The sequence below is a fragment of the Nilaparvata lugens genome, chromosome X (genome assembly GCF_014356525.2).
Source record: "Nilaparvata lugens isolate BPH chromosome X, ASM1435652v1, whole genome shotgun sequence".
NCBI lineage: Eukaryota > Metazoa > Arthropoda > Insecta > Hemiptera > Delphacidae > Nilaparvata > Nilaparvata lugens.
In genome coordinates, this window is record NC_052518.1 from 12,432,129 (window position 1) to 12,488,493 (window position 56,365).

Sequence of the window (56,365 nt, forward strand, 5' to 3'; positions counted from 1 at the left end):
TGTACGTGTGAGTGTGCCTTTCATATATCATGTTAACAGTAATGAAATACAACCCCTGAAGTGAAAGTGATTGAGTTATTTATTTCGCAACTACCCGCATTACCTAGTTTATCTCCCTAAGGCCCGGTTGCACAAAAGCCAGCTACATTTTAACCGTGATTAACTTTACGAGAAACAATCAGAGAAGGCGTTTTTGAAAAGGTGGCTTCTCTGATTGGTTCTTGTGGAATTAATCACGGTTATAATTTAACCTGCTTTTGTGCAACCGGCACTTAATGTTAATCAATTCCTTCAACATCTCTCTCATAGATATGCTATGGTAAAGAAAGTCACAATGAGGATTGGGCTTGTGAAATCACTTGAAGAAAATATCAATTCGAATAACTCAATTTTCCAAGTTATAACGCGGGATTCACATGTAAAATGTTGTGAACGGTTCTCTAGCATCAATAATTAAGGAGTATAGGGCTATGAGTCCAGCAATATGAAGTTCATAGCACCAAGGTGATGATTAGTCCTATACAAAAAGGGTGTGCACAAAACCAGATAATATCGAACAATCATTTATCTACAATAAAGGAAAGAGTTGGCTTATGCACCTTTAAACCTACGGGGATAGGAGATTCATGAATGACACATCATCACGTCTTAACTGCTGGACTGATTAACTTGAAATTTTGCATATCGATTTTTAACTTAACGAGGATGGTTATAGGCCTCTTCTAAATTCTTCAAGATTTCAGTAGGTCAATTAGACCCTTGCGGAGCACGGGTTACCTGCTATTAGAAAAATAATTACAAAAATATTGATAAAGTAGTAGTGATTACACTTTAGACAGAAGTTAAAATAGATTCATTAATATGATTCTATTATAATATTTTGCTGATATAGATTTATAAGATCAATTTTTATATTATATTGGCTTCAGTTAATATTATTGAATTTTCAATCAATTAGGAAACAATCAAAATAAAAATTGGAAAATTAAGTATGAAATAGGCCTAATAATAAATTCAGCCAATATTTGAACATTTAAAATAAGTAGGTAGTGTAAGCCTACAAAAATTCCCACTAAGAATTTAAAACAAAGATAAATTACAAATATTGGAAAAGCAAGGCTAACGGTACGTAAGTTGGAAAATATAATTTAAAAATGTTACATAAATAATGTCTCTGGTAATTGGAAATCTATATAATTATTTGAGAACAGTAACTTATCGCTTATTGGCGGTAATTGACCAAATTGATTCATTGATGTAACAAACATTTGATTTCTAGATTTTTCTATTACCATACCGAACTACATCAGATGGTATTTCGATACGTTGTTTCCGATATTGTAACATTCGAATATTATTAATTAATTAATATTATTTACTTGAAATTTTACAATATTTTTCATTACAATGCAAAGTGCATTTCCTCTGATTAATTGTGGACTCAATAATAATTCTTAATTGCACAGTAACATTTGTAAATAATATTAATTAATAATGAAATATTATATTCAAATAATTTTTTGATGCAACAATAATTCAAAAGTGGTGTACATTATGTGACACCATGTATCGGTTGTACGAGTTGCAGAGAAAGTAGTGAAAATTATGTTAAGACGCCTTTTTTATTCTCCACATAAACTAGGCCTTTCAAGAAACGGAAGGTTCGACAGGATTTTTTTAATCCGTAAATGTCGATATTACTATTAATCGATGTATGGGTAATATATGAATATTACATTTATGGAAATCGATATACGGGTACGGTAATATAATATGAATATTACATCGATTAATAGTGATATTGACATTCAACTTTTCATATTATTCCATCTATACTATACTAACAAGTAGTAAGTTTGAAGTCAAATATTACAGTTCTCCAAAATAGGAGAATAATTTGTTATTTTCGCTTCTAATTTTATTTGGTTGCATCATAGAATGAGAAATAATCTATATCAGTTATCAATAATTCACATAATAATAAATATGATGTCAGTACATTTTTTTACTTTACATGATTAGTACATATTAGTACATTTTTTGAACCTAAGCATACTCTGTATGCTCTGTAAGCATTCTCTGTAGTTCTATTCACACAAAACTCAAGTTGTGGACTTGTATGGAATCATAATCAGTTTTAGGTACCTACTCAATCCACCTTGAACTAAAATTGGGTGGTATAAGAAGAACCTAATTATAACGCTAAGAATCATACTCTAGGTACTCATGCTTTCTCTTACCTGGTTTATAGATAAGCATTTTTAGTTGAGTTCTGAATGTATTTCACTCCTGTTTGCAGACAAGATTTTTCTTAAGCAAACAGTATTGTATTCAATGATCTGTAATATCATTTGTTTAATGGAATTTGTCATGTACCTAAGTGATATCATTGAATAAAACTTGATTTGATTTGATTCAGTTTCTCATCTAACCTGAAACCATCTATAGGAGTGGATATCAACACTAAAGACGAGGTATATCGAGATTGAGTGGACCTTTCAGCAGCAAGACCGATCCACAGTGGCCACTAAAACACTTGTCAGATTTAGCTGAATACTCACATACTTGTGAATAGTCCTACATGTTATCATTATCAAAATTTGGGAAAAGAATAGTTTTGGGCCAAGCCTGTTCTTATTTCCTAATCATATTCATATGATTTGTAATTATTGTATCCACAAATAAATGAAATGGTTCAACAATTAACAGTGGATATTAGTTATCACTTTCATACACACACTCAAATTTGTGTATTTTATTCTATTATATACAATTATTGTATAATATATATCGCACTAAATATTTTCAAAATTATTACACCGTACCTCTGATCTAAATTTACACCAGAGTAGTTTTCAACAATACTGATGATTTCCATTGGCTTTGAATATTAAGTTTGTTAAAAATATATATTCAGCAATCATACAATTAATTAGAACCAATTATAATATATTATCGATACGGTACCCTGGTATACAAATTTTTGTTTGCATTTTTTACTCAATCCAAGGATTGGTCCGTGGTCTAGTGGATACAGTGTTTGTGTAGCAGTACAAATAGAGGTCCCGTGTTCAAACCTGGATAAGAAAAAAAGTTTTTACCACATCTTTGTTTTCGGATGGGCACGTTAAATTGTTGGTCCTGGCTGATGTAGTCTTGAGAACCATTGACCACTCAAATTATATACTCAAACGAGGTGGAACTGCCGTCAGGGACTCCCCACCAATTTTCAAGTGAATCCATACGAATTTACTCAATCAAAACTATTTTTACCGTTATAAATAAATACCTTGGTTTTGCATCAAACAACTTGTAAATAGACCTGATGTTATCGCATTATTGTAATTCGTAATATAATATAAATTAGAGTGAAAATGAGCTCAAAGCGTTGCATACCCATCTTATTTATTTAAAAAAATTCACTGATTCCAGCGAATTATCATCCGTATGCAAAAGAGGAAACTTATATAAATGAGCTTGAAATGTTTGCTTAAACACCAAAAGTCTTATCACACAGCTGTTATGGGAGTTTTGCTATCTAATATCGTCTTCCTAGTCTCATTATAGCTTTGTTTACCAAATATAACGTTTTATAGGATATTGTATTATGACTCTGATATAATATAATAAAAAAATAATATCGTGTGTGGCTGGCTCATATAATATGATGAGCACACAAGTAATTCAAAAGTTTAAACTGTAGGCACAGAGATGTGGAATTCCTCCATAGTTTAATGTAAAATGGAAGAAATGTTGTCTCCACATAACTTTAAAAGTTCAAAGTTTCAAAGAAATTTCCATGATGTGGAACTGACGACATTTGACTCACGCTTTTATTTCACATTAAAATTCAAACTTCTTTCTCTGCAAAAACGTTTTTAACAATGTGAGAGAAGATTCAGTGTGGAAAGGATTGGGAAACTAAATAATTTGAAAATTTGTGTTTCTTGAATTGTGTTTTAATCACAATCCTTATTTCAATTTCCAACATGTGGAACTGACAACATCTCTTTCATTTCAACTTAAAATTCAAACTTCTTTATCTTTAAAAACGTTATCGACAATTTGAGAGTAGATTTCATGTGGAAAGGATTGAGAAAAAAATCAATTTAGTTCTTGAATTGTGTTTTAATCACGCTTCATTTTAACAAAATTAATAATTTTCGAGAAGAAACAAGCGATCTTACAACTGATAAATTTCTTTAATTATTTTTAACATGGAACAATTCTGCTTGCTCATGGTGTTAAACTATATTTACAATATCACATACTTACTAACTATAATACAATATTTCAAAAAAAATTTTTATGACTCAATAATTGAATACAGTATTCAAAAGTTATCATTAATACTTCACTTGTAAATTGGGAAGATTGACAATCGAGATTCAAGATTTTTCAACCTGTTATCATAGTATTTATTATTGTTTTAGAGCAAAAACTGCAGGGTGCAGTTCACAAAGATTGATTTGTTGTGATAGCTGACATATCGAGTGAGAGCGAATAATCTTCTTCATTCAGAGTGAACACGGTGATAATTGAAAAGTGATGGTAAATCCATGTGCTATGATGAAAGCTCTGCCCAGGGTAATACTGAGTTCTCAGTTACGGGCCACAGGTGAACTCCTCTTCTGCTGTCTGCAATCTGCCAAAAACCTTCTGAAGGGGCTGATCAGCAGCATAGCAGAAGAGGACTACGTGGGTTTTTGCAGTGCATCATCATTGTTTCTGGAGGGAGGGTGAGGAAGTTATAACAGAAAGTTTTGAAATGAAAAACAAAATCATTCTTGTCTACGATCATCATACTACCGCACTTAATGCAACAGATTCTCATGCATTTATACTCGAAATTATTTAAATAGGGTTAATATTGGATAACCTGCATGTTTTGAATATCATACTTCGATTTCAGAATGCTTCTCAAACCAAATCGAAATTGAGCCACTCATTGAATTCATAAAAATTGAATTGAGCCACAAATAAACATTATGAATATGCCATTGTCTCATACAGGTTTTTCTACAGGTACCTTCTTGGAATAATTATCCAAACAACAGATGTGTTCTATTCATTTGATATAGGAAACAATATTCAGCTATTGCTGCCAAAAATTTGAATTTTCTATCAAGATGAAAATGTCATGTTGTAAAATATTATTTATTTATTATCTCAGAATAAAAAAATATTTCTTTGGTACTACTGTATTGTTTGTACCGAAGTATTTTATATAATACTCTTGAAATAATTAGAATTTCAATGTCAACTCATTCATGACAATATGAATTATTGTTAAATTGGCATGTGCACTGTTGGGAGATAAATACCTGGATGAATAATTACAGCTTTGTTTTCTAAAGAGAATACAAGTGAGAATTGACCTTTCATTAATTCATTTACCATTTTTATCAATATAAACGAAGAAAGTTTAAATTAAAATTAATTAAACTTTTTTAAATCGCAGAGTAATTCAGTGTTGCCAAATAAGGGATTTTACTAATTCTATCTTTTGAGAAGCATTCTGTGAATTTTGAGCATCAAAGTATGGTGATTTTACCAATCTATTAATTTTCAATTTATTCTTTCTTCATTACTCTAAACAAAAACTACTCAAATACAATTCATTTTAAAATTTCGTAACTGATTATCGAAAAGTCAATGCATTTTTATTTGTATGATCTATGTTCTACTTATTAGTTTCGAACATGCACTTCTAAATTGATTCTGATCAAATAAATTTGTGATTATCAATAAATACTCTGTAATTGGTGATTATACAATTCGCAAAAAAGTAATGAATTATAGTATTCCATATGGAAAATTTTGTAATCAAACGATTAACTAATTGATGCATTTGAATCAGAATTAATCGTGATCGTGTAGTGTATGATTCTAAAATCTACATAGAATGATTTTGTTGATGAGAGAACCGTGATGAAGGATATAAATATTTTGTAGAATATAGATTTCTTGATAATCCAGTTACAATATTTTTGCCCTACTATTGTATAATATCAATAATATATTGAGAAAACCAGTAAAATTGAATTTCAAAATATATATCCAGCAGTTCAGCATTGGAAAATCTACATTAACTAATTGACAATGCAGTCAGTCGGTATTCATTAGCATCAATTGAATGTGTTTGACATATTAATTAAAATTCCTTACTGATACATTTCTTGTCAAGAATGTTATCCCTTCAAAATATGTTATTCCTTCTCATGGCTTATCATACATGGCGATAAAATCATGATGAGACTTTATCGTTGATAGTTTGTAAACATGCCATTACCGTACAAGTAGGCGTGCATATTCTAGATGTAGCAAAAACCATGCATTTTATTCACAATGAATATGCATTACCGGTAATTCATTTCCGTAACTGTGTAATGTGTTATGGGTGAAATGCGTTGGTGTTACTGTGTAAAACATGTTATGAATTATTATACCACAGATCTAGAAAATTGAGGCAAATAAGTTTCCTCAGCGCTTTTAATGAATGCCAATAAAAATTGTTTCCAGTTATAATTCTTGTCTTCCAAACTTTCCCTTCGCGGTTTTTATGAGAACCTTATCCAAATGAGATTTCCCACACCCCTCCAATATCAATTACAATGGTCAATTTTGAATGAGTATCATATTATCTGTATCTTTTCGTTGGGCTCTGCATATAATAAGTATCCTTACTGAATAAACCCATAGAGATTACCCAAAGCCTAAAGCCAAGTTCAAAGGATATAGGCTACTAATTATTGCGATAACATCTTCATTGAAATTTTAAAATATTTATTATCAAAGATCAAATATGGAGAAATAGAGAATCGTTGGCTATACATGCCCCATGCCGGTGTCGTGACAATACGCACAACGACATATGGGCACAACTATCTACAGAGGGCTGGAGAAAGGTAGGCCTATCTACTACCTGAATTATTACTCAGGTATCAGACCAGAAGTAAGATGCGCATGAGTTTTTCCAGAGGGTCAGAATACAATCTAAATTGTATTCACTAAATGTATTCAATTATTGTCAATTTATTATTGCACTCTTTCAGAAATATCCTTTCAGTCCAGTAGCAACTAGCTAATCTAATAACACAATATTTTGGAATGAGTAATCTATCATGATAATTTATTTTATTGTGTTACAATAACGGTTCATAATGTATGAAAACTTTTTATGAATCATATAGAATTTATAAAATCATTATGTTTCATATAAGTATTTCCTCTATTCCCTATTTGTATTTTATATTGTTTGTTGAAGTAAAGTTTACATTAATTACTTACTTGGAAATATCCTATTGAGTCTGAATATTATACAAGAATAGTACTGTATTTGTATTGTGAAAACAAACCTCAAAAAGCCCTTTAATGGAGAAACTCAAGTTTTATCTTGTATGATCCATTTGTTAAACCAAAGTAGTTGCACTATGCTAAATTACATTGTAATAAGTTTATTGTGAAAGAATTTTGTAGTTCCTAACAGGATCTCTAAAATAAATAGTGAATGAGCCGAGAATTTATTTTCCGAATTTTCAAAATTATAATGAAAATAAGCTAATGATATTCTTAAAAATGAGTTAATCTGAATATATGAGAAAAAATGGCATAATCCGACTAATATAATGAGTATTATGAATTTACTTCCGGTTCGTCCTGCTACCTGAATGGTAGCTCAGGTTTATGTCCCTTTCTATAGCCTTGATTCAAAGTTGTGCCCATAATGTCACAAAATTTAATTTGCGCGCATTTGTCACGTTACCATACATCTCAAGCTTATTTATGACCAATAATTCTCGAATTTTTTGAGGTTCTCAACTATTATTCATCTTATTAATCACATAACAAAAGAAATTCGATATTCCCTTCCATAATATTTAACTAGTTATAAATGGATTTTTATTGGCTTCCAGTAAGTACAAGCAAGCATTTCGAGTTAATATTCGAGCTGATTGATGTTACACAAAAATTATTGCAGATAAGATCAGCTACTCACTATAAATGTCTGCTTATTCAATAGACAAAGAACTCACTTTATTCTTACATAAAAACACTTAAAGAATTATTGGTTCTTATCAATTTTGTTAATGAAAATCAGTCTGTTCCAATTTGAATCATTATAATATTTTACCAAGATTGAGGAGCGATTGATAGTGTTCATTCCAATACAAATGTAATGGAATAGATTGAAAGTCACGATTAACAATTTATATTATATCATGATATCTACAGTAATTGATGAAATGGAAGCATAATATCATGTTTCCGCTGTTCGGATCTATGCGCATTTTTTAACAGTGTACGAGAGCGGAATAATATTAGCAGCTCAAGTGATTTATTTTTATATATATATTGCAATCTTATTCATACTATGCTATTGGCTTATTTCTCGAATGTATACTCTAAATCGAACGCTTAGTCACATGGAAAACTACTGGGACCTTTATAAATTATATAATTTGCACCGAATCTTCTATGGAAATAAATAGCAATTCTTATAGTTACTTTATTGTCAGGTACCCAATTTTTTGTTGTCTGCAATTAATTATGTACAGATTTCTCTCTTGTATACGTGTTACATGTTCTCCTTCAAATATTATGACACGTGAAATAAATATCAAGCAAATTTTTTAGATTTGAACGTCTGATTAGAACGACTACCGTTGATCTACTTTTTTATTGAACTTGTTATTTATGTAAAAATATAAACGTTATAGAACAGGATATTTTCTAAAAAAATCTTCGATAAATTGCCGATAAATTAGATTTTTTCTTGGACATCAAGCTTGACTTCAACCAAAGCTGCTATTTACTTTTCTAAAATTTCTGAATTTCTTGTTAGCAACTTCACTCAACTTCAATCTCTTCCATGAAAAAAGCTTACAGCTCCACCTAACTTGAAAGACAATCATTGTTGGTGTTAACTATTAGGCTGACCTAGGTATGAATTGATCATCATTTATGGCATATTTTGCCATTTTACAGTACCGTATGTTGCAGTGTAGCCCAACTAAGGGTTACTAAAGTTTTTTTTTTGTAAATATCCGATAGTACCATAAAAACCGTAGCCTACTTATTCACTTAAAAAAATACCATTGGCCAAACCTACTTTATTGCTTTGAATGCACTTTAACTATATATGAACTTCAATTTATTATTCATAGACGTGGGGACAATTCATGTTTCATACAATGTTATCGTCTAAGAGAGGGTGTGTCAATGATCCTATAGGAGTGATTTGTGGAACATATCATTGTAATCATATGGAAGCATTTTATGTACGTTAGCAATTAAATACCGTAAAAAAACTTTCTTCCATCATCTTGTATGAATGAAGAGGTGAGAATACAAAAATTGATATTTTACTCATTAGTTTAGAATATTTTCACCCTAACAAAGTTTTAAGTGGGTTTTTCGATCACATATCATTTTTTCCGGTAAATAGTTGCCTGCTTTTTTAAATTATTGGGTACAAAAAAATGAAAATGAAATAATATAATACCCATGCCAATTATGAAGCGATGAGATCTAATGTTTGAGCTCCAATGTACAGCTTCTGTTACTATCATGATATGTCTGGAGATAACAACCATTGTAGATTACAATTGAACATAATAATGATGACACTACCCCAGTTAAGCCGTTTAAACAATAATTCATGAGTTTACATTCCATTCAATTATTCATTCCAATTTCCATGCAAATCTTGTAATTATAGTAACACTTTTAATAGCATTCCTAGAAATAGAACATGCTAAGATAAATAATTGTAAATATCACGTTCTAATATGAATATTTCGTTCTATAAAAAGAATTAATAATTTATCGAAAGCATTTCTTCTCCTGAGTATTAGTACAAAGGAGAATATATATTGGTAGTTCATACTCGATAAAACTCCCACAACCACAGACATTCAGAAGGACGTAGAAACTAAAAGGCTCGTAAAGTCGGGTTGTTATTAGACAAGAAGCAGCATTGTATAAGCATTTATTATTTTCCGTAGAAAATGATTCTATCTGGGAGCAGTGAAAAATTTATTTGGATTTCTAATGATCTCATCAAAATAGACGAGTTCGCGTTTTACACCCACGGATTGTACAGTTATGTTCTATCAAAACGATTGTTATCAATGAAGGAAGTTACTTCAGCTGAACATACAATATTAATATAAACATAATGAGAAGTACCTAACTGGAGATATAAGAATCAATTTTGCAAGGTGAGTTTGATAGAAGGTCTAATAATGTTCATGTTGAGATTGGAGCGGCTATTTTAAACTACTTTCATCTATAGAATAATAATTAAGAATATTTATTATGAGTATCAGATTGAGATTATCTCAAGAGGAGTAATAATTGGTAGTAAGTGAGGAAAATACTTGAGTTTTAAACATAGAAGGTCTTAGTATTGGTATAATTCAAGGCGATATTTGATTGAGGTTTAAATCCTATGTGATACGATATTGTATATTAAGTAGAAAATTGAGAAAAAATGAATTGACGTTTCATATTAGATTCAATAAATAATTGATAATTTTTGTAGATTATTCCTTCTAATGAGGGACGAATCGTTCGACTAGGACAATAGTTACGTATTTTACTGAAAAAATGTTCATTTCTTCACTCTGAATTTTTTTAATTGAAATATTTAATGTAAAAATTATTAGCAACTTCACTTGCACCTTATCTCTCCCATTCCTTTTCAATATTACTCTTCTCTCTTCTCATGACGAGTAATGATGGGGTGGATTATCAAGTCACAAATTTCAATACGGTAATGAAGAAAAAGTTTCAATCTTAACTCATCGCTCACTCATACACTCAATCCTCTCACACAAGCGCATGCACACGATCAAACATCACACTTTCTTAACCCTATTTGGTGATAGTTTTTATTTATTCAGGATGCGCATTATTCGATAAAATTTACATATTATATAACATGAATGTTAATCCAATTCATGTAGCGTATCGTAAAATCAATGCTTCTACGTCATTGGCTCAGACGGCATGCTCATATTATTCCTAATAATAATAACAACAGTATATGAAGAAGTCTAAGAAAAAATATGTAATACATTCTTCAGTACATCATTCTAAGTATATCGGCATGCGCATACAATTAAATCGTAACTACTAATGGTGTTTCATTAGATCTTTAATAAATTTACAAATTTTGGAGCATTGAAACTATTCATGGTACAATATAATCCAATGATGCCTGCCTTACGAGAGTATTATGTCTCATTGATGGTTTTGGGGATTGAGAAGTTATTGGATGGTATCAATTTGCTTCATCAAATTTGATGTGAAATAATTAGTTTCAGACTAACTTCCCCGAAAATTAAAATAGAATAATAAATAATTCTAGGAATTTATAAAGGGGGATTTTCAATTACTGTATTGAGAATATTGTAAAATTGAAGCACAAAAAAGTTTGAGATATTAATCTGTAATATATTTTTTATAAATTTTTTAATAAATTTTATTCAATGGCTTACTTCGCATTTATATAATGCTCTACTTTATAATCCTAAATTGGTGATTCAGTATGAGTTCTTTTATTTCTAAAAATATCCTAAATTCATTTAAATTGTTAAACATTCAATTTAATTACTAAAAAGCGTACTATTCGAACGAGTATAATTGTTCCAAGGCTCCTTATTGATTCTACCTAGTAGACTCTCACGATGGACATACTAATTCAACTTTGATGATTGATCAATAAATAAGGTGATGAGTTATAAAATGAAGGATCGAAATTTCCAAAATAATTAAAAAGTTGTCTGCTACGGTACTGGTAATTAAGTACACTTACTTGCAAATCAATTTTTATGTCCCAGAGATTTACTCTGGGAAGTGATTTTATTGATGGTGTGTAGCAGCAACTGAAGGTAAGGGCGATGATTATCAATTTAATCCTTAATTTATTATCAACGGGAGCTATCAAACTAGACAACTATAAAAATTATCTATCCAAAACCACAGCCTTTGGTAGAACACCTTACCTGAGGCTAAGATATATAAACGTAATTGTTACCGCGAAATTATCTTCACAGCTATAAAGGCAATGCAGTGTTTTAATTGGAAAATACTGTGCACATTATTTTTCAAATGTGTGTAATGCGAGGAAGCTGTGGTCTTCTCTTAAATAACTACGATCTAGGAAAATCAATTTCGGAACTTGATATGTTTCACGAATATTTAGAATAACTTATTTTTCAAAAACATCAAGATTGTACAACGTATAGATGTTATTTAACTAGTATTTAGAAATTCAATATTGCTTTGGAATTATCATGATCGTTGGTGTTTAGGCTGTCCATGTCTAAAAGGCCACCTATCGCCTAGTGAAAACTACAGAGTTGTTAATGGAAGCATCAACTGATAAAAAGAAGCATGCCGCCAGATCCAGCCTTGGTTGTCACATGCTGATTAGGAATCAAAGCGTTCCTATCTCAACACCATGCACAGTACTAAGGTAAGGAACAATATGGTTGTAGATGGCAGGTATAGGGAAGGGAGACCATTGCACATATCCTCCTCGCAGAAACACATGTGCCCCGTTCCGGAACTTTCCATCATGCACACGTGGTCCACCATGAACAAATTTATTTGCAGCTGCGACGTGCATGTTCGTCTAACACTTTCATAGGCTGAAACATAGCAACACACAAACATATCGTCAACATTGAACATCTCATTCATATCAAGCATCAACTAACTCCATATATCTTCAAATTTGTTCGCCTGATTACAACAACTATCATCAAGTCATATTGAATTTGAGAATTTTTATAATAGGCTATATTAATTTACTGCAAACATGTTTAGTTGTACAATGCAAATTTATTGAGATAGAGATCCCAACAAATGAAATCAAATCGTTTATTGCTAAAAAACATTTGACATGTTATAACAACGTCAATATTATAATCTTGTTTCAACAATGTGTCTAAATTTTATAACTTTATTTTTAACTTAGATTAATATTTGTTAATATTGTTCATGTATGTGAGATTTGTTATTTATGATATCCTTCCGGTAGTCGCGCCCTACTCAATCACACGAGCTGTCGCGTGTTCTATTTTTCACAACATCCAATTTTTCAAGTGTTATGTACTCTGTTTACTGTCAAAACATATTAATTAATTGTATAATTAATTTTTCCATCTTCTTGGATTATTTTACGCCTATGAACATTCGGATGATTACCATTTCATAGCCCAATAAGGTACATCAAGCAAAGCCATCAATTCTGTGTTATTGGTTCGTTTACAGTCCCCGTATACAATCTTTCCCTATCTTATGCACAGTGCGACTTATGCACTGTCGCGACTAAATGGCACCTAGAGACTAAACCATTGCTCGGTTGATAGAAGTGCAACTCAGTGGAGTGATGGGGAGAAAGTTTTGGAACATAGGTGACTCATTCACTAACACCACCCCATTTAATAGTTTTGTGCAGCAAAAAAAAACTGACACTGTTGTCCTTTTTACAACAGCGCAACTGCCGGAAGGAGTGAAGGATATCATAAATCTCACATACATGAACAATATTAACAAATATCAATCTAAGTTAAAACAATACATACACACACAAATTAAAATTGCAATGTCACACCAGACCAGACACTACTAAAATAAAGAACAAAAAATTGCACTGCGCATTATACAAAATGTCCAGATGCGTTTAGTGTGACATGATCTCAACTACTCCTATGCTAAAGCAAAAATGATTTATTTCTTGACAAAATCAATGATTATCGAATAATGCTAATTTTATTGTTTAATTTGTTCACTTCTTGAATTTTACAGTACATTACAAAAATAATAGTAGAATAGATTGGAATTGACAATTAAATCAGTGTGCCTAATTTATGCAAAGTTCCTCATTGCCAATGTGTGCTCAAAATATGTATTTTTAGTATATTATTTTTTAAATGATTCGACGGGACAATAGAAGAATATGGAATACAAATATGCATAGAAAAATAGATAACAATCTATCATATAAGTTAATACGTTGATTAATTTAATACGTTGTTGGTTAACCATCTTGTTTTAACTAATATTATTACTAATGTATTTTTATAACTTTAAAGTGAAAAAAAACACTCACATTCTTTGGTGTGGTGACGACCGTTTCGTACTGGTGTTGCACATTCTCAAGCCAAACAAAGAATGGTCGTCGCCATACCAAAAAATGTGAGTGTTTTTTTTTTCACTTTAAAGTTATAAAAATACATTAGTAATCAATTTAATAGTATTTCTAGTATAAATTAATAAAAACAATATACAAACTTGTAGTACCCTTTATTAAAAATTATTTTAATTTTCTAAATATTTTATTAAAAATATTTTAAAGTTTTTAATAAAGGGTACTACAAGTTTTTATATTGTTTTTATTAATTTGAACAAAAGCAGCCCGTATAAGTGAAGTGATTTTATTACTAGTATACTCTTTTCAGTCGTATCTGAAAGAAAAAAGAGTTACTGGTAACTTTATTTGTTAGAACTTTCAAGTAGCCCTAATGAAATAAATATTATTAATTAATAATATGAGAATATATTAAATACTCACGAGATCTAGAGTTGCGGACCATTTTAACGCAGCATCCATTACATGTCATGAGTGGTGGTTGATCCCTGGGAAGTGCTGTGTAGTTGAAGGGGTCTCTACAGCGGGCATCTTTCCAGCTGTCACACTCATAGCAGTAGATTGACCTTGCTGGATAATAATTTATCAAAATTAGACAATTGTCAGCTGGTCAACAATGTATTAAACTATAAAACATGTAATAAATCAAACTTAGTTTAGAAGACCATCATCATAATTGCTTTTCATTAACAATGATTGTTCCAGATTTTTTATCTTTGACTAAAATTGAAAAAGTTGATTCACATTTGGGAAGCTATCGACTGACTCTTCAAAAACAGCTTATTGTTTGAAGCACACTTACATAATATATCACTATATTCTATACATCTATAGCCTATGTTTCTTTTGAAAATTAAGGTTTTTTATGCTCGCATTGTTTTTGAACGTCTAAGACTGAGTTAAGACAGACGTACACTACTCAATCCAAACTGTCAGCATTGATTGAATGCAAAGAATTGGTGTTATCAATGAGGGATACTGACAGTTTAAAGTGAATTACAGCTGTTCCACCGGACGGTCTTGCCAGTGAGAACGAACAGTGTAGACCAGCCTTAATGCAGTCTTCTGAATATTTTAATTTCCTAGGACAATACATTATTAACAGTTTTAATAATTGTTTATTACTTATTATTTAATTACAGAATATCAATATGGGTTAAGGGTAATCAATATTATGTATAAAATGCCGTGCCAATAATGATGTATGGATATTAAGTTTCCAATTCAATTGAATTAATCTTATGATTATCAATAATTGAATACTTTCTCAGCTAATAGACTGCTGAAAGTGATATATCAATCAGTTGAATAAAAATATTAAATTGTTGAATAATAACTTATTGATTCAATTTGAGAATATATTCACTCCATAAATTGATGTAGTTGTTTTATTTTTAGTTTAATAATAAAAACCATGATTTGCGAAATAAATTTCTGACTCATAGATTTGAACCTGTATTAGAATAAGAATGATTTGATAGAATTATTGAATTGATAGCCTAATCAATTTTATAAATTGATATATTTTGCCTGATCTTCTTCAAGAAATTCAAAGTTTTTTTAATCTAGACTAAAAAGATCTAAAAATGATAGGCCTTAAAAATTGCACAAAATATTATATTAAAATATGATTTAATTTGTTTGAAATGGAATAGCTCAACCTGATTATAACTAATTGATGAATGATTTGACAGATTTGTGACATTGGAGAAAGTAGATGAAATTCATTGAACAGCATATAATATTACGGATTCAAGCAAATAGCACTGCACTGCACTACTACTGAAGGTACAAATTGCAAAGACATTCTTCAAGATTAGCTAGTGACCATGCAAGTTATTAAATAATCAACATAAACAAAATAATAACAGTTGAATCAATAGTATATTTTTGTGATTGTGAGCATTCAATAGATGTTAATTCAAGGGTAAGGTAATAGAATGGATTGTTTGATAATTTATATTGATTGTTTCAAAGTAGTCAATTAGAGGAATTGAATCAAGAATTCATTAATGGTACATTTGAAGTCACAAATTCAACTGTCAATCGTATATCAAATCAAACATTATTATTATTATTAGGAAACACAAAAGACTGACCTGGTTTTGGTCGCATCCTGGAGAAACAATGCCTGTATTTCATTTGAAAAAAATAATTTATCATATCTATTAATATTTTACAGAGAAAAAAACAAAGAAATAGTTGAATGCTTAGGACTTATTTCTTATAATTTAACAAAAATAGTTATAATCATATTTTCCCACATCGAAAAACCAATAAGAGAATATTTGAATGATGAGAACTTATTTCTTATCATTTGATTAATAATAGTTGATCATATTAATTATTTCCCAGTTCGAAGTATCTCATGGAAGTCTTTCATCGCAGTATCTCGAGTAATGACCAATAACTTATTTATAAATGGAGGACCATGGAGGCGTATACGAGTTGATGGGTAAAATGAAGCATCATAAACTTTTAGAACCTATATTAATAAAATAATTGATTGAGTTTCCAACTATTTTGAAACAATATGAGTGAAATTATTATTATTGGGATAATCAGTGATGAAAGAAAATTAATAACAAAATGTAGAGCCTATCATATTAAATTTTTCCTCCAATTTCAATGAATATGCTATGTTTGAAGTGTCAAAATTAGAAGTTGTTTATTTTTCTAAATTCAATAATGCACTATAGAGTAGAAGTTTGAGAATTATCCAAAATCTAAGAGAGTTTTCCAATTTTAAACTTAGATACTCTTCAACAGCAGAAATTGTTACAAAACCTAGGCATTACAATAATACTAAACAATGTTTTAGGCTACCGTACTGAATTTTAATAAGAAATGAAGTTTCCACTATTTTACATAGAATCGTTTATAGATTACAGTGATTGAAATCGAGATAGAAATTTTACGCAGGCTCTAATTCAACATGCAATGCTATTAGCTGATATTAACTCCAATACTTTCAACTCCAATTCAATTACAATCTCATAATTGCTGTCATTTTTAAAAATGCGTAGCCACACTTATAAATTTATACTTTGAGGAAATCCTAGAATATATATAATGAATATAATTATGTCATTCTTTAATAGGATTTATGTTTTGATAAAACAGTTACCTAGTGCTTGAAACATCTATTCTACTGGAGTTGAAGAGCATCGTGACTTTTGTTTGCATTATACAGCTACTCAAAGGAGCCTAATTAACTATTATTTAGTATCTAACTATTGTACTGAACGCTGGCAATGAGAAAAAAGTATTCAAATAAGATCAAAGAATTGATTGATAGAAAAGCGTTTGGGACAATGTCTAGCAGAATAAATGTGAGATTTATATATAAAAAATGGATTGTACAGCGTGGCTAGTTTCTTCTATGTAAAAAATTGTGAAGTGAATTATTTGCCCGCTTGATTTTTAGATGCACTATTATTATGATCATTACAACTAAAGTCAACAAAAAGCATTCAATTCAAAGTGCTTTTATTAATTTTGCAGATGTGCATTGAAATTATATTCGCCTCTCTTTGGATAGGACTTTGGAGGAATAGATTAACCACATTTGCCCACAAGAATAAAGATTGTGGCAGTGGTAGCAACGTTACACTAAATTTGGTGAATCATCGTTTAAAAATACTAAGCTATATTGAACAAATATTATAGAAAATATTGAAGAAGAATAACTTGTATTTTCATGGATTCATCAGACGCTTAATTTTAATTGGCCGAAGAAAAACCAAGGGGAATAACATCCAAACATTTCTTTGAAATGGATATAGGCTACTCGAGTTATTTATGAATAAATTATTTGTTTTAAAACTTGGGATGTCTCAAAACCAATTAGCTTGGATACTTTTCTCTATAAGAGACGGTATTCGTAATATAAGTAATTGGCATTACATGTCTATAAAATTATTTAATGAACTTTCTCTAGAGGTGAGACTCATGGACATCAAACGTTTCAAATCTTACATAAAAGAAGCTCTTGTGGAAAAATACCTATATTCGGTTAATGAATTTTTTGTATAGACTTCATGAGTGTGAATGTTCTACTTTTTGACCACAGAAAAACTCACATACATTTAGGTATTACCTGTTTTATAATAGCTTTTGTTGTGTAATACCATTGTTATTATTATTATTATTTTTATTATAATTGTGTTGTGGTGCAGCTGTGCTGTAGTGATTGCTCATGGTTCCATTGTTGTTTTAGTTATGTGTGGATTGTAGTGTGTAATATAAGTTTTATCTGTGATAGTTGAGTTCTTCAACTCGTATTTTCATGTTTTAATTAATAATGATGATTGTTTCAACATATTGTATGTTTTATAGCAATAAACGATGATTTGATTTGATTTATAGAAAAACCTTAAATAAATACATTAATATTTATAAATAAACCCCCTATTTTTGTGATAGTTTTGCTCACAGAACGAAAAAATAGGGTACTGAAGCACCGTTACGCTACATTCCACCTCAAACAAATCGTTGTCCAAATCACTTGACTTATTCTGTAGGAAAACTTCTCAAAAAAACTATACCACTAACTTCGCTGGAAGCCCTCTATATTACGATTATCGTATTATCGATGCATATATATTTTCTACAACTTAAAAACTGCCTTGAGCCCTAGTTGTATTTCAATGGTATATAAAGCTTGGGGTATCCAGAGATCCACGACATTGATTGCATTTATTTTATCGAATCACGTTTGTAGGTAGTATGGTTTAACCTATCGCGTGTAGTAGAACCTACTCTGGGAACACTACTCATTCGTTGATCGTAGCAAAAAATGTCATGCTGAAGTGTGGATACCAGAAATAAGTCGAACTAGTTTTTAGTTACCGATTCAGAGTTCAGGCAGGTACTTAAGGTCGGTTATGTTAGAATACTCACTCTGGCACTCAGCATCGCTCAACGTGGCAGCCGCAAGTAAAATCACTGAAAATATGGAACACTCTACGATTATTGACAATTAGAGCAGACACACACGTCAGCCTTCACAATCTACACATTGACTCAATTCGTACTGCAGTTAGCAACTACACATCTTTCCAAGTAGCTTAAATCTTTTAGTTTTTCATGTTTAATAACAAATTGCGGTATTTCGCCTTTCGCGGGTGGATCGTGAAACAATTACAATGACACATGCAAACATTTTTTTATCCATTCTTCTACAACACCATCAGGGCTGCATTTAAAATATAGAGTGTTGTTACACTCCCAAATGACTATAGGGCATTCCATAGCTGAATAATTCAATAAATTATAAATGAAAAATAAATATTTTTGTCAAGACCTCAGACAATCATGCATAATTAATTACTTTCTGCTCAACGGTCTTTAGTTCTGAAATACACTATGTTATGATGAGACCAACAAGTATTTTATTGAGAGCTACTGAATAATACCATGGAGAAACGACAGCATAAGTAGATATCCCATGGTAAAGGGCGTTTATGTCGCAACTTTTACTGTTATCTCAAGCCGATAGTTCACGTAGTTCTTTCTCATGCAGCTGTGTGACGCTGGTAGTCTCTCAAATTGTGCCGTTCATACACTCTCACCCCAAAAAAACAGTAAAAATTGAAAATAATCGACAGTAATCGGCTTGAGATAACAGTAAAAGTTGCGACATAAACGCCCTAAACCATGAGATATCTACTTACGCTATTGTTTCTCTATGATAATACATAGTTTTGGCCATTGATGTCTTATATTCTTATGAACCTTGATGCACTTCCATTATATCAAAAAAACTGTTTTTGGTCAAAACCTCTTGGAAGCTTGTAATATCTTGTTCAGTTTTCCTCATATTTTTGTCAATTGGGAATGTTACAATACTCTATTGCCTGGTTTCTAGTATATTTAATCTAATAAAACATTAAACCTGTAGATTTAATGATCCATTAGATATGATAAGTGTTCTAGAAGCCAGGCATAATACTCATAGACCCGGTTTCTTTAGAACAGAATTTATTGAATCTAATGGACCATAGAATCTATAGGTTTAATGGTCCATTAAATTTGATAAGTGTCCTAGAAACCGGGCCATAATCTGATGATGTGCCAAAGGATGGAATGTTGCATAACACCATGTAATTGTTTCAGCCTATGACCGATACTTAAAAACATACTAACCATTTTAGAATCAACTGTTTCTGAAAGACTATCTCATGTTTCATTAATATTCATAATGGTTCATTGATTTCAAAATTATTGTTCCAAACAATATTGGGAGTGGGAAACTTTCAAGTTTCAATAAACATTGAAAAGAGGGTGGGAAATCAAATTCGATGACTTATAACGATTAACTAAACTTTGGATAGGTTTGGGTTCATCTTCATTACTTATCTCTTTTTGAAAAGAGAGAAAATATTCAAGTGAATTAGAATGGATGGTTTTCTCCTTTCTATTGAATGAAGGTTGGAAAATAGCATTCTTATTATCTGTCCATTTCAATTCATTTTCCAAATCAATGTAATAGGAAAATGGGGGTTGATAACTTTAAATGGTAAAGAGATCTTTCATTCGAACTCTTTTATATTAAATTTATTAGTTTCTTTTATTCCTGGATATCAACTGAAAGAAGTAATCATCATGTACCGGTACTCAGACAGATTTGGAGCAGAAGAAGTGTATGACTAGATGATTGTGTCATAGGCCTACCGTTGCGACAGAAGTGCATTGAAATTCATCATCTGTCTACAAGGCAAATTTGAGTTAAACTGTTCCAACGACCTCTGAGAAGGTTAAAATGAGGTACTGAGGAGGCCAAACATATGAGCACAGATTGAGCACAGTTTACTTCTGATATGAGCATAGAGCTGGTGATAATTTATTAAACTATGATGAGAGCTGATTTACCAGAAGATGCAACATTCCTCATCGGAATAGGTTAGACTACTCTTATTTTCTTATAAGGTTTGTATAAAACAGAGCCAGAATGATCAACCTGGTATCAATTTCAGATTGAAAGAGACTGCTACCAATTTATAAGGAAAACAAATAGCTGGTAATGGGGAGGCCAAACATATAAGCACAGATTGGGCACAGTTTACTTTTGATATGAGCTGATGATAAAAAAAATATTTGCCAGTGATGAGAGCTGATTTACCTGAAGGTGCAACTGTACAAGTTCACGTTTATGAAAAAAAAATTTTCATCCATTTCAGAATAGGTTACTCCTATTTTCTTTGTATAAAGGAGTGATACTGATTAATCAATATATTACTTGTAATATTTTTGGCCTAATAAACTAGTGAAATAGAATACAAGTAACACATAAACAAACCATTCACCTGATCTTGAGAATATCAAGGATAAGGGCAGGTATAGGCCTATTATATTATAATTTTTGTTGTGTTTCCTGCCCATTAAATGGGCTGCCGCACTGAGTGAGAGTGACCAACTGATATCCTTATAGTGGAGGAAATAAGAATCTAAAAAGACCATTCTAGTCTTAGCTTTACTTGCTGTCCTTTATACAAAATTGAAAAGGCTTTGAAGAATTTACTAATTAATTTGGAGGAAATTGCATTATCATTTTCAAAGCATAGAGTTGGGTAATTTTGCACAGTCATACTAGGTTGCCCCCTGTGGGTTGGGGGAGCTTTGATTCGATCATCGTACTCAAGAATGTGTTGAAAACCAGAATTCACCCACAGTATCCATGCTTGTCGTAGGAGGCGACTAAAATGTACCTCAAGGCAACTCCAGAAGATGCCTTGCCTTCAAACCCACGGGATCTGTCCCATCAGGGCAGTTTCGGAGGGGCAAAAAGAAAAACATAAGAGACCAGAGATGGTTGAAACTCCAGGCACAAATGTAGGTCAAAAGGTTAAGTGGAGGGTGGCCAGGTGCCCTAGAGGCAATTTGGTGACCCCTCCTTCAGCAGAAGGACCTATAAAGAAGCCAGGAGTGAAACTCACGTGGGTCACGCCCTCGTTCAGCGGAAGGACCTACAAAGAAGCCAGGAGTGGAACTCACATTAGTCACGAGTTTATGGGTGGAGAGACCAAAACTCACCACTGCTCAGAGAAGGGCGGTCATCCAGGCAAAACTTCTTGGGAGAGGTGAGGCTTCTGACCCTGCAGAGTTTTGGTGGGACAAAAAGAAAAACCCAAGAGATCAGAGATGGGTGAAACTCCAGGCACAAATGTGTGTCAAGAGGCTGAGTCGAGGGTAGCCAGGTGCCGGGCGCCCTCATGGCAGTTTGGCGTCTCCTCTCTCAGCGGAATGACTTACATAAAGACCAGGAGCGGAACTCACGATGGTCACGAGTTTTGGCTGGAGTGACCAAACCTTACCACTGCTCAAAGAAGGACGGCTATTTAGGCAAAACTTCTTGGGAGAGGTGAGGCTTCTGACCCTGCGAAGTTTCGGAGGGGCAAAAAGAGAAAACCCAAGAAACCAGAGATGGGTGAAACTCCAGGCACGAATGTGGGTCAAGAGGCTGAGTCAAGGGAGGACGGGCGCCCTAGAGGCAACTTGACCACCCCTTCCTCAGCGGTAGGACCTTCAATGTAGGCCAGGAGTGGAACTCACGTAGGTCACGAGGACTAATCAGTCTGAAGAGACTGCCAAGCATATCACACTGGATTGTAACAAGCAACCGGGTGATGAATGGGATGTTAGTATAGGGAAAACTCCTGGTTCTTGTAAAGAACACAGGTATTGGTTTGCCTAACTAACATACTACTTGGGAACACAATAAGCGTCGGTTGACGTGTGGGGTTTTTTGAACCTTTGGATCCTTGAATCCGTCCCTTCAAAAACAATAAACAATACTATGTTAGAGGATTTTTTTTAAATCACCTCCCATTTCAACTTTACTTTTGCTGAAATATATCATGGTGGACAGTTATAGGTATAGAGAAGCATGAGTATGTACATATAGGTTCAGGAGAGGAGGGTCGAATCAAAAAGGGTCTTTAGAAATATTCAAGATTTGAGAAGGAAAACCTCATCATTATTAATGTCTCTTAGGTTCCCAAGTAATAAAAGTTGTATTTTAAACTAATCTATTTATCTTCTTTCACACTAAAGAAAAAATTGATTTTTGCTACCACATCAAATGTTTATGCAAACTGAGAGTTAATTATTTATTAACAATATCCTGATTTTCAATGTAAAAAAATATATTTTTTGGGGTTAGTTTGAATCAAGTCGATATATTATTGTGGGCATGCATCAGACTTTAAGACACTATTCAATCTTGATACTATCTGATATTAAATATTATGGTAGGCCTATTTACTACTTTGTAAATAATTTTGATTTTCATCACTTACTTTATGCTGTAGCTGTCTGCGCAGTGCTCAATGCGCAGTGATCAAATGGTTGAGGAGCGTTCACCAAAGGAATCAGCATTTATGACTTAAGTATGCAGCCTGGTACAAAACACTCACACTCACACACGCACTCACACACTGTCAAAGCAGTACAGATTTGAAAGGAGGACAGAAGACAGTCTTAGCAAACGGCAAGCCGGTGAATAGAGTTCCTTTAGATGCATGAATGCAAGACGGAGGAAATGGAAACAGAGATGCAGGTAGAGAAGACACGGTTGAGAAGCGTCAATCAAGTGTATAGTGACAAAACTCGTGTTTCAGCTTGTGATAAGAATTGCAATGATAATGAAGAGATGGAAACTTGTGAGATATTTTCAAATCCAACCAGATGAAAAAAGAACTTGACTAGAACTGAAATTAATTGAATTTATTTCAGTAGAGTTATCGAGTGGAAGATGAGAAGACTTAATCTGACATAGATCTTTGGGGATGTTTCAATGGAGAAATAAGTAATTGAGAAGAAACCTAGCTTGAGAGTCATACCAAGAAGAATGAAGATGATGATGATAATTAGGATGGTGAATGATTAATTTGTAATTTTTTGCATTTCATGCAGTAAGTTATATAGAATTATAATTTGGTGTGGACAATAAAACACCCACTTGTGCTTGTGTTTCGTTTTTCAGCAGAAACGAATGTGATGAACTTATTGCAAACTATGAATGGTTTCATGTACATTATCCCCACTCAAATAAAAAGAGGTAAGATTATTCAAGAAGGAAAAATTTCAAGAATATATCATTATTTTTTGTCAAAAGTGATGCCCACATAAGCTCCAGGCTTGTTCTGGGTAAAGAAAAGTACGATGAATGACAGAGCCTATAGATTTAGGTGGGTTCCAAGCCACCGGAAAATAATATATATTTAGCGCGGTAGGCTCGAGTGGTCACGCTTACAAGAGAGGAGTAGAAGGCTCATGTCTTTTAACTTATCTGAATAATAAGATACCAACAGTGCCAACCACTTTCACAGGTATTCAATACAATATAATTAATCAGATATATAATAAATTAGATTTACAGATGATTTTAAATTTTGGAAAACAATTTTAACATTTGGAATCAATGTACCATTATTATCTTAGGTAAGTGCAATACAGTACAAATAGGTACTGTTGAAATTTTGTTTTACACAACGAACAACACAAACTAAAAAGATTTCAAGTTATTTGGAAAGAGAAATTTAGCAGACATTAATCTGGGGTTTTGTACAAGGTTATGATGATGATCTAGAAGTCGGCTGTCACAATAAATGTGCACTACTCACTAGGAAAACATAAGTCTCCCTCGGACAAAGATAGTGTTGCGAAGAGAAAAACTGAAACGAACCAAGAGAAAAACCAAAAATTAATAGATTTGTTTATGTACAGTTACTAGTGAAGATTTCTTTCAATTACACTTACTATTCAAATTGAGAACTATTATGTGCATTTTAGAAAAAAAATTGTTAGATCTTTCATATTGACACAGTATTCAAGAACGATATCTTAAACTAACCATATATTTCTCATCTAAGCTCTAAAACTCTTTCAAACTCTAATGTAAGACCCTTACCACATTTACGGAGATTTCTTGCTCTATTCTTCTTCATGTGAAAGAGTTTCAGTTATTCTGCAAAAGAGTGCTTTTCAGCATTAATTTATTATCTATGTTTAAAGATGCTTTCTGATCAGAGTGATTATTTGCCAATAATGTATTGAAGCTATGTTTGTTTATGAGTTATTCTACAGTTATTATATTCATTATTACCACAATATTATTAGGTAAACTTGAATTTTAAAAAACACTTTTGGAGTGAAATTGCACTTTGGTAGTGATTAGAGTAAATTCCTACAGTCTGATGATGACCAACAACAGGTCGAAACGATCGTCACTACCAATGTAAGTCCATTTTCACTCCAAAAGTATTTTTTAAAATTCAAGTTTAATTTTAATAGTGAAAAAGAGTATGGATATGCAACAGAGTAACTATTAGGTAGTTGTCTTATCACTGATGACCCACATTAATATGTCGGAATTTTCTCATGAAAACATTTTGTTTAACTATAATTTATGCTAAAAACTCATTCTTGAATAATTATTATGTTCCTCTCAATAAATTGAAAGAGAACTGAAAAAAACAATTCAATCAATTCATTTTCAACTTCCTCTATATCAAAATAAACCACAGTTTCTCAAATAAGATTTTTTCGCTGCTCTCGTGAATTTCTGATAATATATTTTAACATGATAAGATATTAGTATTGTGGAACATTTTGCAAAACCAAAATATAAAAAATATTCATGTTATTTTTGTCAATTTATTGATTTTTTAATAAAGTATCAAAATTCAAATGAATGATTTCTTATAAAAAACAGAAGATATGGGTTCAAATAATATTCCATTGTAAATAGCTTTGAGTCAATGCTTTTGAAAAATAATAAGTAGGTAAGAAACTATCTAATTTAAAATACAGTCAATTTCTTCCATTTATTTTGTAGATTAAAATTTCCATTTCTAATTTTAACTCTGATCTGAGTTTTAACTCTTGTTATAATTACAAAATGAATAATTTTATTCAATATTTTTGTTCTCACTGAATTATTTGAGTTATTTCTTCATCAATGATATTTGGAAGGAATAATAACGAACTTTTTGTAATAACATGAATAGTGTAAATAAAATTTTAAATTTAAAATAGTATTCTCTATGGTTGAAAGTTTTTATTTTACTCTACAATAGATGGAAATTCACATGAAGCACTATAAAATATCCATGTTATTATTATAATTTTTAAATTTGTTAACGCATTTATTTCTTTTTGGAAATATATATTAGGTATTTACCTACATTTCACTTTACTTTTACTTAAATAATATCCTATACAAATAGATAAATATAAAGTAAATTGATATACACAGATATAATTATAGCATAAACACAAATAGTAGAACAATTTCAATAGATTCACAAATATTATAAGCACTTCATATGATTTAATACTTTGAATTATATTTTCTAGATATCTCTATTAACTTCAAGTATGGTATCTTTGAATTATATACCAGTAATACTAGTTGAATTTTAGGAAATTAAACATTCATATTCTAGTACTCGATTGAGTGTTACTAAAGATCAACATTTTTCTCAATACAGAATTTCTGATAATAATATTTTTCTGTGGATACAACAAACTTTGCATTGTAATAAGAGGTTCTGGAGTTGAAAAACGGAATCTCACAGATTAAAGAATCTACTTCACAGTAACTGAGAGGTTACCATACCAATTCAAAAGTTTCACAATCGTGAGAACTATTTTGAAAATAAATCATTATTATAGACATAACTTTCCAATAGAACTACACTATGAATTTATTTATGAGAGAATTTGAACGAATTCATTATCAAACCAAACTCCTTTATCAGTTAAAATGCCTTGTTGATTAGAAGTGCTTAAAATATTTATATCAAACATTTTTCACCAACAATACAATTTTCTCACAATACAAAAGGTTTCATGCAACCATGCATGTGCTCCAACACACAGAGTTATGCAATGATGTGATAAACATAATATTTGTAAACCAAAATGTCAGAAACCAATAACATACAGTGATTTCATTCACAGGTTTTCTGCACAGGTCATCAGTCTTTAGTAGGTACCAGAGACTAATGAATAAGCAGATTTATCATTCAACATTCAACAATCAAAATAACATCAATGAATGATCAGTCAAGAGTACTAGAAGGTCTAGAACTATTTATATTATATGTATTGTATTTATATTATATTTCCTATTTCTATCTTTTTTAAATTCTATTTCTATGCAAAATTTACTATTTTAAAAGCATAGAAACTAATATTTAAGGAAGAAGAAGAAATAATTTATTTTGATTGTTTATATTTATTTGACAACAAATTTTGCTATTGAGAGAGTTCTTCTAATAACAGTTTACCATATATTTATCTCAATTGGTTCAAAGTATTAACTACTGTAGATTTATCATCTACTGTACGGATTTGAAAATTAAGATTAAAAAAAAACTTGTAATGAGGATCAATTTATTATTTTGATAATGTTGATTTTAATATTTTAACATAATCTATTTTTCTATACCCTACTATATCAGGCATATTTTTATTTGTACTGGTAGATATTTAGATTTTTCAGCTTGTAAAATCAAAACCTATACTTCTAAATGTCTCTATTTTGTCTTATTCGATCAAATATTTATTGAACACTGTACTATTTTTCATTATTAGAGTTTAGCCTTCCTCAAGGCTTGATTTTATGCCCTTGTGGTTTATTCTAAACATGAATACCATTATTATTAGGTCTATATCGGTGTTTTAGTTCAGGCTTTGTCCGTTTTTTCATGTGATTTTGAATTAATTTTTAATTTGAGCATTATATTCAGTTATATAAGATATTATCCAATAAACTGTTGCTCTCACCTCATGAGAGCACAATTATTATTAATATGCTCTCACCTAATAAGAGCACATTTTATCAAAATTTTTGGAGAGAAATAGTACAGGCTCAGCCTAGTTTTTCCTCCAATGTCATAATTGTATTATGGTTACAGTATTTTATACAATAAATGAATGAATTATTGAGTTTCTCCATTGCAGTAAGAATAATTAGGTCATCATTTTCGTTATCATTTTTGTATATGTTTAGTAATTATTTATTGTTATGATCAAGTATAATTTGCCTAATATATTTAAATAATTAATAATTATTTATTTTTTCTATTTGAGTTTGAGTCCAAACGTGTTACAAGAAGATAGTAGATACCAAGAGTATTTCTAAATAGAACAATATGTTCTCAAGAGTTGACATTCTGACAGCACGCAACATTTAACACTGAAAGCACCACTCCATATTTAGCTAAACATCGAGTCTATATATTTTTGCAAAAATCAAAAATACTAACCTATCATCTTCTGTTGCTAAAAGCTGTTTGAAAATGTTTCATCTAAAATAAAATAATCAATAAATATGTTTCAAATTGATTTGATGAGACTGTGTATAATCTTACAATGGCTATAAAATTTGATATGAAAGCCTGTAGCATTACAAGTTGTATATGTAATAATCTTTGACATTAAAATAATTTTATTGCAATGAAATAGCAAATCACACTATCAAGCAGGTAGGGTACCTATTATTGGAACTAGTCATTGAAAAGACTATAATTATTCAAGTGAACTTAGAAAATCAGAGCTCGAGATGTTCAAGTTTGAGAGGAAAATTTTGTGTTTTCACAATAAAAGAAATACTATTATGAAGGTAGATGAGACTTTAAAATTGAAAGTAATTACTTTATTATATAGAATATAAAAGTTGATGGAAATATCGAAAAATTAATTCCAGATAAAATAATGGACTGGACAGCACAGAAAAATAAAATATTACATTATTTCAATTCTTTAGTTTGAATCCCTGGTCTGATGGTAACTTTACAATTGAACATTTGATTTATTTTGATCATTAAACTTTTATCAGCAATGTTCAACTTTTATATTCTCAGGATTTCAGGGATGCGATATTATTAAGAAATTTATAATATACAGAGCTTCGAGAGAGACGAGCTCTGTGCTTCACATTTTCTGTACTATATAAAGGAAATTTACTTTCGAGAGAACAATGAATGATATTTTTAACACAAGCAATGACACTCATACACATCAGTTGGGAATGTTTGGAATCAATATACAGATTACAGGCAATCAATAACAAAAAAATATAAGTAACAATAAGCATAGATCACAAACAGCATATTATTATATTATAATATCAACGATTCAAATACCGCCACAGTATATGAACTGAGAAGTCATTCTGATTTTAATTTTTCAATCTGAAATAATCTAACAGTCGTGATAGCTTTTGTAACGTTTTGTTTTGTTCAAGTATTTTCTATGTGTATCAGTACTCATCTGTTATATTAGTATTTTTTTAAATCAAATCACAACTTTGAATGTTACTGTTAATATTAACATTTACAAAAAAACAAACAAAGAGTAAAAACTTGGTTGATAAAAGCAGGAAATCTAGAAGTAGGGTGATTTTCCACTTCAGAGTCAATATTTCCATATAAATATGAATAAAAATAAAAATCTCAGTACCCTTTTTGAAATATTTTATCACAACATGTTTCAATCACTTGGAAATAGCATAAATGTCCGAAACATGTTGTGATAAAATATTTCAAAAAGGGTACTGCGATTTTTATTTTTCTTTATATTAATATTACAAGTAGCCCTATACAGAAAAGAGATCAATATTTCCAATATTACTTAGGAATGGTATTAAACAAAGTTCTGATTCATTAATGCAAAGGGACCAAAAATTTGGGTAAGATTCAATAAATTACCATGAACTATTATCTTCTCTAACAGATCCATGACAGCCAAGTATTAGCGGGCCTAAGTACAATACACAACTACTTGATACTTCTGTATCTTTGTTAGGCTACTATTGTTTATGATGGCAATGGGAAGTTCTAAAAATAAATTTTGCCCGGATCCAGGATAAATATTTCATTTGATATGATTGATATTTACTTAGCCGCTTTAGTATTGGCCCAACACTTATCTGATTCACATCAGGCTGTCAGCATTGGTTGAATGGAAAGCATAGATTTTATATGAAAGTAATGCTGACTGTTTGAATTGAATCTCACTATAGATGGAATAGAAATTTCCTACACAAGTTGTAGGAGAATTCAATCATGAAATAAATGTGACAAAATACAAATATAAGAAATGAGGGTAAACGTGTATACGTTATGATTTAAGGATCCATTAATTTTGAACGATCATACAAACTGTTGAAAAAACAAAAGGTACCGTAAATGATTCAATGTGCTGGAAGGGATTAATGAAATCGATAAATAATATTTATTAATAGTCTTAACTTCCAGAAGTTTTCAGGTTCAGCTTCCACTCATCATATGTGTTATTTTTTTATACTGTAATGGAAAATATTAAAATTTCAAATAAATGTGATGAGTTAGAAAATGTACATTGCTTTTCTTTCTGCAAAACAAAGCTACCCTTTTTAATTGTAATACAGATCCTGTTTCAGAGTATGAGCATTGGTAGCATGCCCTGTCAGTGATATGAATTATTAAAAACTTGCAAATTGTAAAATTTGTGATTGCTTCACCATGCATTCCAATCAGAATTAAGCTTTCATGCAAAAAGACTTCTCTTATCATATAAAATGGATGATCTACTTGACTATTTGAAGGATTTTTGAAAAATTATATTGAAGAATTCTTATTCAGAAGCTAATTTGAATCTATTTAGTTACCACGACTCCAATTGTGTGAACATTGTTCACCATTTTCCAATAGATTCAAAAATTTCAGATGTAATGTGTGAGTGTATTAAGTTATCAAATTGTGAATTACTTTAGTCAAACAAAGATTTATTATCGGTTAGTGAATATTTAGACAGAGATTTTCTCAAACCTCCTTTATGCATTACATTTTATTCACTTTTCATAAGAAGATTTTCATACAATTTATTATGAGCAACGTCTTTTCGAAGTAAATTTTAATACTGGAATTTATGAAATATTATTACCAAAATTCAATGTTAAATTTGAATGTAATGTAATTTGTGAACGTTATATGTAATTTGGCATTATTAGCGCACATTACTATATGTAAATAAAGCTTGAGTGATAACATTTTTTGTGAATTTATGATCCTATTATGAAATATAAAAACTTATTTGCTTGGTGATTATAGGTGGTAGATAGGCCAACAGTTTAGGGTAGGTAGAATGTCATGAAGAAAATATGTATAGGCAGTATTGAGGACTCTAATGAGCCTATTACATAATATTGAGTGTGGTATTTATAACAGTTTGAGGCTTGGAACGAATAGAATATTGAAATGTTGAAATGTCACGTTACTGTTGTCACTACATTTGACCCAAAATAAAACGTAATATTAATGATGTAGGCCTATCATTGTAGAAATATTCTCCATCAGAAATTTACTTCAATTAAAACTGTGAATGTTAGTTTTTAAAAATTTGATGTATTATGTACACTGTGTGATGAATATGACATCTTATCAAACCACAAACTGGAATATACTGTTACAGTATCATGAGTTTTATCGGGCAAGCTTGTAATGAGACTGAAAATTCGATTATTGAATAATTCCTTGCAGTGATAATTGTATGACAAGCCTGAACACGATTTCATAACTTCAAGAACAGAGCTTATCAATATTTTTGCAGCAGACAATATATATGTTATCAATATTCTATAGAAATTTGAGTAAGCACTTCACATCACTACCCAATTTCACTTGAAAATACACAAAATAGAATAGTTTCACTACAGTATTTATAAGCTTGTATGTAGTTGTTTGAGTGACTGAAATCAACTATTTTATTCCAAAGTTGGGTTATGGGTTGAGAGATAAGTTTATGCAAGCCGTAGTGGAGGGAGCTATTTTTACATTCAGATCTATACCGAGTCCAAAAATAGTTTCCTCAAAAAGAGAGATTCACACATTTATGGCTGGGTGTGCTCTAAACTTGTGTTTACAATATTCTGCTCAATCACTAAGTGATTGAAATGCAATTTAGTACACTTCAACGATTCAATTTATAATTTAATGACAAATTATTAAATCAATTGAAACAAATATGTGGCTTCAGCGAAACTTTCAGCACTTTTTAAAGCATTTCAAAGCATTCTCATTCAAATTTCATCAGAATCAATTTCAAACTGGTTTTTTTAATTTCAGTTGATATAGCTTACTATCATCTTGTGTTGTAGTAGAGGATATGTTGTGGTGAATAAAACGACTCAAGATTGTTTTAACTATTTATTTGAAATGAGTAATTGTGACAATTTCGAGTCGTTTCATTTGATCATTATCAACTAGGCCTATATTCATTTGTGATGCTTCTGAATGTAATGTTGTTTTCTAATTTAGAAAAAGTTATTGAATGTGGGATGCATAAAAAAATTGATCAGTTCTTGATTCAATTGATTTAAATGATGAAGTATCCCTTTTCTGAACTCTTACAATATCATTCAAATTTATTTTCATATTATTATGAACTGTTTGAAAAAATATAAAATATTAATATTTGAATGTAATTAGATAACGTTGCACTGCTGGTTTTTTGGAAATTTGAATGTGAATATTGTGTTTATTCAATTTTAAATTTACCTTGAAGCAATTGATGAGCTGAAATTGAAATGGTTTATAGGCTGAGAATTTTTCTAGTCATTTTCAAGCTGTAAATGAAAAATGTGTTATTTTTTAAAATGTAACTATTTTTGTATTTTCAAAACTATGATGTTTTAAACCATCTCCTGTTTTCTTTATAAATGTACTTCAAAGAATTAGGCCCGGTTGCACAAAAGCCTGTTAAATTTTAATCATGATTAAGTTAAATGCCAAGAAAACCGAAGAAAGGCTTTTCTGAAATGAAGACTTATCTGATTGGTTCTTGTGGTATTTAATCAAGGTTCAAGTTTAACAGGCTTTTGTGCAACCGTACGATGTATATTATCCAAACAGTTCATAGTCATAGTGAATTGTAGAATTTGAAATCATTTATTCAAAAAATATCAATATTTCATTTAAAATAATGTTTTTTCCCCAACAGCCAAATTCTTCCAAGTGTATCGAAACAAACTGTAGAGTACGGTAATTGAGAATATATTATAAATACTTCTGTAATGACTCTTATAATACTTTGCATGTAGTGTAGATTAATGTTGATGATTTGTCATGTTGAGTACATCAATTAATTTTGTAAACATTTTGATTGTTCAAAAAAATTATAGAACGATACTTGAATCTTGTGACATAAGTACAAGAGTGAATTCTTTTGAAATTATTCACTAATCATGAGACATCTTGATAGTCAACAAGATTTCAAGCTCATGTGAACAAAATAAAGCACAGTAAAATGCCTCGATAGTCATTGACTTTTCAATTTGAAAAAAAACTATGAACATGACATTATTTTGTTTTGATGGTGGCTTTTATGAACTATGGTGCAGTAAATTTAACCCACCTCATACATGCAATGATTATTGTGAAGGAGTTTCATAGTTTACTAATAACCTTCATTTCAAGACAAACATTCAGAAACCTCAACTGACAAATGCTCAATGATTAACATTAATAGACTTTAAAAAAAAAATTGGAAAGATTTATGAATTATTATGGAGTTTGACATTACCTGGGACCGGTACTAGCCACCGCATTCTAATAGTTGGAACAGTTAAGATCCAACTCTTTCCACCTTCTAGTCAGTTCATTGGTTTCCTTTCATAGATAGCTGAAAAAAATCAACACAAAACATTCCAAATTCAATCATGGTATCACTTTTATTTCTGTAGCAAATGGCACAAAATATTGGCTCAAAAAGAGCCTGGGAATATCTGTTTAAAATGCATGAAGTATTGATGAAATGTCAACTTTAATTCCTTGTTACTGGAGAACAAGAATAAAAAGACGAATGCAATCTAATGTGCAAAAATGTCAATTTGATTCGAGAACACAGTTATCGTTTGATAGAATCCTATATTTCTAAACAGCATACTGAATACACAGATTATCCCAGGGGGGGGGGTGGGGGTGGCGCTAGCATTTAAAAAAGTAGACTATTAAATTTAATTCATCAAAGAAAATTATAAAAATTATCATTTCAATAGGAAGAAACGTGTTCATTATGGCATGAAGGAGAAAGAATATGTAGAATAGAAATTATGAAATTTTTGTGACATATAGGTGCTCAAAGGGCGTATTACCCCAAAAAATCAATTATCGTTCCAACCAAATCAAGAACACTACGGCACTCTACGGCACCATAAAGAAAAGATAGCATTATCTTCTAATGCTATTTTTTCTCTATTTCTTAATATATTGAGTATGTCACTTGTTCTTGAAGTGTTTGTGAGTTCAATGAATTTCTATTATTATCCATCAATTCACTCTATCCACACTATCACTCTATGACTGTACTCTACCAAACATTGTTCATTCTCTCCTTCTCTCATTCTCTTCATAGGCCCCAACTATACGGGCGTCTTAGACGCGCTGAATTTATTTCACGCGTCTTGAGAATGCATGACGTCTTATGGGCCTGTATAGTCTGCCCATCTGCCCAATTGGACGAGCGAATTCAGCGCGGTTTAAGACACCCGTATAAATGGGGCCATGGAGAGATAGAGACTTTAAATTCTCCTATATCTCGAGAATTATATTCTTCATAGTTTATACAGTGTGAAATTCCTTGTAGAGTATACTGAGTTTGTTGTATTGGACTGTGAATTATAGTGTAGGCGTACTGTGTATAGGTACGGTAACCAGGTAGAACTAGTTCGAGGGATATTTAAGCCCATGGGAAAAATGGATCTAGGGGGTTTCTTCACCATGAAATTTTTGAGAATCCTCAAAATTAATTCATAATGAGATGAACGAACGAGTTCTATCAACTTCAATGATCGAATAATAATTTAGATTAATAAGAGGGTGATCATAGCACAGGTTTGCTTACCTGGAAGGTAAGGTGGGTAAAGTGTAGGCTAAGTGGGAGGAAAAAGGTAGGTAGGCTCACCAATTCTGTTTTCCCCCTAGATTTCGAAACGATTGACCGAATGACTCAAAAATAAAGCTTCAGTAGAAGTTTTGCTTCCACGTTTTAATTTTTCAGTCTTATTGTAAAATGTAAAGCTGATGAGATTTGGGGCATCAAGGCTTGTGCCAACACAGGCATTGCCAGACGCTATTGTGACAAGCATATAGCTATCCTGTCAGATTGTCAGACAGTCCTCATGCTCTTGACTCCAATGAAATCAAGTCTAAATTGATGTGGGAGTGCCACAAAACACTCAGCAGGCTTGCAACACACAACTCTGTGCATCTTGGTTGGGTACCTGGCCATGTAGGCATAGGAGGTAACGAGCGTGCAGAAGTGCTTGCTAAGCGGGGTTCTAGTATGCCATTCCTTGGCCCAGAGCCGGGCTGTGGCATAAGTAAAACAACTGCCTTCCACAAAATAAATGAATGGTCTAGGGACTTACACCACCAGCAATGGCAGGGTCACCCTGGTCAAGCACATGGCAAAAGACTGCTGGCAGACGCAAGTCCTCGCTTCACCAGGTGGCTGGTGAGTCTGGGTAGAGGTCAGGTCAAGCAGGTGATTGCCCTGATAACTGGACATGGCCACTTCAGGAAACATCTCCACACAATTGGACTCAGAAACGAAAGCCAGATGTGTAGGCTTTGTAATCAATCTGAAGAGACTGCTAAGCATATCATACTAGATTGCGAAAGTCTTGGAGCTAGAAGAAGGGCTCTTTTTGGCTGTAAGCAACCAGGTGAGGAATGGGATGTTGGTATAGGGAAGAAACTCCTGGACCTTGTAAAGGACACGGGAGTTGGTTTGCCTAACTAACATACTTCTGGGAAACACAATATAAGCTTGGGTTGACGTCGAACCTTTGGATCTTTGAATCCATCCCTTCAAAAGATAAACATAAACATAAAGCTGATGAAATCTGATCAATCATTTTTTTTTTCTCAAAAAATTATACCTATGTGAAAAAATATCAATATAAATATATAATTGAAGATAATTATTACCGGTACTCTTAAATGAAAAAAATAACACTCACGTTTTTATTGTGGTGACATGTTTCATGCTGGCTGAGTATGCAAAACTATTTTAAAGCCCAAATAAGAAACTGACTGCATGCTTCAACTTTCAAAACCCAAACAGAAACTGAATACGGATACCTACTGAAGTTTTTTTTAAGGTTATGTATGAGGGTAGGCACTTGGTAAGGGTTCTTGGTGAAGAGGGTAACGCGGTAAATGTGAGGAGTATTTAAATGAGTTTGTCGAATAATGTGTTCCAGGTAAAATTAACTCAATTCCGTCATCGAGGATAATATTGTTTGGCTGTATGTTAGCACAACGGTGACTCCGTCATCCCTGGCCTATGGGTTCATGGTCAGGTGAAGGTTTTGCATACGGTATTTTCAAGCCCAAAAAACTAACTGCATGTTTCAACTTTCAAAACCCAAACAGAAACTGAAGTTTTTTTGAGGTTATGTATGAGGGTAGACAATATTATTGGTAAGGGTTGTGGTGGAGAGGGTAACGCGGTAAATGTGAGGAATATTTAAATAAGTTTGTCAAATAATGTTTTCGAGGTAAAAGTTAATTAATTTGGTCATTGAGGATCTATTTTTTGGCTGTTGTCTTGGCTGTGTGTTAGCACTACAGTGACTCCGTCCCTGGGAGTATAGCCTGGCCTATGGATTTATGATCAGGTGAAGGTTCCAGACTATGGGAGGATTGATTACAGTATCTGGACTATCCGTCTCTGTGAGTAGCTGGGCCGGGAGAGCCTCTGGCGGAGTTTCAAGGTTTTCCAATGGGGGTCCAGACTATGGGAATGAAGGGTGCCCCTGTCTCTTGTATTAGCAGGCATGTGAAATTAACCAAGCATGGATCTCTGTCTCTGAAATGTGGAAGTAGCATCATAGCATGTCTACATCCACCATCGGAGGGGAATGTCTGGGTGTCACCCTGTCAACTGGTCGATCCGTTTGGATTTCACCTCTAAAATCGACTGACACCGACAAATTGTCACCTCTCTATGCCTTCCTGTGTATTTTGTACTTTGCATGGCGACGGCAAAAAACCGTCAGGCAAAAACCGGCTCGTGTGTGGCCTATTACAGTATTATTATCATTATTATTATTATTATTATTATTATTACCTATTATTATTATTATTATTATTATTATTTTTTATTATTATTATTTTGAAGGGACGGATTCAAGGATCCAATGGTTCAAAGAACCCCACACGTCAACCGACGCTTATTGCGTTCCCAAGTAGTACCTATGTTAGTTAGGCAAACCAATACCTGTGTCCTTTACAAGAACCAGGAGTTTTACCCTATGCTAACATCCCATTTATCACCTGGTTGCTTGTCGCAATCCAGTGTAATATGCTTGACAGTCTCTTCAGACTGATTAGTCCCCGTGACCTATGTGAGTTCCACTCCTGGCCTTCTTAGAAGGTCCTTCCGCTGAGAAAGGGGTCGCCAAGTTGCCTCTGGTGGCGCCTGGCCACCCTTGACTCAGCCTCTTGACCCACATTTGTGCCTGGAGTTTCACCCATCTCTGGTCTCTTGGGTTTTTCTTTTTCTCCTCCGATACTTTGCAGGGTCAAAAGCCTCACCTCTCCCAAGAAGTTTTGCCTGAATGGCCACACTTCTTTGAGCAGTGGTGAGGTTGGGTCTCTCCACCCACAAACTCGTGACCTACGTAAGTTCCACTACTTTTGAAGTTTTGTGGCCTTTTTGTAGTTCCTTCCGATGAGAGAGGGGACGCCAAACTGCCTCTCGGGCGCCTGGTCACCCTCGACTCAGCATCTTGACCCACACTTATGCCTGGAATTTCACCCATCTCTGGTCTCTTGGGTTTTTCTTTTTGCCCCTCCGAAACTGCCCTGATGGGGCAGATCCCGTGGGTTTGAAAGCAAGGCAACTTCTGGAGTTGCCTTTGTGTCCCTTTAAGTCGCCTCCTTCGACAAGCAGGGTTTCTGTGGGTGAATTCTGGTTTTCAACACATTCTTGAGTACGATGTTCGACTCAAAGCTCCCCCAACCCACAGTGGGCTAGTGTGGACCTAAGGAGGTGACATCCAGACAGGGTGACTTGATGACACGAACGAGCAGGTGACACTCTGTCGTGCACGTTAACGACAGTAAGTCATCTATTATTTCAGAAGGTGACGTGGTGACCACTTGACGCAATATCGCTTAAGCGAGCAAGGTGATATACTCAGTCGTGCACAACAATGACAGGATGTCACCTAATTACAAATAGATCACTAATAGATTACTAAATCACTAATAGATTCCAGTAGGAAGCATGCAGAAGAGTTGACAAGACTAATGTCTTCATTCAATCTCATTTATTCATTCATTGTCCCTATCTCCTAATGTCTTCCAGACCGTTTCATAATACTTTGTTTACTGTCCTATAGTGAGGTCCACGTTATAATGGCAGTAGAGAAATATAGCAGAACAACGTTGCCGATCCTCTATCTTTTCAATGCCTTCTATACAGCTATATGTAGCTGATACAGGTTTATTGATGTAATAGCAACTGTTCATTCTCATTTAAAATAATCAACTATATTTTATAAAGCAAGAAATTAGATTTTTCAATGATTTCATAATGAATTTTCATAATTAAGATTAAATATTTTGTTAATTGAATATTAATGCTACATTGTTAAAAGACGATCTGGCAACAGATCAAAGTGAGAAAGAGACAGCGCTATCCGCTTTGTTGAATGATAGACAAGGATATCAATACATACCATTGCTCGCTAATCAAACACTGCCATTATAACGTGGACCTCACAATAGTAAAAGTACGCAACTTCTTGATTTTTCCATATCCATGGAAAGTGTACATCAATAATCAATGTTCAGGCCTTTTCGTATCATACACTTGGTAAATAAAAAGCACTTCATTCCATGGGCTACTTTTTAAATTAATAAAACAATATAAAACAATCTTGAAGCAACCTTTATTTTTAAAAACGTTAAAATAGTTTAACAACTAGTTTCGGCGGTGATCACACCATCGTCAAGTTATAAAAGTAAAAAAAAAAATTTTATTTTATAATCTGACGATGGTTTGATCACCGAAACTAGTTGTTAAACTATTTTAACGTTTTTTAAAAATGAAGGGTGCTTTAAGATATTTTATATTGTTTTATTAACTTGGTAAATAAAATTGAGAATATTCTCTTCGAACATTATAGTTCTTCTTTGCTGAGGGTAATGCCAACATGTACACTAGGCTTGTGCGTGAGTAATGAAGTGGATGATAATGAGAAATGAATGGGCCTACAGTTTTAGGTGGGTTCCCGTACCACCTGGAAGCGTTACCTGGAACTCATTAATTATATTCAGAGGAGTTGGCTCAAGCGGTCACCCTTCCATGTTACATACTGAGAATGTTACATACTATCCTCACTGAGTAGTGGGCGCAGGCGCATGATTCTTAGCTTATCTAAGCGATAGCTTATCAGCGCGACCACTGAGTCAAACCGATTAATATTATAAATATAATATTGAAGATATAATGATTCTACCAAATTTCATCATCGCGTACCCTTACCCAGCATCATGTGTATAATAGTACGTGGCCCCTATGCAAAAGTTCGCACTGTCTACTCTCACCCCAAAACAAGTAAATACTATACAGAGTGTTTCAGAAGTAGTGTCAAACATTCTGGGGTATTGTTCCTGGATGATAGGAGACTACAAATGTCGTATTTTGTCGTATTTTTGTCCAAAACTCAGCGGTTATCCTTATAGCTGCCTTTTGTTTTTTTCACTTGGGAGTTTTTATCTCAAGAACGAAATGTTCTATTGATCTGAAATTTGGCATGAATATTTTTATGCTATGAAGACTCAACTTTAAAAAATGAAATAAAAACTTTTCGATGTGAATTTTCAAAATGGCGGCCATTTTAAAATTTTTGATTGCAAATTTCACGAAACCCGTTCACTTTACAAAAAAATTACAAGAGACAAAAAAGTTAACAAATGTTATCAAGATTTCAAGAATACCTCATTTTTTAAGATTAGTCAGGGGAAATTATTTTCCAACAGCATGCATGATCATGAACAAACATGATCACCTGAAAAACATTGTAAAATCAGCTGGATGGCCATATGGAGCCATACCGCGAGTTTCAAAGCTTCATCTTAAATACAATTGGAATTAAAAGTTAATGTAATATTGATGTTTAAAAATTGTGGAAGTGGTCATGCATGCAATACGAAAATAATATATTCCTCTGTTATTTCCGACCACTCTTAAATAAATAAATAAATGAAGTACCGGTATCCTTGAAATCTTGATAAAATTTGCTAACTTTTTTCCTCTTGTAAATTTTCTGTAAAGTGAACGGTTTTCGTGAAATTTGCAATCAAAAATTTGAAATGGCCGCCATTTTGAAAATTCACATCGAAAAGTTTTTATTTTATTTTTTAAAGTTGAGTCTTCATAGCATAAATATTCATGCCAAATTTCAGATCAATACAACATTTCGTTCTTGAGATAAAAATTCCTTAGTGAAAAAAACCAAAATGGCAGCTATAAGGATAACCGCTGAGTTTTGGACACTTAAAATACAACATTTGTAGTCTTCTATCATACAGGAACAATACCCTAGAATGTTCGACACTACTTCTGAAACACTCTGTATAGGAGTAAATAACTGAATCAGTAGATTTAATTGAACAACGCTACATTTCAGTGGAGAGTAAAATTTATTATACAGCAAGTAGTACCCGTACCTGACTACATTCACATATACCTAAAGCCTACTCTTCAATTCTAGTGAAATACAACAAAATTTCTCTTGAAATTATTAGTAGTTATGTGAACAGTAGACCTCGCGCAGTTATAAACTACAGCCTCCTCTAATACAGTACTGTCCATCAGAGTAAATTCTGTCGTGTCGGCGAGCTATCGGTGTGAAAACGGCCAAGGACTGATTGGGTTGGCATATCGACAATGCTATACTCCGTACAAAATTACTTTCGACCTGGAGGTATATGCGGCGCAGAGAAATGGAGGGAGATCAGCCAATTACAGTGATGGATAGAGTCATAGGTAGAAACGCAGTTGCCAATTTGTCCATTGGACACAGTGCTTTCAGAGAGGAAACATCGTAAGTTTAACATGAGCGCTTGAATACTGATAAATAATATAAATAAATAATTTATTTTTGTCAAAGAACAATTACAAAATTGCATTAGACAATGTCAGAGAATTTAAAAGAAACATTACATTAAAATTTGGGTGGAGACCCACTCAATACAAATTTATACCATCTAGGTAACTCATAAATAACAAATGTAATCTTATACACATACTAGTATAATATACAGTATTATAAGACAAACATTAATTGAAGGAGTTCTCATAAAATTCAGTCAAACTTTAAAATGGGTTGTCACTTAGGAATTTGTTTATTGCCTTTCTGAAACTAGGATAAGGTAGATCTCTGACATATGATGGCAAATGATTGAAAATTCTTATTCCCACATTAAAATGGCTTCTCAAAGTCCTTGATAGCCTTACTTGAGAAATATGTACATTTCTATAGCTTCTCGTATTATGATTGTGCACATTAATATTACAATCAAGGTTTCTTTCCTTCAATTTTATATACAAAAGTAACGTATATATACACAAACAAATGACAGTCATGACTCTAGTTTTGACAAATAGCGGTTTGCAGTGAGCTCTCACGAGTTAGTCACTATTCTTATCGCTTTTTTTGCAGAACCAAAACTTCAGACACCCGTGAACAATTTCCCCACAGAATAACAATGTAACTCAAGTGGGAATGAAACAAAGCATAATACACATAGTTGAATGGAACATGATATTTTAGAGTCTTCAACAAACTTGCTGCACAGTAAATCAATATGATCACTCCAAGTCAGATGGTAATCTATTTGTACTCCTAATAATTTGATTTTTTACAGAATTGTTTGACAATTCATGTCTATTATTCAATGTGAATATTGTATTTTGCGTCTTGGATTCATTGAGGAGGAAACCATTTGCTTTGAATCATGAATTATCCTTGTCTATTGTTTGATTAGCAACTCTGTTGAGATTTTGAAAATCTCTGTCAATAGTAAGGAAAGAATTACCATCAGCATCATCATCACTGATTAGAAATTAGTGAACGCTGGCTGGTTCAGAACGGTAACATAACATCGCCGCCGTTGTACCCCTACCGCTGTATGCCTTCTCTGCTGCGCATGTCCCTCCCAAGTCAAAAGTAATTTTGTACGGAGTATAATCATCTGTTCTGGAGTGCTGGTCAACCCGAGTTGAATGGAGAGAAAGGTCGAGAGAAAATACTATGTTACTTTGCGTTATTTTGTAAAGTTTGTTATACATGCAATTAATAATAATCCACTGAACAGACGATTGATCATGAATAGATTCTATAGTATGATTTTCACAGTAATATTGAACTATGGAGGAAATTCCTTTTCCTTTTATATTGTCGACGCGCAATAATTAGAAAAATAACACCTACAGTATTTCATGAACATTTATTGCCGCGTTTCGCCGTACATGCGGAACAAATATACATACATAGATAAAACATACAAACATGGATATAAATGCAAAACCGTCGACATGAATCTTAAGATGCGTACAGATGTACGCGCCTCCAACACGCTCCGCGCACGCTCCGCAATCGCTCCGATCATGAACGTTACGGGAGATGCTAGCTCTTCTCGCGTTCCACTCTTGATCCCCGGTTGATCATCAATGGATCTGCTCGAGTGACGTTCCGCAGAGTGAAAGTCTGTACGCACCTTTAGACCTCACTTCACTCAGTAAATTATTATATTAAATGGCGAACAAAGTATTTAAGAAATAACTTAGCCTACACTCGATAGTACAGAGGCGAAAAGTTAAAAACCCTCGCCTGAACACAAACTTGAATAGCTTGGATTTGAAAAGTTTTGAAGTAAAATTTCTAACGACGATCAGTCAATTAATTCCCTTTGAAAACTTTTCTAGTCCAATATTTCGCTTAAAGGGTTGATTCACTGGTGCGTAGGAAGTAAACGAGGAGGGAAAAACCTCGTAAGAGCAGTGGATTTATTTTGAGGGTATTTTTTTCTTATTATAAGAAAAAAATACCCTCAAAATAAAATTATGAAAAATCAATATCGTGAAATTCTGCAACCAATATTTAAAAGGGATCGGATTAGTTTATATAAGCAAAGTTAGTAATTGGAATCTAAATAATAATATAATCGAAATAGCACTGCTAATTCACTCATCCATTCATTGATGAAAAAACTAGATATTTACTACACCAAATGCGTTCAAATTTGGCAGGTTTGATCAGGTGACCTTCTAGAAACGCATTACGAACGGTTTTGGAAAAAAAATACGCCCAAAATCTGTGTTTCCTGCGTTCTCTTAAAACGTTTTTGAGAGCAAATCAACAGAAAATGTTCAAATTTGGTTGAGAAGATCAGCTAGGATGTCGAAATTTTGTCTTCAAGAAGCTTTGAATTTAATTTTGAGATACGCTAAGAATAGGTGATTTTTCAGCTTTTTTCCTACGTTTTATCAGCTTTTTCAAGCACTAAATTTGAGAGGAAATATTCATATATTCGGTTCAGCTGAGGTGTACAATATTGTTGAAGTGGAAGAGCTTTATAATTACCGTACGTCAAAGATACGCCCAGAATAAATCAGCGTTTATCAAGCGTTTATATGCGTCTCCTTAGTTTTCTCCAAAACAAATGAACAAAAAATGTTCAAATTTTGTAAGATTTTTAGCTGGGGTATAAACATTTTATTCAAGAGGGCTCCAAAATTATACAAATGATACGCCAAAAAGAAGCCTTTTTCAGCGATTTTACGCGTTTTCTCAGCTTTTTCATGAACGAATGAACAGATAATGTTCAAATCTGCTCCACAGGTTCAGCTAGACTTTGAAAACTTTGTGAAATTTCGTCAGAGGAGTTCCAGGAACGATCAAATTTGAATGTGCAAACAGGTTTTTAAACAGTTCAATATGTCTAAAACTCGATAAAGGTTTAGTTTAGGTAAAGGCGGTGCTAATTAAAAAGGTTTCTTTTATCCTAGATGTCATTGCGTTTTCAATGCATTCTACTAGAATTTTCACGTAGATTAAGATTGAAAGGCTTTTTAGGATGAATTTTTCCAAAATTGAAGAGACTTGAAATATTGTCAAAAATCCAAGTCTCATCAATAATGGAAAAGTTCCACAACATCAATATTCACGCTACAAACTTGATTTTAGGATGAATGTTTTGAAAATTCTGTACATCATTTGTTTCTCGAATTTCAAGGAACTTGGCTGGAATTCTCATACCTTGATTATAACTTTTCGTGGGAAATTAAATTTTTATTCAATTTGATTGGAATTGGCAGAGATTTTTACAATACTATTCTATATATATATATTCAAAGAAACTTTTCCATGAACTAATGGACAGAAAACGTACATCAGTGCAAAGGATCAGCTAGGGTCCTCTTACAATCAAGGATTAGGCTATAGCCTGTTCCGACTCACATTCAGCTGGTATTCACGATTTTTTATGTGTCATAATATTTTATTCAGATATCCTATTCTAAGGTCAATATGAAATGAATTCTATTGCCATCTTTTGCGTGGTCTGCCAACCTCTTTCTTGCCTACTGGCTGATAATTGAAAATTTTTAAAGGAAACCTCTTAGCAGGCATTTTTTGACATGCTCCTTCCATTTATGCCGATACTGCGCCACTCTCTCATTCAGACTGAAGATATTTAACTTACTTCTAATATCCTCATTCTTGATATGATCTCTTCTATCACACCCCTTGGTTCTGTGAAGATATATCATCTCGGCTGCCTGCACTCTACTCTCAAGCGGTTTTGTTGTCACCTACGATTCACTGCCGTAGAGGATGATTTTGGAGCTGCCATTACTCTATAAAATTTCATAATTGTGTCTTTCCTAGCTTTTTTGCCCAAGATCCTGCTGATATTTTCACAAATAATTTGGAAATTCCCTATTTTCTTTTCAGTATCCAATTCTTCTTTGTAACTTATGTCATATCCTAGTTCCATGTTCAGACACTTGTTCCAGCAATTTATTGTCAATCACAATTTTTGATCTTATTGGATATTTGCCTTTAAAAGCCATTTTTTTAGTTTTCAGCTAGGGTCTAGAAGTTATTTGTTGGAAGAGTTCGTCAAAGAAATGCCTAAATCGTTTATCTAGCGTTTTCTCAGTCAAATGGTGATTGAATCTACCCTGAAAGTCCATTTCGACTATTTGTCGAAAGCAAGGAGCCCCAAATGAAAAATGCAGGCGAGTGAAGTGATTCCTCGATGATTTAGCCAAGAGTTTAGCTAGACGGATAAAGCGAGTGAAGCGAGCCTGCCGGCTAGCGTTGAAAATAATGGCGAAATCTATTTTCATGTATTCTTAGCGTATTACCAATAGTTTTCATATATGATGATTTAAGGTAGGCGCACACAGATCGTCATCGGACGGACGACACGCATCGGACGGATCGTACTTTTTTTAGGTGCTGCGCACACTAGTTGTCATCGGAGCATTGGTATTTTAGTTCATTGTGACGTATGTCGAGTCGTGTGCGAATTAGGAATTTAAAAAACATATATTACAGTATATAAGTGATGGATAGCAATTAGCGAAGAAGAAGTGATACTTGTTTGTTAGCCGAAGATGAAGAAGAGGTACAGCGACGTAGGAAGAGAAACGAAAAATTTGGATCCAATAAGAATTAATAAGAAAAGTAAAGAATACGAAGAATTCACTCATCTGTTTCCTGATTTGTTTTTTTTTTTTTTTTGAAATAAAATTTTATAGTTACTTCCGCATGTCGCAAGTAATGTTTTTTGAGCTTTTGAATGTCAGACAACATATAGTTAAACTGAACACCACTTGTCGTCGTGCGATTGAGCCATTGGGTCTTTAAATCCGAACGGAGCCGTCGGCTTCAATGCTCCTCTTGGGATTGCTGACGGCATTTCCGATCCACAATGCGTACGATGCGGATAGGTATGCGCACTCCAATTCAAAACAATGCATCATATCTAATCGTCCGATCCGTCCGATGCGTGCCGTCCGTCCGATGACGATCTGTGTGCGCCTACCTTTAGGTAAGTCACACAAGTAAATGTGGGACTTTAAACATTCTAATTCACCAAGGAAGGACTTTTTAATAAACTTTTCAATATGTTTGACTGTTGGTATATAGTTGTGAATATTAATTGTCAAAATTAAACGATTTCCTCAAACCTGTCGTGAGAGAATAAAGGGAAAGTCTTCATGGAACTACTCATGAATTATATTATATCAATAGGCCGAAGTACCTAGTATTTTCAAATTGTGATTTGACACGTTTCCATTATTTGAACGATTTGCCGAAGATTTTCCATGTAATATAAACAATAGTCTAGTTGAGTGATTTTTATTGCACAATGTTGTCCTTCAACATGCGTGTTTTCATTGATAGTACATTTAATGAATGAATAAATTGACTTTAACTTGGAGTTTGTGTTGCAATTTTCATTGGAAAAATACATAATTTTGTTGCTTTAATTCAATTTTTGTGTGAGAAAAACATAATAGCTTGAAATGAGACTTCAGCTCCAACATTCAATGACTACATTTAAATAGCTTCTTAAATATGTAGATTATAGATCCTATATATAATCTATAAAGCTAGCATGTCGCATGAGATCAACATTACCAGGGGTGACAAAATCATAACAAATATGTTAAAATCAGTCTTCTACCTCATTATAACCCCCTCCCTCCCACCAACCAAAAACTCTATCAATTGAAATGGTTTAAATATTTCAATGGAAGTTAATTTCAGCAGATACACGATACTCAAATTTTGCATATTTTGATGTTACTTCCGACTTGGCAAAACAGTGTAACAATACTCTACCGTTGAGATAGGGAATACAAGGATATTCTGGGATCGAATACATCCCAATTATTCCATATATTCAATAGTACATTTTACCGTCATTTTCAAAATAATCGGTTACGAATGAGAACTTTCGTACATTATTTACTTATGAATAGCTTGATGAATATTATCAATACTCCTTTTCATCTATAAATAGGTCTTCCTTGAATTTGAAAGTTGTTGTGAAATGTCATCTCTACTAGCATCCTATTCATTAAAGCTTTATTGTCTATTTAGAATTATCGTAGGCCTACTTAAATCTTGAACTCACTGTCGACAAACAAGTCTTACTTATCTGTCCACTGTGAGCATAATGTTGAAATAATAATGTTTCAATTGTGTTGTTTTTTTATTCAGATTTCCATGAGCACCAAAGATTAATGTTACATATTTTTGTTTTATACATTATTCTTGGTGTATAAGTCTCATATAAAATCAATATCAACTTGATAATGTCTCTCAGGATTGTCCTATTATTTGTTTCTAGAAAAGAGGGTTTTCCCTGAAGCAAGTTTTATCTCATACATCATTCACTGCCTGATAGTCACGAGCTGTTTTATAGGTTAAGGAATCATCATTTATTGAACAAGATACGATATTATGCAATATTTTCATCAACCTGGCTTGTTACGTTGAAAAATACGAGAATAAGGTTCAAAATCGTATATTTCAACAATAGAACTAATTTTTTCAGGGCAATTCTATTCTATTATTCTAATTTTTACAAGAAGCACTGCATGGGAGAGAAAAACTAAGGATACTCCTTGTACTATTTCTCTCCCGAATTTAGATAATAATTTAAAAGTCCGAAATGAGGTTATGATTCCACTTTTCTAAAATTTTATTCTTTTTCACTCAAAAACAACAGAAACTAAGAATTTTGAATTTTGAAGGTTGAGAAACTGGATAGAAAACACAAATATTACACTCAAATCACTAATAATTGAAACATTTTCACGTACAATAAATCAAATAAATTTCATTGTAGAAGATAAGAGTTCTGTGATTAATGACAAGTCTTAGAGAACGGGAAGGGTACAAACATAAAATTCAACGAATTATTAATTACATAATGAATTATCAATCACTCTAGATCTATCAATAAAATAAAATAGAGAAAAGATTATAAAATAGTGAGATTTTCACAGTTCATCATCGGGAAATAAAAGTTTGTTGGTAATTTTAGGTTTTGACACACCTGGTTTATCGCGCATGATGCTTGATTACTTTAAATTGTTAATGCGTAACAACAAAAGTTATATGTATTTCACTAGTTAATTGTAGAAGATAAAAGTAGGTACTGTGATTAATGACAAGATTACTCGTTGGAAAAAGTTAGCGGAAAATTGTTAACGTGGAATTGTGCGTACCGGGTGTACTCGTGGTTAGCGTGACTTCGAAAGATTCCGAAATCTGACAGAAAGATTCTATGAATTGTATTGATTCAAGATGATAATTATAATAACTTACCGATCTGGTAGTTTGAGGATCATGTTGCTGTAAGGGAGATTCCTAGTTGATCAGGGAAAAGAAGCTGTTCATGGTGTAGCAAGTAAGGCCCTAGCCTATACAGTGCTGTGTCCTTGTATTGATTTAATGTACACCCTTGATTCGGGTGAAATACATGGCAATTCCTGCTTGTGAGAAGAATAAAGATGACAGAGTGAGTTTGCCACTGTTCATAGATAAGGATCGGTTAGTCGTGGACATCACTTTCACACCATTTTTACAATTTCCACAATTTGGCAGGCGCTGGATAGGCTATGCGTAAATACGCCACAGATGAACTACATTGACGTTTAGCGTGTTGCATTGCTCCGCAGTGTAACGGACATGCGCCCTAGTTTTTCCCACAGCTCAGGGAGGAGTCAGGGGTAGGGGTAGCAGCTTTTCCTACCCTAGCATATTATTGTTGAACGCACCGCTTCAACGTAAGCGCTAATTTCATTACCATTATTGCTCAATGTTTATTCCTTTCGCAACTCTTCCTTCTAACCACTCAGCAATATCTTACTGTTATTGCTGTTGTTGCTAGATAGCAAAAACCGTCCATATTCTGCAAGTTATGAATTATGCAGCTATCTAACGTGCTTACTACCCTTATTGATATTGGTTCTGAACTTTCATCATTCTTTCAAAACATGTGCTTGTAATAAAACAATCATCCTCACCCAATCGTTTCAAAAAATTCTGTAACCAAATTCCATGAAAACCAACCTGTCAATAAAAATTAATTAATATGTATCAAACTGGATAAAATTGCAATTCCCATCAATCTTCCTAAATTTATTTTGATGCATTTATTGCTTCTAAAGGAAATAACTTCCTTACACCATGGTTTCTGTACTCCGCGAGCGCGGTTCATGAATCAAAGGTTTCGGAATTGACACATATAAACCCCATTTTATTGGTAATTTTCGACTCTTATATCGATTATCTACGTAATTTTAAACAAAATAATGAATAATTAATTACCCTATCTTTTCATGTTTCCTGGACATTATGAGATTGCATTTTACAACAAGTTTTTCTCAGTGCAAAACACGGGTTACATGCAAGTTATGAATAAACTCTTGAAAATGCTTATTATTAGCAGACGTTCTCTCCGAAGTCTGATTTATCTGTGGTTCACTGTAGCATCAAATAAAGCCTGTTAGATATCTTAACTTGTAGAGAGGATGAATTTATTTATTGCTTCAACTTAAAATTGATTTAACTTAGCGAATTTATTTATCGGATTGATACATTGATTTATCGATTTATTTTTCAAATATGTGTAAGAGCTAGAGAGTTTTTTCTCACTCATATCCACGAAACAAAAACCTAGATGAAAAATTGTGAAAATAACTTATATCTATATAATTCATCTTCGGAATCTTGAAAATGCGTTCAAGTCTAGCCATAACAATAATTCAAAGTAACTAAAAAAGAGATATTATATCAACAGCTACTAAAAACGTTCCACAATAATTCATGATTTTTCATTAGAATTGTTATTTGAAACTTTTCGAATTATAGTGTATTTATACGGTAACTGACGTTACAACTTTAACAACTTTACAACGTCACAACTTTAACTTTACAACTAAAAACTCTGATAATCCAGTATGAAAATAATAATATTTTGAATTTGAAATATTTATCTATATAGAATGGTCAACTCACATGCAGTACTGCTGTCCTGAAGAATTCCTGGCTCAATTGTGCATGTACGAAACTTGTCACTACTTAAATATAGTTCTCACTTGGTATAATCATAATTAAAGTACAATCATGGTTCATCATGAATCGTTAGTGTCTCCATGATACTTAAATCTAATGAGAATCATGAGTCTCCTACATTTATTGGGACATTTTGAATGTTCTTCCAAATGACACTTGTTTTATAGGTTCTGAAGATTGCACAGATAGCAACATCAATTTCTGATAATATGGTAGTTTTGAATAAGCAATACAATAGCTTCACCTCAAAAGTGTCTCATTAAACATCTACCACCTCAACATGATTGCAGTTTGGACAGTTTTGTATTTTCGCCAATGTATACAACTTGCTATCTTTTCATCAACAAACAAATGATGACATTTGTATAACATGCAAATCTAACTGAAGTCACGCCATCGTGTACGGTATCAATCTCAAATGAATTGTCCACTCGATGAAACTTTGCCATAGGTTGAGGCATAAACCGTTCTAAAGGTAATCAATGGTGTATCACCATTGGTTCATACACACCAATAAAGACTTCAACATAAATTATGCAAAAATTGAACAACAGTCTGAAAAATATCATTGTCTGTTCTGATAGACGAAAGTTAGAAGTGATTAGAGCAGCAAAAAAGTAATAATTCTTAGGCCTGGTTGCACAACAGCCGGTTAAATTTTAACCGTGATTGATTCCTCGAGAACCAATCAGAGAAGCCGTATTTTTAAAAACGCCATGGGATTAATCACGGTTAAATTTAACCGGATGTTGTGCAACCGGCACTTGAACTTGCGGTCTCCGCGAACCCACGTATACGAACTTATGATCATTCTCATTTCACATTGAAATTAAAATATTTCGGTACATAAACCAATTTGAGCTATTTTTCATGAAGCTTGAAGAATAATATAGACAACAGATTTGACGTTACGACTGAGCTTATTGAGTTCAATTCTAAAATAGAAAATATCGATGCAACTTATAATGTTCGATCAAAATGAGAGAGATTAAAGATTGAAACATATTGAATTCTGATTCTCTGGTTACTGCTATGCTTATTTTCCCTATATTGTTTCTCTAATCATTCCATTTTTCCCTCATTCTTTCATGTGGAAATATGAAAGCATATCTTAATTTTGGTCTCTCTGAAATTAAGTTACGAGCGCTAGAGAAAGAGCTACTTATATGAGGCTTCATCGAAGCCACTCTGTAACAGTGAAGCTCTGCTTCTCAATTAATTTATGTTCTGCTGTGCTTAAAATAATACCATTGATTCTTATTGGAACGTTCATACATTCTCAATCTGCCAAAGTGTAAAAAACTTCCATAACTTATTCATAAGTTAAAAGGCAAAAAATAAGATTAAATACAAAATTCAAATTACAATAAGAACCGATTTTATCATACTATTATCGTATTTTTGTCCAGCAGAGTGGGAATTCATTGGAAAGCAATGTTGCTCCCCTACACACAGATAGATAGTCTAGTAGGGGGATTCCAAAAAATATGTTGTATATTGTATTTCATATTCCTGTTTTTTAGAAAAATAAATTGAAATTGCTGTGTAGGAGAGTTCATTCAGTGATATTCATTGAGCCGTCGTTAATCAAGCAATCGTCAATGACGTCATAATATATTAAAACCTTGTGAGTAATATCAGGGGAAAGTAGAAAGGCTTAATGATGAAAATTTTGAATCAAATGAGAATGTGATTTTTACCATTCAATTCATCCACTTAATTACAGTCCCCTGATTACAGGAGCATTTGTTACATTGTAATAAACAAATAACTTGTTGATAGAATAAATAAAATAAAGGGTTTTGGGAACGGGATGAGGCCGCACTACCTGTCCTATGGGTATTTTGGTCCATAAAGGCTCAAAAAGGTTCATCCTTCAACTTTCTACTGTCACTCTATTGTTCTCTAATTCTGCTTCACTACCCTCATTAGTGGCCCCTTCTCTTATCTGGAAAGCCACTTTAGCTGTTAGCGAGCACAAACTAATCTCTTACTTTGCTTCTCAACTTTCATTTTCTACAATTTAGTCTAAATCTGTGATCAAGTAGGCCTACTTGTACTTGTATTATTTCCAATGGCTCGTTTCATGGAACTGAACTTGCTCTCAAGCTGTTTACTGAAGTAGCTCTGTACGCAGCTTATTGTGAAATCAATCAATCAATCAATCAATCAAGTTTATTTTTCCTTCATACAATGCATACATGAATGTATAATTACATAAATACAAATGACAATTAACAATATAAGTAAAAGTAAAATAGTATTATTATTAAATACGGAAAGTCCCTGAAAAGGTTAAAAACCTGAGCGCAGGTATATTGATAAATATAACGCATTTCAAGTTGAAACATTAATTCATTAACAAAAACTATAAATTACGTTGATTATTATAAAAGGTTCCTCTTATTACTGTTCACTACCACACTCATTATTTGTGATAGCCTCTATGTTGCCATAGAAGTTTAAAAATAGACCGTATTTCTAAACATTACTTGAGGGTAGAAGAATATTGTTATAACAATATTGTTAATATAAACAATATTATTATGCTATCTAAATAAATATTGTACATATCTTCTTTATGAATAAGGTCTTATTATTGATTGGATTCGAGAGAGAATACGCCATAGAATGGAAACGATCCACAGAGAAATTGAAATATTCAAGGATAGGATGAGAGGGCAAATATGATGTGTCAAGAGTAATCTCAGAGATAAAATCTGTGTGCACGCATGAGTTGTTTCCAGTTTGCAATCGACAGAATGGGAGATAAATAGAGATTGAGAGGGGAAGAGAGAGAAATAAATAGAGACAGAGAGAGAGAGAGAGAGATTAAGAGAGAAATCAGTGAGAGAGGGAGAGAAAGTGAGTGAGTGAGTTAGAGAGAGAATGAGTGGGAGAGAGAGAGAGAGAGGGAGTGAGAGAGAATATGAGAAAGCAACAGGGAAAAAGGGAGTGAAAAATCGTGGAAGGGTATGCGAGAAATGATATTGAAGAATATTTCCGTGTGCTTCCAAGCGTTAAAATTCAGGAAACAGGAAAACTGGATTCACTTGCTGAAGAGTGTCCAGTCCCTCAGGAAAGAGAGGGCAGTCTTTTCATTCTCTTCTCCATGACAACCATCTCCGCATATTTATTAGCACTGGAAAACTGAATAAACAAGGATGAAATCTGTGTTAGATTGTTTCATATTCAATTAAGATCGGACCAGAGCACAGAGCGTCCTATCTTTTTCATATTATTACATCTGGCAGCCTCCAATTTGTTCTGTTTATTGGCAACAAACTTGAAACAACTCATGCGTGACAAAAATCTCATCTCTGTTATTATTTAATAATATTTTTGACACAAAGGGGGAAGATTATCCTTTTATATTGAAAGAATTGGCTAAATTAATTATAGGCGGTGCGTACATCCTTAGTATTGGATCAATTTCGTTGCAGTTTGAGCCAGTACAAAAGTTTACTCTCCCATTTATTTGCTGATTCTATTCATTTTGTTATAGATTTTGATTTTAAAAATAAGGAAATTTATACAATTGATAAGAATGAGAAATGACGTATTGATACAGCTCTTCACTAACGACATTTTTCAGCACTAGCTTGGAAGTTAAACTCTACTGTGTCTAAATAAAGTAAATCAACACTGATTCTCAATCAAAATACAGTAGTTGAATATTGGATAAAACTACTTAAAATAATTATCTAATCACTGATTCATTAGTTTTTTTTTTGAAAAACAGATATCATCTGGTGTTTTGTTATTGTTAGTTTTGAAGGGACGGATTCAAGGATCCAAAGGTTCAAAGAACCCCACAAGTCAACCGGAGCTTATTGTGTTCCCAAGTACGTTAGTAGGGCAAACCAATATCTTTGTCCTTTACAAGATCAAGGCGTTTTCCCCAATACTAACACCTTATTCATCACCTGCTTGCTTGCAGCCAAACAGAGCACTTCTCCTTGCCCCTGGTCTCTCGCAATCCAGTGTGTATGCTAGGCAGTCTCTTCAGACTGATTGGTCCTCGTGACCTACGTGATTTCCACTCCTGGCCTTCTTTGAAGGTCCTTCCATTGAGAAAGGGGTCGCCAAATTGATTCTGAAGCTCCTGGCCAACCTCGACTCAGCCTCCTGACCCACATTTGTCCTGGAGTTTCACCCATCTCTGGTCTCTTGGGTTTTTTCTTTCTGGTGTTACAACTTTATCAATCTCTAGTGAACTGAAAGCTTGAAACTCTAGCAGTAGAATGAATAGTGTAAATAGAGCCATATGATAGGCCTACGTGGGCGTGTCTTGTCTTGGCCAATGGTAGAGCTCAACCTTGATAAGTCAATCGATGGCCAATCTAAATGCTTCATTCATACTGAATATCCTTCTGCTTGATGTTTGAGCTTGCAGTTTACTAGAGATTGATAATGATGTATGGTGTAGCAAGCAAGCATTAGTTTCTCAATTCTTCTTGATAAATCAGTGGCTGTGACAATTTATAGTCATGTTTTTAAAGAATGGATATATCTACCGCAACTTTATCTCCACAACAATATCAAGCAAGTTGAGTTTTTGGAGATTTTTCTACCAATTCGGAAGAATATTGGTGAGAAGCAATAACAATACAAAAAACGAAAAATTTTCTTTTTCTAGTAACAGAATGTTTTCTCATAAAAAATTGTGCTCTAGAGAAATTCCCAAAATTTGAGAGATCAAGATCGCCGAACCAGTAAAATACAGACAAACTTTACCAAGAATAACGCATGTCTTGCAGTGAGAATATTTTACAAATTCCACTGAATCACTTGTAAGAATTTAAATCGAAAAGGCATTGTGAATGATATTCTATGATATTATTTTTTCTACCCTCTCCAAAATAATCTAGATCCTATCCCCATTGCAATGAATGAACTTAGTTCTTATTGTAAGCTTAAAAATATAAATACGAATGTATTCTTAATCTTGAAATAATATCATATTATATCTCATTTCTTTGCAAAATAATGTATCATAACCGACAAATTGAGAATAATATTAATCCACTTCAATATATTATAGGTACTGACAGGTGATGAATATTATATAGAGATACATGAGGTCACATCAATATGAATTGATAATATTACACTTGAAGGTATTGCTATTATATTATGCTATTATAAGTACTGTACTTACTAATATTGAAAATACTGTATTACCTTTTAAGGTACTCTAGAATTAATTACAATTTAAGACTATTATCTAATCTGTCAGCATTTTAAATTCTTCTGACAGGCCAACCATAGAAATTACTGGATTACGAGTTTGGTTTAAATGAAATCAAGAAGGTTTCAGTGTTAATCTAATCAATATGAACTTTAAACATGTCAAACATGGTTGACCAGCAGAAATGAAATCCATGTGGCCTCTATAGTCACGTCTGGACATATTGACATTGTGTGAATGAGCACCCGTTTATCATTTCAGTCCACTATGGCCTGTGCAAACAATAATGTTTCACATTCTCTTGAAGGTTCAGAGGCCTGCACACGCTAGATGTCACGTTTCACTGAACTGAAATATCACACGTTCAATTATTTTTCTACTCAATAGGAAATACTACGATTACTTCAATTCAAACTAGAATAAAACAAGATTGAATGAAAAATCTCATTTTTCTACTTAGTAACTTACTTCAAACAACATGTATGCATAATAAATAAGTTGTTATAATGCAAATAATGTGTGATATTAGTATTAGTAAAGGTCAATGGGACATACTATTAAGCTAAATAGTAATGGGACATACTATACAGTTACTTATTACTAACAAGAAACAGTTAACCTAGTTCTAAAAATATTTACCATTCATACAATTAAAATTGAAGATGATGGTTTCTCGATCCATTCCGAGCTGCGATGTATTAACACACTTTTTCTATGTATTTCACACGACATTCAGTCAAATATTTAAGTGAATATCAATACTGTTGAAAATGATTGTGAGTCGAAAGTACTACAGTCAGTGAGTAAAAGAATTTGATTATTCGACACTTAAATAGTG

The 56,365-nt window shown here is 32.7% G+C and overlaps 1 protein-coding gene across 8 annotated transcripts; it reads right to left on the reverse strand.

The window, feature by feature from the left end:
• Positions 1–4,108: 4,108 nt before the first annotated feature.
• Positions 4,109–49,199, reverse strand: LOC111043352 (protein quiver). 8 transcript variants are annotated; one of them, XM_022328270.2, is made up of 6 exons: positions 48,585–49,199; positions 33,737–33,835; positions 24,790–24,840; positions 19,067–19,111; positions 14,588–14,734; positions 4,109–12,659 (listed from the first exon to the last, which is right to left on the reverse strand). In XM_022328270.2, exons 2-6 carry the CDS (start codon positions 33,759–33,761, stop codon positions 12,457–12,459), a joined length of 471 nt encoding a protein of 156 aa, XP_022183962.1. In that variant the 5' UTR covers positions 33,762–33,835; positions 48,585–49,199; the 3' UTR covers positions 4,109–12,456. The 8 variants fall into 8 exon arrangements, with proteins under 8 accessions (XP_022183962.1, XP_022183967.1, XP_022183965.1 ...); XM_022328275.2 differs by lacking the exon at positions 24,790–24,840 and having other exon boundaries at positions 48,585–49,191; XM_022328273.2 differs by lacking the exon at positions 19,067–19,111 and having other exon boundaries at positions 48,585–48,908.
• Positions 49,200–56,365: the final 7,166 nt, after the last annotated feature.

Coding starts and splice junctions, on each gene's coding strand:
- LOC111043352 (XM_022328269.2), bottom strand. CDS start 29,914: ATGGATCTGTTAGAGAAGATAATAGTTCATG. Junction 19,112..24,789: donor GGGAGACTTATGTTTTCCTA/GTGAGTAGTGCA, acceptor CCATATTTTCAG/TGATTTTACTTGCGGCTGCC. Junction 14,735..19,066: donor GAGCGATGCTGAGTGCCAGA/GTGAGTATTCTA, acceptor ATTATTATCCAG/CAAGGTCAATCTACTGCTAT.